This window comes from Papaver somniferum, chromosome 9, assembly GCF_003573695.1.
Source record: "Papaver somniferum cultivar HN1 chromosome 9, ASM357369v1, whole genome shotgun sequence".
Lineage (NCBI taxonomy): Eukaryota > Viridiplantae > Streptophyta > Magnoliopsida > Ranunculales > Papaveraceae > Papaver > Papaver somniferum.
Genome location: NC_039366.1, coordinates 67,056,726 through 67,128,814, shown reverse-complemented (window position 1 = coordinate 67,128,814; position 72,089 = coordinate 67,056,726). Strand labels below are relative to the sequence as shown.

Here is a 72,089-nt window from a genome sequence, read left to right as displayed (position 1 = left end):
GATTAAACCGGTTTTATCACAATATGTAAAAGTCGAGCAAGGACTTTTAGTTTCCTCATCAGAAGAAATCACAACAGCATCATTAGTTAGAATCATAGGACATGTCTCTTTATCTGTAAGAGATTTTCCAAGAGCTTCTAGTTTGACAGTGAGATCCATTTTCTCTTTGGCTAGACAATTCAGTTGAATGTCTTTCTCTCTGATCTCCTATTTAAGAATATTTGACCCTGTCTATAGAATAAGTACTTTAGAAGACAAAGATTGTATAGGCTTTAGGAGTTTTACCAACTCTTTATCAGCATCTTCTCTATCATCAGAGATAGACATAGATGTTTTCGTAACTCCAGGGTCATGAGTCAACGAAGTAGTAACATCTTCAACTTTTGAGTATTTATACTCTTGCATGACGTTAATTGAATCGGACATTAGATTCAATCTCTTATAGGTTGCATCGTACCAAACACGTATTTTTAGATCTTTTCGTGTTTTCCTGCTCTGATACCAATTGAAAAGGCGAGGGTACCCAAATATACCTCAAGCTAAAACTTTTCCTACCTATAAGTCCTTTCTCCGAAAGTGATTGTCTATGGACAGATTCGAGACAATACAACTAATCGGTTCACACTTCGAGTGATCGTCTATGGATACGAGATCGAGACAATACAACAACAAAGTATGTTTACTTGATATAAAGGTTCGGACTTAACCAAACACAATAGGATTGCTTATCAAGTAAATATGAATTAACGTTTGTGCTATTTACTTTAATTATAATAAAACAATTATAATGTGGAAATATAAAGTAAATGACACAGCAAGATTTTGTTAACGAGGAAACCGCAAATGCAGAAAAACCCCGGGACCTTGTCCAGAATTGAATACTCTCAGGACTAAGCCGCTACACAAAATTACACCAACTTCGTATAGTTGAGACCAAGCAACTAAACATATATCTCACCTAGTTCCATCTGTATTCCTACGCCTCCAACTTATAAATAAGTCACGTACTTGGAACAATTCCTTTGGTTCGTATTCCAAACAGTAAAGGAACAACAAATCTGTTTGGTATCAAATCTCTTCAACCAAGTGATATGAGTCAAACAACGGCTCTTTCGTTTATCTTAACATAAACTCCTTTGTCAGGTCCTTAGATCTATCTTATGTTCAATTACCAAAGTAATCATTTAAGATTAAGCCAACAACACTCTTAATCCAAAGAATTATGTTGATGCTGATCTACTCAATTAATCAATCCAATCTACCACAAGGATAAACCGATTATTAATTGGATCCTATTTTACCAAAACAAGTATTGTGCACACCAAAGATTATAAAACCCAAGTCAGATCTTCAATATCTTCTTTGTCTTCAAATCTTCTTAAATCTTCAATAAAAACCTGCACACAATCACTTGAATCTCTTGTGATCAATCACGCACAGAACGGAGTCTGTTAACAATGGATTATCACAAGATCGTCTTTAGAACTCACAACAGTCTAAATATCTCTGTCGAAACTCTGAACTAGTTTGAGTGAATCTTATATCAGAAGAGAAGATTCTCAAGAATAAACAAACTAGGCGCAATCAGATTTCAACCATCGTTAGTCAATCAAATCAATCGAAAACAAAAGATAAACCGCAATTATCTAGTTTCCCACCAACGGTACACGCTAGAGCTTCTCAATCCCAAAGAAGACTTTAAACTCTCCTCTCTGAATAGGCGGCTACACCAGTAACAACAACAAAAGAGGAAGTCTTTTGTTACGAAGGATTAGTTTGCTAGAAAGGCAAACTTCAAGTATTTATAGACAAGGAAGTTTGGACACCAAGGAATTTCCAAAACCGAAAATATTCTCAAGATATTCATTAAAGAACAAATTCGGTTTTCATAATTCCTGGAAATGATCTGTCTAAAAATAATGATCGAAATCTCTCGGAAAATCTAATTAGTAAATGCACATTACTAATTCTGGAATTTCCCTACAAAATGAAATTAATAACCTTAATTAAAAGATTTTTAACTTACTTATGTTTCGATCCTGGGATTCTGTTCCCTTAGCCGTTAAGGAATATCTTTAAACAATTAAATAAATAAACATTCACAACACATATTCAAAGTATGTCGACATCCTTACTTTGTAAGTTCTCCTTCACACTTACAACCTTGAAACCGATTTGTCACACTTCCAAACAAGTATAGAATTGGTTCATCTGCCTTTCAAGAACTATGTGATTGATCAAACCAACATTCAATCACAGTCACGGGTTTAACGGTTCTACCAAAACAAGTTTCGGTTCTACCTCCATGTGAGTATTGTGCATAGTCACACTAGATTTCCAAAATTAGGTTGACTAGGTACTAGGATCGGTTCCCCACATATATATGGTATTTAACTTATATGTGTTGCACATGTCCATAGGATCTGTTCCCCTTTGCCTAAAACGTGTTGCACATGTCCATAGGATCGGTTCCCATTTATGCCATAAACCTTGCTGCACCCCATACAAGGATCGGTTCCCCTTTGTGATGTACTACACCTCTTACTAGGATCGGTTCCCCTTTCCCATATTTGGTCAGACAAAACACAAACCCGATGATACCATCTCAACTGATTACTTAAGATCGGTTTCACTAATAAAAGTCATACCAATACATAAGTTAGGCCTCTGTGAATAGTTCTACCAAGAACACAACACAAGTTGTGAGAGGTTATACTCAATCACACATATTGGTTGTTCATAAGATATGCAATGAATAACAAAACCAACAACACCTGGCAATTTCCTTTTCGGTTCACAAGCAAGTTTATGAACTTACTTCCTTAGAACACATGTAAACATTGTTCCCTGGGATGAAATCCTCACCTCATACCCATACATAATCACAATAGCATTCAAATGATTATGGCGATGTCTTATCTACAAATTTTAATGGTTAAGCAATAAACCTCGTATTGTATTCCTTAATACTATATCTATCTAGAGTTCAAATATGCTTCGCAGTTATATTTTCAATATGCACGACTTGAAAGATAGTTAGGGAATGAAACAGTTCAAGTCAAATATCACTAACCTCAAGTGGAAGGATGATTGTTGTCGTTGTATCTCCTTGCTTCTTCACATCTTCAAGACTTCGCAATACTTGTAATGTCTCATATCATAATACTTTCAAGCTAACATATACGAAGTTGACTCCAGTACATAATCAAGCGACTCTTAACATGAGTTTTGATTCATTAAAATATGACAACCAAACTTGACATACCAACGCTTGGTGGGTTCAACCGAGCCATGCTCTAACACCTTTCTTATTTCCTTTCCTTCAAGTAGTAACAGTTTCTCCTTGTTCATGCTTTTAGTTTCATCTTTAGAACATTGAGGAGAATGTTAGATTTAAGTTTGGGGGTATGGAAGCAACTTTTAGTTGCATTATGAAACTCCAGAGCCTAGAAACTTGTGAAAATTCAAGATAACACTAACCAATCTAAGTGGATAGTAACATCTTGGGTGTAGGAGTTGAGGGACCCAACTAAATGGTCTATTCATAAAAGGACAGAAGTTCGATGTTTGTATTAACATGATAGTTATCACTGTATCTCAGAGTCGTCACTGTATCATGTTCTGTTTTTATTTTTGCAAACTTTATGGTTTCTCAATGTGATTTGGTCGGGCACTAATGTTTCCTTGTTGTCGCCGCTAGGATGAAGTAGAATGTTTGAGATCAAGCCCCATTTTTGTGTATTTTTTTTATTTAGACCAATAATTAATAAAAATAAAATAACAATAACCATAATCTAGTATGGACACTTGGATAACAATATGTGTGTGTTCTCCATATCTTTGTCGTCTAAGAAAACGTGAAATACAAAATCCATGAGAACTATCACGTAATCTGATGAAAATGAGCATGTGCTTGGATCCAAAGATCTAATCATGTTCTCGATTCTCAAAAAAAATGATGAGAAAAAGATAGAAAAAAAATTATTCAATAAGTAAATCGACCGCTAAACCCTTTTTGTATACCAGCTGAGTTGATACTAGAATTAGGATCATACCAGTGGGTGTGTATCTCAATCCATTAGGATTCATCTTGGCATTCACGTTCATACTAATATTCTGGAAAACGCCATTCGCTTTAGTCAACAATCTCAAAACATCTATCTTCATATCCACTTTCTTAGTCTATTCACATGTGATTGTGGTTTTTTAATCCGAATATTGACGTTCATTGTGCAATTATCTGAGTAGAGCTCTGTTTACTTATATATGAATTTTAGTACGCCTGGATGCAGACTCGTGTACAATAATTGGATTCAAAACAGGGTGATTCCTTCCATAGCCAATGATTAAGTACGCCAACTAAGGAGATTGTTTGGTGTCGTACTCCCTAGTTCTTCACGGGTAGCTAGGGTCTGGAGTAAAGATTTTGTGGGTACACCTCTTGTAAACCCTCCTGAGACAAAACTCGGTCACATAGGGATTCAAAGGCTTATTGCACAAGCTAAGTACAATCGCGATGTCTGAGTTAGGATTTTATTTTCTATATTAGATCTGATCGAGGACTAGCAAATAATAACTTTGGTAGTATTTAATAGACACATTTTTGTGTCTGATTTGTCTTGATTCTCTGTAATTGTTAATGCTCAATTTTTTACTTATTATGGTGTTTTATGTGTTTGTAGGTGTTTTTTAGAAATACACTTTTGTGGAAAAATTGGCTCGAAAAAAATGTTAAAGACACCCCAAAATGTGTTAAAGGCACCCATGATTTTTGCCAAGGGGACCCCAATTGATATCAGCACCCGAAATTTGGATAAGGGGGCTTTCTTCTTGATTTTCAAGCAATCTTTCTGGCGGGAAAGTTTCAGTCAACTGCGTGTTTTTATGTCCATGATTTGGACGAGTTTTTGATAGATTCCTTCAAGGATTAGGATTGGATTGACCCTGTTTTATCTAAACATGGATGGTTTTAATTATTCACGTAAAGAAAACAAGTTTCCATATTTATTTATGCAAAACAGAGAAAGAGAGTATTACAAGAGTTAAGGTCGTATTTGGCAATAAGTTGAGGAATATGAGAAGATATTACCCTAAGATTCGATTATAACAATTACCTGAGATATTTTGGGAAGTTTTAACCATCCAGTGATGCGTACAGAAGATTGATAGAGATACTCCCGTGACTTGAGTGCAAAGAAAAAGAAAGATAAACTGAAGATTTTTGGAGATATTCTGGAGGTTGTTGAGCATAAGTAGATCGGTAGGAGTCCTAGAAAGATATACTGAGACTTTGAGGCAATTACAGTGCGAGGAATTCGAGTTGCAGAGAAGAATCAACACCAACAACAACAAGAAGAATAACACAAAGAATAGACAACCAGAAATTGTTGTTCATAAATCGTTACCTGTTCTTTGCTGAAGACTGTCGTTTCTGTGACTATTCGCTTGTATTATTTCTCTGTAACAACGATTCTGAACGCTTATAAACGTTGCAGATTTCCTGAATTATTTTTTTTTCCTATTTTTAAACACTTTTGAGACGTAAATAATTATTTTAATTATTTTGAACAAGTGATTAATATGAAGAGATAAACTCCGTTACCGACGCAACAGAGAAAGCCATTTTTCCAATAAAAAGTGGTATATTCTTATTTATTTAGTTTTTACAATTCTTTTATGATTATTTGCTTGGGTTAAAAAGTTGATTTAATGATATTCGTTAAGGAATTGGGATTTCTTTTGGTCGTGCATGCTTAGACTAGGGTTTTTAATGTTCCACGCTTTCGATATACAATGGTTATTCAAAAAAATCTATTTGTTGCAATATTTTAGAATCAAATTGAATGTATGAATCACATAATTATAATTATGTAATTAAATCACCTTGAAAATTGGTAAATAGTGGAATCTTAGCCTCAGTATTTTTTTATTCTTGTTATCATTTTTATCTGAGTTTTCTATTTTTGGTGTTAGAATTTTAAATCTGAAATCAAGAAGTGATGAATCCTCTTTTCGACTCTGACTCTCCCACTCCAATCGTTGCTTTTCTTCCTGTTACTTCGAAAGTAGCCGCTTCAGCTTCAACCATTTGAATTTCGATATTCCTTTTCTCCACAAGTCTGAGTAACGAATCTTTTTATCACTTTCCACACCATATCATCTTACAAATGCCTTGCCTTTTCCAAGATTTTTGTTTCTCACGGACAAGCTCAATATCCCCATTCTAAATGCCTTTGGCTTGCGTGGTGGAGTGTGTCAACCAAAGCGTGACAGTAACGGTTGTTGTAGTTAGACTTTTGTGTCTGCTAGTTTGGTCTTGGTAAGAACGATTTTTTGGGGACCATGGTTTTTTTGGGGGGACCATGGTTTTATTTTGGGTAAAGACATTAGAAGTAAATCTAGGTCACCCCTTATCTGGATATTTATATTAATACCTAAATTACCCTCCTGATTAATTTTGGGTGATGATTAGTTAGTGTTAATAATAGTTAGTGTAATGATTAGTGAGATGATTAAGTTAAAGATAATTAGTGAGATTAAAAAATCACATGGTTTTTTTTTTAAAGAAGTAGAATTATTGAGAGAGTAAAGTTAGAGAAGATGAAGAAGGAAAACATGAAAAACGATGGATTTTACCAACCACAACCGGAGGAAGGGTATTTGGGTACCCAGGTGTGCTTCAAACTTAGATAATGTTGGTTGAATTGCTCCAAACTTTCAAAAAAAATGAAAATTTTTATGTAGATTTGGGTCAGTTCGGTTACCATATGTCAAGAACATGTAACCGAACACACCTGAAAGTGTAGTTCGTTTACGTTTTCCAAACACGCAGGTTACCGAACTCGCTCGTTAATGGAGGTTTTGGTCGTACAGTGTAATGTTCGGTTACTTAGGATAAAATGGTAGGTAACCGAACTTTGAACTTAACAATTTATTTGGGTACATCTTGTGTGTTCGGTTAGTTCGCAAACTTCAACGCAAACAAGTTCCCAACCGAACTGCAGGTTAAAAGTAACCTAGTGTTAGAAGTTCGGTTGGTTCGCAAACTTCAACATATTTTGCGAATCAACCGAACTGGGCTTATATATGCATATATGCAATTAGGCAAACGTTCGGTTACTACGAAATTTATTTCTTGGCGAATTAGGTAGAGTTCGGTTACGAAGTTTCAAAGGTAGAGTTCGGTTACAAAGAAAACTTAACATTTTTGCGAACGAACCGAACTTGTGAACTTCTCATTATTTTCGTAAATTAAAGTTCGGTGATATCCTTATTTTGCGAAGGAACCGAACTTATGGACTTCTGTTGTTCTAATACAAGGAGTTCGGTTAAAAGTATTTTTTGCGAATCAACCGAACTTTATTGGCTAAGTTCGGTTACTTTGTAGTTTTAAAAATTTTTGCGAAAAAACCGAACTCTATTGGCTAAGTTCGGTTATTTTGGAACTCAAGATAGTGGCCACAACAACACAGTTCGGTTAGACTGGATTTGTTTTTTTTTCGGTTCTAAGGGTGGAGTTCGGTTACTTTGTAGTTTTAAATTTTTTTGCGAAACAACCGAACAGAGAGTTCGGTGACTTAGTTTTAAATCCAATAGAACCGAACTGTTCTTCGTGTTCTTCATTTTCAAGAAGTTCGGTTAGTAAACTAGGGTTTTTTGGAAAATCGGCCTAACCGAACATGGCTCTGTAACTCCTACTAAAACCCTATTTTGATGATTTCTATTCGATTGAAGCAATCAAAATCAAATTAAAGTGAAGGGTTTGTTGGAAAATACCTCCGGAGTGGTCCCATGGAAGAATCAGGCTGTGGCTGGCGTCTTTTATACTCGATAAAATTATCATGTAACAGAACTTAATTGCGATTGCATTGATGTTGTTACATTTCTTAAATAGGCGGCGGTGGTAGTGGGAGGAGGAGGTGGTGGTGGTAATCGGTGGTTGGTGGTGGTGATAATCAGAGGTGGTGGTGGTGGTAATCGGCGGTGGTGGGCGGTGGTGGTGGTAATCGGTGGTTGGTGGTGGTGATAATCAGAGGTGGTGGTGGTGGTAATCGGCGGTGGTGGTGGGAGGAGGTGATGGTTATATATATAGGTGGTTATTAGGTTGGTTTTAAATTAAATTAGGTTAAGGGTAGGTTAGTCATTTCAATGTTTTAGGACACGCCTTATCACTATAGGGAAGGTGGCCTAATAAAATCATGGTCCCAAAAAAACCATGATCCCAAAGAAAATCGTTCTTGGTTAAGGGGCAGTTGACTGAATCTCTATATAAGTACTCATGTCTCTTGTTTTGATCAGAGCCCAAGTAAAAACCCGCGCTAAGTGGAACCCGGCGGCTAGAACCTAGAAGAGTTACTTTCGCGTCTAACTTGAAGTCGGTGAGTAATACCACTTCCCTTGATCACTCTTTCCAATCTCCACCACAAAATCATGATTAAAGATGATTTGGATCCAATAAACTATGATACACATCACCAGGAAGGAATTAATGCAGGATATAAAGATGGTCTGATTTCAAGAACAAAAGTATGGAAACAAGTAGGCTTATCAGTAGGGTTCGATGTTCGAGCAGAATTAGGGTTTTTTCAAGGTTGTTTAGATGTTTGGAACTCAACTCTTCAAATTCGACCTAATTGTTTTTCATCTAGGATTCAAAAGAATATTACACCATGTTTGTTTACTCCTAACTCATCTGAGTCGTCTGGATCTGAATCATCTGGATCTGAGTGAAATCACCTGACTCATCTGAATCTGAGTCGATATGTTTGTTTTGAATCAGATCTGACTCATCTGACTCGGAAATAAGTGAGTCAGTGGTTTGGTCCCATGAGTCGGGAGTATTTTGTTACCTGACTCAAATGAGTCCGAGTCAGGGGTTATGTCTGAGTCAGAGGTCGAGTCAGATCTGACTCAAAATGGAAAACAAACGGTCTGACTGCTGACTCGGTCCGAGTCAGGAGTTGACTCAGATTCAGACGCTGAGTCAGCTGCAAACAAACAAGTTCAGCTGAATGAAGAGCTGAATGAATTAATCAAAACATATTCCGTTTTTGATCCTGAGAATCAGAGTGTTCAATCTATTATGGATGCTTTTCTCCCTAAAGAAGGAAAGGAAAAAAACAGAAAAACATGTAATGGATGATTTGAGATTGAGATTTAGACGTATTGCAGCTTCATTGGGTATGAAATTGGAGCGCACAGAGAGCCTTGATCTTTGAGGAGGAGATTATCGCTTTCTCATATATATGGTATAATTCGGCTTCTTAATTTGCTTTATTTCATAAATTGGTATTGCTTTCTTTGTTCACTTGATTGAATTTGTGTGTTCATGGATTAGTCCTTATATGATCAAGAATTATGAATTTAGGCTACCGGTTTATGTTGTTTGTAGTAATTGACTTCAATACTATCGTGGTAATATTGGAGTTTTTTACTTGCACAATTTATTTCTGTAAAATAGCAACTTATGTTTAACTTTTACTTGGACTGAAAGGATTGGTACTAAAGAATTATTTTCCTCAATTATTCTTGTTAATACCTGTGTGTTATTTTCTATAGTTCGTGGAGTTGGAAACAAGAGAAATGTTGAAGTTGATGCTTGGTTGTTGCAAAGTTTACATATCTGAAACTCGTAATTGGGCAGCACCAGAGTCAATTGAGAAAGCTACCAAGCTATACCAATGGGTGGCTATTGTTAACAAGTTTGAAGATGAAGCTTATAATCAGGTTAGATACAAACTTGCAAAGTTGGTGGCAACTGACATCGGCTCCAGTCTTCAAGGTTTGTCATTTAATCCTTGAGTAGCTATAAACGGATTATACAGTCTCTCACTTGGTTGCAAAATAGTTCTGGATCCATATAGATTATTACATATTACTTTCTTATTAAGGTTGTAGGAGCTATTTAAAATTTACATACTGAACATAAAATCTATGTTACTCTTTGATCATCCAAGAATCTGTTCCATTTGAAGGTCCCATCTTCTAATCCACCTTCATATGCTGTTTCTGGTAGATACTCACAGCATTTATGTATCCTTCCTGTAGATACCTATCTCTAGTTAAGTAATGAGAACACTCCCCCTTATGTTCTTGCCACGTTCTGTAATAAACTCTTGTTCATTCAATCAGTGAATAACCGCTTTATGCATATAGAATCATCTAATTATGGATTAAAAATAAAGGCTATGAGTATCCTAAGTTGAAGTCTTCTTAACATCTCAATATATTTGGATCATGATCGTTGGCCTATACTTAACATCTCAATGTTACAAACTAGAACTCCTACTTTCTTTTGGTCCCCGGTTTGGAGATTTTCTTCATCTCGTAGATGGAAGTTGTTCTCCTTAAATTAATCCCCATGTAATTTCATTCTTTAGTTTCCAGGAGTATTATTTGTTTTGTGTTTAAAAAACTTGTACTTGTTTGTTCTTAATACCTTATCATCGTTGAAGGTGTTAATGACTTTTCACATAAAATCTGCAGTTCCCACCAGGGACTTTTTCATCCAGCACGGAGGGTCAGGGGGTGTATTGGAAGATTTATAACTTGCTGTACACTGGAGCGCAGGCTGCTCTTGTAGCTGCGTACCCGGTGTTGCAGGACGAGGAGAGCAACGTATTTAGCAGGCCGGAGACCTGGAGTCGATGATTTTTGTATGAGAAATTGTACTTCCTGCTTGCCATGTGGCCATAATGCCAAAACTAGAACCGACTCTGCAGAACAGAAATGTTTTTACATTTTAGTATTTTCTTGATACGAGTGGAACTGCTGGTTCAAGCAGATTTGCAGCAATCTATTGTGTACCAGACATCTCTATTTCATTAGTATATACATGCACTGTTTGATGATTATGTTAATTCAATTGTTGGTTAGCTTCAAGTTAATAGTAATTTTTACTTACGATTCTTGATTAATTGCATGGTTGTAGATTGTCTGTTGATCTTGGGTCAAAAGCAGCAAAAGAGAACTGGCAGTATAAGGGCACAACACTGCATGTACTTTGCTTCCTATGGTTGAGTTTCCTTGGAAGCGGGAGAGATTAGGTTGAAACTCTTTTGTTTATGAAAGTGTGTTCAGTTTACCTGGAAAGAGAAGTATTCTGATCATCACTGTATAAATTGTCCAGTTCTTAAGGCGACAACTTTACAATCATAAATATTTGTTTGTGCCAGGGGCCCAGGAGTTGCATCTTATGTTTGGTGGGCATTTAGGAAGTCAATGCTAGTGTATGAAAATCCTTCAAACTCCAAAAACACAATGTCATCTTCCTTCTGAAAGTCACAGCCAACCAAGTATCCTGTGGGGAAGAGGCCATAATCGAAAATGGAACTCTTGCCAATTGAAATTGAATTTGCAGTTGAAGTACAAAATCACGAAAAAGAGTTCCAGGTTACACATAATAGATAATCGATTATATGACAAGAGTTGGTTACAGCTGAAGGGATGAAACCTAGCTAATTCATTATATTAGACAACACCTGCAAATACAAATACGACTAAGACAGGAGAGAAACATGGAATGCAAATAAAAAGCACTGCATTCCCTTCTTATGAACGGAAAAATAGCTTTGAGCGAAACCTAACTGGCATAGGATGCTGAGGTAATCAGTTCAAGAGCATTATATATGTAATAACACGCGAAATTGCTAATCTGTTCACTGCATCAAAAGCCTAAATGCAGCATTGCTCATTTCATCTGTGTACTCGTAACCAAGATTATCAACACACACCCGGAATTCATACATCTCAGAACTTGGAACTTGAATGCCAACCAAAACATTGGCACCAGTCTCACCCTGGTGAAAAAGAGAACAGAAACAACAACGAGGAAGTCAGAGTCAGACAATGTATTATACTTCAACGTAAACAAGGCTACTATCTAGTTCATGGTCCCCAACTATTGAGGGGGTAAGGGCTTCGCTTATGAAAAGAGATGCATTTGGGAAGAGCAGTTAATGAGGTTTTCAGATGCAGACCTGTGCACGGTAATGGAACAAACTAATGTTCCAACGTGGGCTGAAGGTATCAAGAAATTTCACCAGAGCACCGGGTCTCTCTGGGAAGACAAATCGACAAATTAGCTCATCTTGAACATTTGATCTACCACCCATCTGCCAGAAATACGAGAACGAAATTGAATCATATCCTTGAAATAACAGCACTGTAAAAACATCATTTACCAGCAAGAATATTCAAGGAAGCAATAATTAGATAATAGGCATCTCAGAGAACACAGTGGTGCACATTGAAGGCTCAAAAAAGACATGGATCGAGAGTAACACATATCCAAGACAATCTAGCTGGACTTTTTTTTTTTTTTTGCATCTTCTTTAGAAAGATATTATATTGATTTACTGTCATCAGATGTGCTGTGAAACTGAGGAACTTATACTACTATGTTGATGCACCGATTTGGTACACATTAATGAATTGGAAGGGGACTGAACATGTTAAGAGGTTACCAGATGTCGTAGATGATCTTTCACCAAGTCATTAGTTGTGAGGTTAATGGTTCGAAGTTGACATGATTCCATCCGGTTCACCATTGCTGTCAGCTCAGAAACTGTATGAAGACCAACACTGCAAAATGGCCATCATTCAACATATGAAAAACGAAACACGGGGCAATAAGGTTATTCGGCATTGATTGAAGATAACTTATTGCAATCTTTCTTGCTTCATGTAAATCAAGCAGTACTTGCCTGTACAGAACGAGAGCCTCGTTTTTACTGGTATCGTATCTGTATTTGAATTCAGTGATATTCATTGGGCCTATCTGAGAACACAAGCATCATGTTGAGATGGAAGAGTGGTATGAAACAGAAAATCTTTTAAATGAAAAAAGATGAGGCATTATGGTTGACTGTACCAGTTCACAAAATTGTTTAAAGCTTCCAGGCTCCTCTAGCATATAAGTTGCAAGGACAGCCTCACGTTTCCTACCAACATCAGCAAGTTCAGTTACCAATCGCAGTCTATCAAAATTCATGTTTGCCCCACTGGTTACTGCCACAACGTTTTCACCCTTGAGGCCGTAGTACTTGCAGTACGCTTCTGCTCCAGCTAGGGCAAGAGCTCCTGCAGGTTCCAGAATACTCCTTTTCTCCTCAAACATATCCTACAATAATCTGAACGTCATAATAGGTTGAAACCAGATATCTTAGGGGCTAAAAGAGATAAAGAAAGGAAGAAGAATACATAAACAGACCTACCTTTATTGATGCACAAATTGCATCACGACTAACAAGAACCACTCCATCTATTAACTCCCTGCATAAGCGGAATGTTTCTTCTCCGACAACTTTTACAGCTACGCCGTCTGCGAAACCACCAACTTGGTCCAGCATGATTCTCTCCCCATGGTGTAAAGACAAAGCCATTGCATTTGCATCAGAGGGTTCCACCCCAATGATTTTAACCTGCACAGAAAGCATAAAAAGTTATGTATCTTCAGAGTTCCATAATAATGAAAGTCCTAAGTTCAAATAGTGTTGAATCTGAAATCTGAGTGAACGCTGAACTAGTCACAACAATTAGATACATGCTGCATAATTGTTTATCGACAAGCAGCAAAAGCAGGGAATGGCCAATGAGTCAACTTGGAGGGTCCCAAAATAGAGGATCATACCCAAAATGCTAGTGTCTTTAAGAACAGCAGTAGTACTAATATAAGTGTATTCAAAACGAATGTAAATATACGTTCAGGTAAACTTGCAAAACCAAAGTTCACGGTGAACATGTTCTAGAAATAAGTTTAGGATTCTATCGCAGATAAAGCGAACGACAAGAAAACATGGTCATTCTCCAACTCCAATAAAAATTCCTGCATTCACAAAAAGATATCCTTAGGACTACTGTGTCAGCTATACCACACATGAAACCAAGAACTATTGAGGTTAATATCTGCTAAGTGACTGACTAACCTCCGGACAAACCAGCTTTACATAAGCCGCAATTCCAGCAATTAGGCCACCACCACCAACAGGTACAAAAATTGCATGCAGTGGCTCTTCTGCTTGACGCACAATCTCCATCCCAACTGTCCCTTGTCCCATAATAACATCAGGATGATCAAAGGGTGGTATGAATGTCCGCCCTTCTTGTTCACCTTGTTGTTTAGCGTATGCTTGCGCTTCATCATACGAATCACCAACAAGGACAACCTTGGCACCTAACCTCTTGACAGATTTCCACTGAAGAACAAAGCACACAACTTTAGATAATGAAGGGAATTACAAGCATAAGAGCTTTCAACTTGTTACAACAACAAACTTAATTGTACGGAAACTATGACTTCAGCCACAACCACATTTGAACCAATAGCAACAGTCTCCATCCATTAAATCACTAGTCAATCAAATTAACCCATCTTATAGTATAAAGGATTGAACTTGAACCTTAATTTCCGGTGTTGTCACCGGCATGACAATTACAGCATCACAACCTAATCTTTGAGCAGCCAATGCAACACCTTGAGCATGATTCCCCGCAGACGAACAAATCACACCACGAGCTAATTGATCCTCTGAGAGCTTTGCCATCATATTGTAAGCTCCTCTAAGCTTAAATGAAAACACCTACAACACCAAAAAGAAAGAAAAAAGAGATACAATCCCCCATTACCATCAAATCATCAAACAAATCAAAACCCACATTTGCGAAATTGATTTCATACAGAAATTAAGAAGAAAACTTACAGGTTGAAGATCTTCTCTTTTAAGCCAGACATTAACACCAATTCTTTCAGACAGTTTCTTAGCATATTGCAATGGTGATTCAATAGCAACATCATAAACTTTAGATGAAAGTATATTAGTCAAATAACTCATAGAATCTGGAATATCTTCTCCTAATAACTCATCAATCCCTTGTTTTGATGGTATACTCCCAAGAAACCCACTCTCATATTGTAATGATTCTGGTGATACCTTCATCAATGGAGGCACAGAAGAAGAAGATAAAGATGATTTCTTTAATGGGTTGTTTTCATTACTAGTACTAACAGTTGAGGATTTCTCAGATACCTCAACAGTTCTATTAGTAGTACTGGAAGAAATCACAGAAAAATGACAATGACCCTTCTTCTTCTTCACCACCAAATTTGATTTGTTGAAGGAATGAGATGATGATGATGAATGTTGCAGAGGCACGTGTGATGGAACAAATGTAAGTGCCTCCATTGTTGTTGCAGAGGAGAGAGTGAGGAGGAGAAGTGGAGGAGGAGGGTATAAGCTGATTTTATTGGAGGAGTTAGATTTCGTAATTTTAATGACAAGTAGGGGTGGATCTCAATGGGTATGGCCGTGTTGGATATTGGCCTTGATTTAATTTTTGTTTCGATCGATGATGTCTTTTGTTTAAATGAGTGGTAGGTCACTTTGGCTCCGCCTGTCTTATAGGAGCTAACCTATGCCTAACAACTTTGCTAGTGTGCGCGCAGTTCCTGCTTCGCTGCACCAGAACCGAATCGACATCTTTAAAAAACCTAAAACGTTTTTTTTCCTTGCTCAATTAAAACGGTCCCCGAGTTATAATCCCAGAACTATCCATCCACAAAAAACCCATCAAAACAAAAGTAACACAAAAACCCCAACAAAACAAAAATAACTCGCGGTTGATGAAACCAAAATTTGGCGAAACCCCAAAAAATTTGATGAAACCAATTTTGAAATTTGGGGTTTTTGTATCAATTTTTAAAAATTTGGGGTTTTTGTATCAAGTTTGTTTAAGATGGAGTTTTAATAGATCCCAACATTTGAGTGGGGTTTTTGTACCACAAGTTTGGTCACCTTGGGTTTTTATGACTAGTTTTGCAATTAAAATACTAACGTATGATAACAGAATTTTTTAAAGTGAATGTTATGATTTATGTGAAAAGAAATCTGTTAAAAATAGGATGAATGTTGTGTTATAAGTGAAATCCATTCATCACAAGTTCATGGTTGAAGCGTCTTATGGTATCCTGATTCATGGGTTTTCCGGCCCAACAATGATCACAACAAAGGTATTGGGAAGATGTTTCTCAAGACGAAATATGATGTGAGGATTTCTCTCAATGTGTGATAGCATACTCATTTTCAACGGAAATATATTACCTAAAGGCGAAACAAACTAGAGCGACGATTTCTCTCAATATGTGATAACATAACTCATTTTTTAACTAAAGTATATTACCTGAAGTAGTATTACCTAAAGACAGAACAAATTGGGTGATAAATTTTGAACCATGATGCGTTCTCTTTGCGGCTATCTTTATAGAATTGTTGGCGTGGAATTGAATTTAATGTGCAACGAGCAAATACAAATTTGTTCACATTCCTTTAAAGAGGTTGTATTTCATATATTCTTCCGATTGATTGATTATTTAATTGAAGTTCCCCTTACCCTCTATGTTTAGAATCTCGACCTTCGTTTTATAACTCCCTAAATTAAATGAATGGTAGAGATTGAAATGTTACGTGCAAATTAAAATATTACTTACACACTAGTCAAGGAGTGTGCCCAAATTCGGAAAACAAACAAAGTCCAGCAGGAATGGTCCAAGCGAAAGCGTCAAATTTATAAAGCAACTGCTGAACAAATGTACGTATGGTTCAGCATGATATCACATCATGGTGAAAAGTATGGCATAATTTTCGATTTTCACCAAGCAAATAAATGTGGAAGTCTGGGGCCATTTGTAATATGTTGAGGAATGAATGATGATATTGATTCCACTTACTCCCATCAAACATCAGTCGTCACCTCACCTAGGTCACATGAATCGTAACTCTCTATGGATCTTTGTAGCATAGGCCCAATTTGATACTATATCACGAGAAAATATACCATTAATCACAGTGGAGTTGTTGCTTGTCCTTTTTCTTTCTTTTTTTTGTATCAAGGCACCCAAGTGTTGTTTTTTCTTCTTTAAAAGTGCTTGCTTTTTTTTGGTTTACTTTTGGATTGTTTATTACTGTTAGATTATGTACTTAATAAGCATGTTTAAACCCATTACCATTATAGTATACTCATTCATTAGTCTTTCTCTCTTTTTCTTTTTGCATTATTGTTCTTTTTTGTTTTTAGTTCGATTTTTAACTGATGAGATGAGAAGAATGATTAGGTTAGCACCATCTAAGGTTATCAGTGCACGAGTCACTAGTCCAAAATTTATAGTACATATAAAAAGACTTGTTTTAGGTCAAGTTTTTATATCACGACCGTCACTTTTTTTTTTTTTTTGAAAGTTAATATATCGAAGAAAACAGAATTACAAGAGACTAGTAGAACTGTTGGCTGCTCTTATCTCGTTAGTGCAAACTGAGATACGAGAACCTACCAACAGATTGTTATCCTCAGTTTGTGCACACATTGCGTTTGAAATTAAAAACTTAAAGTCATAATCTAAAGCAGGTTGAATGAAAGATGGCATTTGTCCCGATTGTTGTTTGTGAGTGCCTTGAGTTCTTGCTTGTTTCGCTAAGACATCTGCAACCTTGTTAACACTCCTATGATTGAAAGTAAAACCCAAAAAAGACTCACATGACTTTAAAATCCTCATTGCTTCATAGATTATTGCTTGATTTCTCCATTGAATTGTATTTGCTTGACCTTGTGCAAAATCAATAACACCCTTGCAATCTCCTTCAATCCAGAAGAATTTGCAGTCCATGCTTGTCGCCCACCTTGCTGCTTCAAGCAATGTCAGTGCTTCTGCCTCTTCGGAGCTGGAGGCATGGATGGTCCTAGATCCAGCTTGGATAGTTGTACTTGTTGCAACATGTAAAATCAGTCCATATCCTGTGAGACTATTTTCATCCATCCATGAAGCATCAAAATTAATCTTATATTTATTTGGTTCAGGTGGAGTCCATCTTTAGTTGTCGTTAGTACTCAGTGTTGTATGAGTTCTTAGTGTTGCTCCTAAAACATATGTATGTTCTGAAGTCAAGGCAGAAGAAGTATCTAACAAGGATGGTGACCAAAATTTAAGGTGTCTTAGCACTGTTAAAAAATTTTGTAGACTAGTTTTCGATTTCCCTTGAAAGATTCTCAAGCATCTTTCTTTCCATATTATCCAACATTTTGTGGCTGTGATTTCAATCACATTAGCTTCCGAATTTCCTGCAATCCAATTAAGGTATATATTCATGGAAAGGAGATCTGAGTTAAGATTGAAAGTCAGACCTGCTAACGGTGGTAGCATCCAAACTGATTTTGCATAAGCACATTCAAAAAATATATGTTTTAAAGACTCATAGGGATGATTATAGAAAACGCAATGTAAATCGATAATTTCTCGATATTGACCCATTAGTTTCCTAATTGGTAATGCATTTCCACAAGAAAATCTTGATTTTCTGTGATATGTTCAACTTCCAAAAAGCTTTCCAGAAAGCAACATTGTCCTGAGTAGACTGATTAGGAACATTGTTTTGGATTTTATCATACATAGATTTCACGGTGAAGTTACCATTTTTTTTAAAAACCATCTTAAGGTGTCTTTTTTCATTTTTCCCTTGCGTCTGGAAAGAGTTTGATCTTTAAAAAAAATTCCATAAATGTTTGAAGGAAAGTTATTTCTAACTTTGTATGAATTCCACTTCTGTGTATCTGAGTCGATTAACTCGGCTACAAGTGTTAAAGAATTTGGGATTGAACCACAATGTGCTTCAAGAGTCTCATCTAAGTCCGGTAACCAAATGTATGTCCAAATATTAGTTGCTTTGCCATCTCCTACTTCCCAACAACTGAATTTGTGTATGATTGACACTCCCTGTTTAATGCATTTCCAAATCCAGGTTTCATTATAGTGCTTTTAGTGTGAAAAATTGTAGTATTTCTAAAGTATTTGTGTTTTAGAATACTAGTGCACATTGTCTTTGGTTGTGAAGCTTCTCCATGCTAGTTTGGCTATCATATCCAGATTCATTTTATTTGCATCTTTGAAACCTAATCCTCCCATAACTAAAGGCTTCCACAGGAAATTAAAACCTTTTAGGTAGTAACTGATGAGCACGCAACTATGACGCATTTTCACCCATAATTACATTAGTTAGGACTCAATTTTCGCTAATAAACTTGTGTTTGTAGGTATTTTTAAGCAATAAACATTTTTGGAAGAATCGGCTCGAAACGTTGGTATAGGCACCCAGAGGACAAATGTTATTCGAACTCCCAGTTTTAGATAAGGGGTACACTAATTACTATCGGCACTCCAACACTCAGGATAAGGGGAGACCTTCTTCTTCGTTTGAATTTTCAATTTTGGCGGGAAAATGGTGGCAGAATTAGGGTTTGGCTTTTGGAGGTGTTCGAGTGAGACTTAATGCCTCAAATCGAATGGATATCTTCCTTTTGGTAAAACAGGCTTGGTAAGGTCTTTGAATTGGATCGAATTTGGCTAGAGTGATCGATTTGAGGCAAAACATAAAAAATACTTTTGGCGGGAAAGTGGTGCAGTGAACTGGCAGAATTTGAATCAAGAGTTAGGACGTGATTTCATGAGATTCAATGGTTTAATTTGATGGGCTTGGTTTGTGAGAGCTAAAAAGGGTCGGTATGGTCAATGGTTTGGATTAGATTTGGCTACAGATTCAGATTGACGAAAACAGAGCAGTGGGTATTCATGGGATTTCTCGGGATTTTCTGCATTGAATTTCAACGTGATCTGGTCAGATTTGTGGTTTGTTTTGGATTGATACCACCCTGTACGACTAAACAGGGATGGTAAGTCTTTTGATTGCGAAAGAAAAGGGTTGTTACGTGGATTCTTTGAAATCATAATATCTCAGGTCTTTATTATAGCATCCCGAGTTATGTGTGTGTGATTCAGAGTTTGAACGTGTTCTGTGCATGTTTGTTGGCTCGAGCAACAGTTTGGAGCGTGGCAGAGATAAATAAGGAGAGTTTGCAGCTGTAAAACGCGTACATGAGAAGAAAAAGGAAGGAATATTTTCCCGTGTCTGGCAGAGTTATTGGGAATTATTCCGGAGTTATTACAGTGATTCTGAGGCCCTGTCGAGTATTTATAGAGTTTTGGAGTATCAGAGAAGTTTATGGAGAGTTAGGGGACGAAAAATGGTGAGAAATTAGAGTTGCAGAGCTTGTCTCTGCTGCTGCCATTGAAGGAGAGAACAAAGAATATAAGACCCTTATAGACAGTCGTTTTGCTACAGTGTCAACGACAGTTTCCATTTATCGTTCTCTGTAACAGTTGTGTTTGTAACAAATATAATTGTTACAAACCCGGTTTTAATCAATTTTTCTCCCATTTCATCATTTGTAAACCACCTTTGAGCAATAAAAATGAATTTTGAGCGTGTTTCCAATTTGATGAGTTAAACCCAAACACTGGGACAACGGAGGAAGCGACTTTTCATGATTGTGGTAAATTAATTAATTCTTTTATTGACTTTTTTCATAGATTTAATTGATTTATAATTTCAATTAATTACTTGTTATTTTTTCTGATGTCGCATGCTTAGTTTCAATTACTTTTGATGCGTCATGCTTACAACTTACAACTAATGTTTTATGAAATTTAATTTTGGCAAAGAATTAGAGTCACAACTTCTTTTGTTTGAGGTATATTATCTAGAGTTAATGACTGAACCATAAGAACATGAAAAGTAGTGAAATCTTACGCCCAGTGTCTTTTCATCCTGTGACCATTTTTTTATATATATATTCTTATTTTTAGTATTTTTTATATATAAGTCTAAAATAAATCTCAATAAAGTCTGAGTGAACGACAACCTTATTTACCACTATATAAAATTCCATCAATTTTTCGTGCCGCCGACGCGGACTTGTTTTTAGATTTGTTTTTTGGGTTTTATTTTATTTTTATTATTTTTGTTCTTTTTTATGCGTTTTGGTATTTCTGTTTGCTTTCAGACTTGGAGCTAAAGAAAAAGAGAAGTACTGCAAAGAAAAGCAAATCCAAAGAAGGAAAGAAAAGAGAAATCCAAAAGGTGTGAAGAAGAATATTTTTGTATATAGTTATTTCATTTTTATTAGATTTTATTTTTAGAAACTGTAATTAGGATTTTTTTTTTTGTATTTTTTTTTATTTATGGACTTTATTTTTAGACTTTTGGACATTTTTTTTAAAAAAAAAACTAAAAAAGGGTTAAGTTAAATAAAACTGCTGCAGGGGAGGACGACAGTTACGATATTGTCTCGACCCCTCAGGTTCGTACACTGACATATGAGTCGGTGGCCTGAGTTGACTTCAACGGTTCATTGCCCATCGTGGTACGGTAGGTAAGACTTTATCCACCCACGAATCCCCTGTCAGTGGGTTTTATTTTGTGTTGAGACTCTGGATGTCAAACCGGTATAAGAATAGCCAATACAATGATTATCCAACTGAACAATATGGACATCACTCTCTTTATGACTATAATGTAAATAGTGGTTGGGAACGCCAAACTTTTGAAGGTTATGGTCTATACCATGGCGAGCCCAATTACTATCCACATTCCACCGGTCATACGAGAAAATTTCTTGTAATTCCTCTCCCCTGTATGAGGCACGTAAGATACTTGAGTCAACACGTAAGTTACTTGAGTCGACACATAAGTTAGCGGACACAAATGACTTACTTATGGACGAAAGAACTGTAACAATGAGTGAAACTTCTTTAGAAGATAACCTCAGGAAGTTGGCTGAGTCAACATGTGAGACAACACGTGAGTTTTCTGAGTCAATACATAGGTTTGAATTAGAGACGGAAGAAAGAATTGCTCGAATTACTCTTGATTGCCAATACATTCTTTCCAATATCACCCGTGAAAATGAGGACAATTTTTATAATCAAGATGACGAGGTTAGAATTGATAACACAACTTGTTTAGATGAGGTTCGATCATTTTCATCTTATTATAATGATGATTATGATGTGGACAATGTTGATGAAGAACCTGAATTTTTTAGGCATAGTGATCAGGAATTTGTTACTCCAATTGAGTTTTATAATGATAGTACTATTTTTGGTTTAAATCCAAATAATTTTAATAATTATTCACCTATTCAAAAGGATGAGGATTTGACTAGAAATACCCCTGTTTTAGACGATGTAGTATTTCCTTTTCACGAAGCCAATGATGGTTTAGAGGAACGAGTTTATTTTGAGTCTATCGATTTAGAAAAAATAGTCTTAGACAAAGAAAGTGAACTCGTAGAGATGAGTGAGGATGAACCTGACTTAGAAGAATCAATTGACCATTTCCAGGAATCTAATGACCTAGAAATTAGGGAAGTTGTGACTAGTCTTTCTAGAGACACTGAAAACTCTAAGTTCGGGGGTGATTATCATTCTCCATGTGATTTAACTCTTAGAAAGGTCCCTCACTTGGGACTTCATATATGCCGCCTCAACCATTGTGCCATATTACTTTCATACTAGCTCTCTCAAACCTAATAATTTCCAGGAAGAAGTTCAGTTGTTAGAAACCCATCCTCTGGTTGATGTAGTTTACCCAGGCTATGATACCCAGATTGATTTTGTTTTCGCGCCAAATATTTTTCTTTCAAATGTGGGAACGTATGAGTTTGAAATGTGTCAGTTATTAAGTTTTAAGACTAAGCCTAAGTACTTTAGAAGATTAAAATCGACGCATTTGCCTAAGATTGACCACCACTTTCATCGCGGTCAATTGTGTAAGTCAAAACTAATTGTCTTTAGGGATCCGCAGTTATTCAGGTTATTGTTATGTGCTTTAAAGTTTTTACTTGAGTTTTCCAGAATCTAATACCTAAACTAAATCTTAGCTTTAAGGAATTCCAGCACATGAAAATATTTTATCTAGACCCTTTCATAGAGCCTGAACCTTAACCACAGCTAGATGTAGTTGTCTTAAACAGGAAACTAGACAAGGGTGTTCTTTATTTGTCAATTTTATGTTGCTGATTCCTTTTATTTGTGGTAGCTTTATTTAGTTTTGATGATCCACAAATATTCCGGCTGCTACTTTATGATTTTATGAGGTGACTAATCTTTTCTTAAGCTGGCTGAAGACTTTAAACTTAGCACTTGCTGGGAGGTAACCCAAGTTTTCGATACTCTGGTAATATCCTTCCTCACTTCCTTTAAATAGTAACAATTTCTCCTTGTTCATGTTTTTAATTTTATCTTTAGAACATTGAGGACAATGTTAGATTTAAGTGTGGGGGAGTGGTTATTAACTTTTTATTTTTCTTTTTTTTTTCAGAAATTTTCTTGCATATTATGACAAGCTCTTGGGCGGATCTAGAAAATAAAAATAAATATATTCTGACCAGCTGTGTAGCAGGTCTAAAAAAATAAAAAATTATGATTGTTAGGGTTATGACAAGCTGTGTAGCGGGTCTTTTCTTTTTTCTTGCATGTTATGACCAGCTGTGTAGCGGGTCTAAAAAAAAGACCAGCCGTGTAGCGGGTCTCTCTCTCTCTCCCTCTCTCTATATGACCAGCTATGTAGCGGGTCAATTTTCTGTTTTGCTCGAGGACTAGCAAAATGTAAGTGTGGGGGAATTTGATGAGCACGCAAGTGTAGCGCATTTTCACCCATAACTAGATTAGTTAGGACTCACTTTTCGCTAATAAACTTATGTTTGTAGGTATTTTCAAGCAATAAACATTTTTGGAAGAATCGGCTCGAAAAGTTGATATAGGCACCCAGAGGACACATGTTATTCGGACTCTCAGTTTTGGATAAGGGGTACTCATTTGATAAGGGGTACACTAATTACTATCGGCACTCCATCACTCAGGATAAGGGGAGACCTTCTTCTTCGTTGGAATTTTCAATTTTGGCGGGAAAATGGTGGCAGAATTAGGGTTTGCCTTTTGGAGGTGTTCGAATAAGACTTAATGCCTGAAATCGAATGGCTATCTTCCTTTTGGTAAAACAGGCTTGGTAAGGTCTTTGAATTGGATCGAATTTGGCTAGAGTGATCGATTTGAGGCAAAACATAAAAAATACTTTTGGCGGGAAAGTGGTGCAGTGAACTGGCAAAATTAGATACAAGAGTTGGACGTGATTTTATGAGATTCAATGGTTTAATTTGATGGGCTTGGTTTGTGAGAGCTAAAAAGGGTCGGTATAATCAATGGTTTGGATTAGATTTGGCTGCAGATTCAGATTGAAGAAAACAGAGCAATGGGTATTCATGGGATTTCTCGGGATTTTCTGCATTGAATTTTAACGTGATATGGTCGGATTTGTGGTTTGTTTTGGATTGATACCACCCTGTTACGACTAAACAAGGATGGTAAGTCTTTTGATTAAGAAAGAAAAGGGTTGTTACGTGGATTCTTTGATACCACCCTGCTACGACTAACCAAGGATGGTAAGTCTTTAATATAGCATCTCGAGTTTTGTGTGTGTGATTCAGAGTTTGAACGTGTTCTGTGCATGTTTGTTGGCTCGAGCGACAGTTTGGAGCGTGGCAGAGATAAATAAGGAGAGTTTGCAGCTGTAAAACGCGTACATGAAAAGAAAAAGGAAGGAATATTCTCCCGTGTCAGGCAGAGTTATTTGGAATTATTCCGGAGTTATTACAGTGATTCTGAGGCCATGTCGAGTATCTATAGTGTGTTGGAGTATCAGAGAAGGTTTATGGAGAGTTCGGGGACGAAATAGGGTGAGAATTCAGAGTTGCAGAGCTTGTCTCTGCTGCTGCCGTTGAAGGAGAAAACGAAGAATATAAGACCCTTAAAGACAATCGTTTTGCTACAGTGTCAGCGACAGTTTCCATTTATCGTTCACTGTAACAGTTGTGTTTGTAACAAATATAATTGTTACAAACCCGGTTTTAATTAATTTTTCTCCCATTTCATCATTTGTAAACCACCTTTGAGCAATAAAAATGAATTTTGAGCGTGTTTCCAATATGATGAGCTAAACCCAAACACTGGGACAATGGAGGAAGCGAATTTTCATGATTGTGGTTAATTAATTAATTCTTTTATTGACTTTTTTCATAGATTTAATTGATTTACAATTTCTATTAATTACTTGTTATTTTGTCTGATGTCGCATGCTTAGTTTCAATTACTTTTGATGCATCATGCCTACAACTTACAACTAATGTTTTATGAAAAAAAAAGTTGGCAAAGAATTAGAGTCACAACTTCTTTTGTTTGAGCTATATTGTCTAGAGTTAATGACTGAACCACAAGAACATGAAAAGTAGTGAAATCTTACGTCCCAGTGTCTCTTTATCCTGTGACCTTTTTGTTGTATATATATTTTATTATTTTTAGTATTTTTTATATTTAAGTCTAAAATCAATCTCAACAAAGTCCGAGTGAACGACAACCTTATTTACCACTATAAATTTTTTTATCAGTAACCTTTATGTTTTTCTTTTCCCCACCAAAAGTCTCTTTGGATTGCGTTTATCCTTTCAGTAATCTTTTTTGAAAAAGCGGGGGTGTAACAACCACACACAATATTTCGTTTTCGCAATATGTATGGACAAACTCCAATATACTTTCAAGAGAATCAACTAGACAGTCGGACTCAATCTTTAGAAAAGTATATCAAACAGTTATATCTCAATTTCTCAATTCAATCCGCAATCAAACAAATAGGAATTTGCGAGCCCGATTGAATAAGAGAAATAACTTAGACGGTATCACAAACCAATATCCAAGTGTCAATCGATTAAATCAACAACCAAAGGCCGGATTCAATAATTGAATGAACTTATCGCAAAACCAGTGATATTTAAATTATATAAGCAAATGTAATGCGAAAAAGAAATAACACAGACACCAGAAATTTTGCTAAAGAGTCAACCGTAAATGCAGAAAAACCCCGGGACCTAGTCCAGATTTGAACACCACACTGTACTAAGACGCTACAGACACTAGCCTACTGCCAACGAACTTCGGACTGGAATGTATTTGATCCCTAACCAAACTAACACTGATCAAGGTACAGTTGTGCTCCTTACGTCTCTGAACCCCAGCAGGATTCTACGCACTTGATTTCCTTAGCTGATCTCACCCACAACTAAGAGTTGCTACGACCCAAAGTCGAAGACATGATAAACTAATCTGTCTCAAACTAATAAGTCTATTGATATAGATAAATCTGTCTTCCACAAAAATACCTATGAGTTTTGTTACGTCTTTTGATAGATCAAGGTGCACAGGAACCAATTGATAAACCGGACTTATATTACTAAAGAACAACCAAGTATTATCAATCACCTCACAATAATCTTAATCGTATGGAAGCGAAACAAGATATTGTGGAATCACAAACAATGAGACGAGGATGTTTGTGACTTCTTTTAATCTTACCTATCGGAGATAAATCTCAAGCAAATCTTAGAAAAGATAATACTCAATCACGATAGTATAAGTAAGATCAGAACATGCAACTACAGCAAAAATAGTTGGGTCTGGCTTCACAATCCCAATGAAGTCTTTAAGTCGTTAACTTACAGGGTTTTGGAATATACCTAAGGTTAAGGAGAATCGACTCTAGTCGCAACTACTATCACACAGGAGGTGTGAGGATTAGGTTTCCCAGTTGCTAGAGTTCTCCCCTATACAGACTTCAAATCAGGGTTTGATAGCTTTGAAACGAAGCAATCAATATTCACCAGTTAGATGAAACCTGATCTAAGAGCCAAGCTAAGTTTCCTTGAAACCAAAGAAATATCTCTCCACCGTTAGATGCTCTTATCTTGTTATACACAAATGAAATGTACCTTCATTTAGATATGGATAACCTATACCTAAATGTGTACACTAGGTTGGCTCAACAATAGTTAACCCAAGTTAGCCATATGAACACTTTCATACCAACCTTATTCATATTAACCACAACTAGTTCAAATGACTCAAATGAAACTAGTTATAGAGCTGTTCAATTGTTTACATTCTCGTAGAAGCATACAAGATACAATTGAAGCAAAATCGGTTTGATTCACTCGAATCAATTCATGAACATAATAGACACGGTTTTCAAAAGATTGCATTCCTTATTATATAAATGTATTAGTTCATGGCAAAACCGATTCTAGAACTTAACCCACTCAAGTATGCAAACGGGTATGCATACTTAAGTAGCCGGACTTGGATTGTGTCCGACAGTAGGCGAACGGGTACGCATACTATCACACATCCAAAACATCAGTTGAATTCAGTACGAGTACGGGGTACGCATACAATTGTTCCCGGACTTCAACTGAGTTCGCCAGTACGCGTACGGGTACGAATACCAAGGCTCCCGGACTTTACCTGACCTCGTCAGTAAGCATACGGGTATGCATACTATACCGGTGTCGGATCGACATATATGCAAGTACGCATACTATGTCTACAATCCAATTATGATTAAGTGTTATAAACTCTATTTCAACCATTGAAACATTCTTAGAGGATGACAATAGTTGTTTTCACAAACTATTAGCATCAAAACTATTTTCAATTGATTGACATAATCAATACGAAACATTCCGAGTCTACATCAAATGAGATGTTACAAGGAGATTTTCATATGATCATCTTTTGAATTTCATCAAGAACATAAGATGAACTTGGTTAAAGTGAAATCTTACCAACACATATTTCGAAAAAGATGTAAGCGAGTTAAACTCAGCTCGAAATATCAAATGTATATAATCGAATACTATATAGCTATACGGCTTTTGTCTCAATATAGGAGATAGAGTGGAAATAGACTTTCCGAGTGATAGATGAGTTTCAGTCTCCACATACCTTTTGTTGATGAAGTTCCACAAGCTCTTCTTAGTAGTTCTTCGTCTTCAACTGATAAACGCCGTGAATTCTAAATCTTAACCACACAATCTATCCTAGTCCGAGGCATATTTATAAGTAGACTAGAAATCAAGACTTATAGTTTTGATCACTAAACTTGACAAACAAGCTTGAGATAGCAATGCTTGCGAGTTTGACCGAGCAGTGCTCTAACAATCTCCCCCTTTGTCAATTTTAGTGACAAAATTATCAATACATATGGATTACAAAATAAATAAACTTTGTAGCTTCTCATCCAAATGCTTGATCTCCTTGGTTCTTCAACATTACCCGAAATCTTCGTCACTTCCAAGTACTCCAGTGATTTTGAACGTGTTCAACTCAACATCATAGTTGTTGAAGATCCGTAGCCATAACAATGAGAAAACAATTGCTCTCAATTATTCTTATACAATGTCGTAGTATTATTACACAACATCAAAGTCCAATTGTATCACAACTTTGACAACAATACTATGGTGATATGTATCACTCCCCCTTAGTCAATACTTCATCTCACAATGAAAACCACTCGCCCTTACATAATGATATGTAAACCATATGTATTTTTAGTGTGATCTACACATTAATTCTCCCCCTTTTTGTCAATATCGATTGGCAAAGGTATGAAAACTAGTGGGATCCTAATGAAATTTTCATAGAGATACTTCATTACCAAAAGAGAACACATCAACTTTGTTTCGATGATTTCACATAGTCGAACTAGTGTATTCATCAAGGAGTTTATAAGGATACAAGAAAACTCCTACAATATTCCACAACCGCACTCCCCACAAAGATATGGCAATTAAGCACAAGTTCAATTAAGAACTCTCCCCCATAAAATGTCATTCCCTAAAGAACAACAAGAGCGGGCTTACTTTTACAAGAAAAAAAGGATTTCTTTGGACATAATAAAATCACATGAAACATGAATTTGTGTCCAAAAATTTCAATTGAATTAACCACAAAGGAATTGTCAATTCAATTGGCCATGCTCAACATAAGAAAACTTACGGAGAAACACAGTACATTCACAAAGATGTGGATCAGGGAAAGACCAATACTGCGGAATAATCAAAGATTCATTCAATCTTTTATCACTATTTGCATAGAGACATGTAATAGACTTAATCTTTGTAAACAAAAGTTTATCCTATCTTCCATCAATTATTTGCATAATGACATAATAAGCTGAACTTTTGTTGTCAAAAGTTCATTCCATCTTTTATCAATATTTGCATAATGACATATAATAGACTTAACTTTTGAGCATATATGGGAAAATCATAGTTCACAGACTCAAACACACATATCACATAACAAGTTGCAATATACAAAACCATAAAGATTAATACTGTAAAAAAATCTTCCAAATAAACTTTAGAATTTAAATGAATAAATCTAAAGACATTGCAAGATGAAAACCGTCGACAATAACTATGTGTAATCACAATAATTGATATTCCAAACCCCAGTTATCCTTCTTAAAAAAACAAGAATAAGTTTCCATAAGAAGTTTCCTAGACAAAAATCAAGGTTCTTTAATAACCTTATACCTTTCGATGAATCCATCATAGAAGGTGTCGCTGATTTTCTTGATTCTCTTGACCGTGGATACTCCATGTTCAAGAGTTAGAACATTGACTTTACGATCAACAACACAAGCAAGTTGTCTAGCCTTAACACAGTCCACGATGAGCTTCTTATGATTCCGTATCAAGATCTTTTGATTAGCAAGGATTTTTGCATGTCCATCAATGAGATGGTTTATTTGCAGTTGAAGATTTGAAAACTCGACCTTTGAATCATCCTAAAAACGAGTTAAATCCTTAACGGATTCAGAAATCAAGGTGTTGTGCTCTTTCCTTGCAAGCATCTTCTTCAAAACAAGCTTTTGAACCGAAACACATCCTTGAGTATCTTCTTCCATATCAAGATCCACAATCTCTGTAGATCTTGAAGAGTTCTCTATATAATTTTTGTTAGGGATGGAACAAAACAATATAGTATAAATATATGTTTGTGAACAAGAGAAGGAAACCCTTGTTGAGGAGACCCTATGAACTCACAGAAGGAAACACGAACGTCCGTGGACCGGCGACAGAAGGTTAATGGAAAAATCCAAAATAAGAAAACACATGAATTTTCTTGGATCAATATAATTTAGAAGATCACTTTTAAATTAGAGCACAGAATGGGATCAAAAAGATCACGCAAAAAAGAACTTTTAACGAAACCACTAAAATAGATAATACTATACATCACACTTGAGCATCCCTCAAACATCGTCCTTGCAACTCTCAAGTTAGATACAAGAATGAGAGTACCTGAAATCAGGTAGTGGAGTGAAATGTAATCCCACTACGATCATTGAGAGAAGACTTGTAAATATCATCTGAGGGTTTTTTCCATGCCTCCCTTACCTTTCTTTGATTATGACCAATTACAGACGGATTGGCCATAAACCTTTTTGAACTACCATCAGAAGGATTTTTCTGAGGATTATGTCTAGGACTTCTAGAGATAGGTTCCAGAGGATCAGGATTGTGAAATTTCCACCTCCTAGACTTAGATCTACCAGTCTTATTCTCACAAACACTGGGAGTGTGTACATTTATGGTGAAGGAGTTTACACCAAAAGGAGAAACACGATTCCAATTGGGATTTCGAGATGAAAGATCATTGAAATACTTTTTATGAGAAAACTGGTTTTCTGCAGGAATGCAATCCATTGTAGATGTCGTCAGACGATTTACTCTGTCGACAGTAAAAAGAAGTAAATTTTGAAGATCAGAAATCTGTTTCTTTCTAGCAAAACAATGAAGAGCATAATGTTTCATTTTCCCACCGAAGGAGCATCATCGTGGATCGGAAACATAATTCCTTTGACTCATAACCTTTTTCGACACATGCGAATTTTGCAAGTGTTTCAGAGCGGGTAATTCCTTGGAATAAATTTTTGTCATGCTTGGTAATACCTTAAGAGTATCTGAAAAAGGTAATGAGGATGACTTTCTCATTAAAACAATGTTTTCCTTTTTCAAGGTGTTATACTGTTCTTGGGTGCATCGAAGGGATGCAACAACTTTCTCTTTTTCAACACGATGGATGTTTATTTCTGATGAATGAGCCTTGATTAAACGTTCTTCTCTAATTGAGTCTTCTTTAACAGTATCTTCAAGCAAACTAATCTTTTCACGCTGTAAAGTAGTTTCTTGAATCAAATTTTCGATATTGTTAGAGAGAGATTCAATAAAACAATAGAGTTCACGCTCTCTTTCAAGAGACTTCTCAAATTCATCAATGAGCTGATCATTCTTTTCTTCAAGTGTCTTGATTTTAGAAGCTTGAAAATTAATGATTTCAGCAGATTTTTTCAACGATCTGGTGAGTTCCATTTCAGGTTCTGACAAGGTGTCAATTGTCATGTTTTTACCTCGGGATTCGGAAGAATCTTCCAAGGAGTTATCCTTTGAGGTAAACCCAAGAACTTTGGCACAATAAAAAACTTTGGAGGACATCTCAATGTGCATTTTTGTGAGATACTTCTTAAGTCCACATAAATCAGATTGATACAAACACATACTTATGAGGTCTTAACCGTGTTTGCCTGCTCTGAAACCAAATGAAAAAGCGGGGGTCTATCAAGCACACCCAACATTTTGTTTTCGCAATCTGTATGGACCAAGGTATTCAATATCGGTTGTATAAGCCGATATTACAGGTTTTTATCGGATATCGGAAAATACCTATACGATATCGAAAATATCGACGATACGAAGACGGAACGATAAAAGCGTGCGTATCGGCCGGTACCGACCGATATATCGGTTTTACCTATACGATGATATTATCGGTTCAAGTATCATTTTTAATAAAGATGAAATCTGTGAAAGGAAAATTAGGCATTTCAGTATCATCTATAGTAAAGATCTAGTAAACTAAACACGAACGAGTTAAGGTATTTTCTTTCTTTGTGGCAAACTGATTACCTTTTTTGTTTGAAATTTTTTCTCCAACCCTTAACTTGTTAGAGTTTCATCATTAAGTTTTGATTGTGCATAGGCAATTTCGAGGAAAGGGAGTCAATGAGAATGTATGTTAACTACCTCTTATTTTGGAAGTTTGAGAAATGTTTATGATTATTATTATTTTTTGTTATGATTTTTATAGATATTTGAAATTACAATTTTAATAATGTATAGCTGATAATATCTTTTGTATAGGTATATAGGACCCATCTGATACGATACGATACCGATACACAATATTAACTACTTTGGTATGGACAAACTCCAATATACTTTCAAGAGAATCAACTAGACAGTCAGACTCAATCTTTAGAAAAGTATATCAAAGAGTTATATCTCAATTTCTCAATTCAATCCGCAATCAAACAAATAGGAATTTGCGAGCCCGATTGAATAAGAGAAATAACTTGGACGATATCACAAACCAATATCCAAGTGTCAATCAATTCAACCAACAACCCAAAGGTCGGATTCAAAAACTGATTGAACTTAACGCATAACCTGTCATATTTCAATTATATAAACAAATATAATGCGGAAAAGAAATAACACAGACACCAGAAATTTTCTTAACGAGGAAACCGTAAATGCAGAAAAACTCCGGGACCTAGTCCAGATTTGAACACCATACTTTATTAAGACGCTACAGACACTAGCCTACTGCCAATGAACTTAGGAATGAAATGTAGTTGATCCCTAAACAATCTCACACTGATCAAGGTACAGTTGCGCTCCTTATGTCTCTGAATCCCAGCAGGATTCTACGCACTTAATTCCCTTAGGTAATCTCACCCACAACTAAGAGTTGCCACAACCCAAAGTCGAAGACTTGATCAACCAATCTGTTTCACCCAGAAAAGTATATTGATATAGATAAATTTGTCTCCCACAGAAATACCTATGAGTTTTATTCCGTCTTATGATAAATCAAGGTGCACAAGAGCCAATTTATAAACCGGACTTATATTCCCGAAGAACAACCAAGTATTATCAATCACCTCACAAAAATCTTAATCGTATGGAAGCGAAACAAGATTTTGTGGAATCACAAACGATGAGACGAAGATGTTTGTGAATTCTTTTAATCTTACCTATCGGAGATAAATTTCAAGCAAATCTTAGAAAAGATAATACTCAATCACGATAGTATTAGTAAGATTAGAACGCGCAACTAGAGAGAAAATAGTTGGGTCTGGCTTCACAATCCCAATGAAGTCTTTAAGTCGTTAACCTACAGGGTTTTGGAATAAACCTAATGTTAAAGGAGAATCGTATCTAGTCGCAACTAGTATCACACAGGAGGTGTGGGGATTAGATTTCCCAATTACTAAAGTTCTCCCTTATATAGTCTTCAAATCAGGGTTTGATAGCTTTGAAACAAAGCAATCAATATTCACTGTTAGATGAAACCTGATCTAAGAGCCAAGCTAAGTTTGCTTGAAACCAAAGACATATCTCTCCACCGTTAGATGCTCTTAGCTTGTTACACACAAATGAAATGTACCTTCATTTAGATATGGATAACCGTATCTAAACATGTACACTAGGTTGGCTCAATAATAGTTAACGGAAGTTAGCCATATGAACACTTTCATATCAAATTTATCATCTTAACCACAACTAGTTCAAATGACTCAAATGAAACTAGTTATAGAGATGTTCAATTGTTTATGTTCTCATATAAGTATACAAGACACAATTGAAGCAAAATCGGTTTGATTGCAAAAGGTTGCATTCCTTATTATATAAATGTATTAGTTCATGGGACAACCGATTCTAGAACTTAACCCACTCAAATATGCAAACGGGTACGCATAATTAAGTAGCCGGACTTGGACTGTGTCCGACAGTAGGCGAACGGGTACGCATACTATCACACATCCAAAACATCAGTTGAATTCAGTACGCGTACGGGGTACGCATACAATTGTTCCCGGACTTCAACTGAGTCGCCAGTACGCGTACAGGTACGTATACCAAGGCTCCCGGACTTTTCCTGACCTCGCCAGTACGCATATGGGTATGCATACTATACCGGTCTTGGATCAACATATATGCACGTACGCATACTATGTCTATAATCCAATTATGGTTAAGTGTTCTAAACTCTATTTCAATCATTGAAACATTATTAGAGGATGAAAATAGTTGTTTTCACAAACTATTAGCATCAAAGCTATTTTCAAGTGATTGACATAATCAATACGAAAAATTCCGAGTCTACATCAAATGAGATGGTACAAGGAGATTTTCATATGATCATCTTTTTTCTTTCGTCAAGAACATAAGATTAACTTGGTTAAAGTGAAATCTTATCAACACATATTTCGAGAAGTATGTAAGCGAGTTAAACTCATCTCGAAATATCAAATATTATATAGCTATACGAATTTTTTCTTAATATAAGAGATAGAGTGGAAATAGACTTTCCGAGTGACAGATGAGTTTCAGTCTCCACATACCTTTTGTTTATGAAGTTCCACAAGCTCTCTTTAGTAGTTCTTCGTCTTCAATTGATGAACGCCGTGAAGTCTAAAGCTCAACTACATAATTTATCCTAGTCCGAGACATATCTATAAGTAGACTAGAAATCTAGACGTATAGTTTTGATCACTAAACTTGAAAAACAAGCTTGTGATAGCAACGCTTGCGAATTTGACCGAGCAGTGCTCTAACATTTTTGGGCAGTAGAAAATAACCCATTTGATAAACTGGCAGACTAGTTAATACTGATTTATTTATCACAAACCTACTCACCTGATTCAAAGTGATAACATTAAAACTCAGAACCATGGATCGATTCCATTTTTTGAACTATGTCATCGAAAATCTTTATATTAGATCTATCAATAAAGAGTGGTGCACCTAGGTAAGAGTATGTAATGTATATTTTCTTTATTTTTAAGATTTTAATCATCATTCATTGATGTCTCGAGTGTATTTTCTTGCTAAAAAACACCTCGGATTTGTTAAAAAAAATTAACTGCCCTGAAGCCAGACTAAATTGATTTATGATATTAAGAAAATTATCACAATTTATCAGACTCGCTTTTGTGAAAAGCAGACAATCATCTGCGAAGAAGAGATGATTGACAAATTGAGTATGTCTAACTATTTTTATTCCAATTATTTTCTTTTCTTGACTCTTTTGCCTCATGTGTGATCAGATCACAGTCCCATAAGACTAGAAGTAACTCTTAATTCCTTGACTGATCAAGATATCCCGTTTAAATTCTTCGATACTTGGCTCAAATAAACATCATGCATCGAACTAATTCATAAACGACCGCCACACTTTGAGTGAAGGTATAAACCTCTTTTTTTCCGACATTAACGGGTTAGATGAGTGCAGTTCAAGGTTACATAGGATTTAAAATCGAAAATATAGATAAACACAAACATATCATCCAAGTGCAACACCAAGAAATCCGATAAGTGAAATTAACGGAACATGACGAATATGAGCATGAATAAGAACCGATCAAATCGGGTAGAATAATGGTTTTCCGTGGAAATAAATCCCAACCATTTTTTTTGTTTTTCTTATTCGTAAATAAATGCTCCCATAATTGAAGTGATTTAATCAAATATCTTAAACTTATGATGGAGATTTCATCGTCAGAATTATCATTGATGAAGATTCAGATGTATTCTGTCTCACATAAATCAAAGACGAAGAGTGAAGATCCGTCTACACTTTTATTAAAGGAAAATAATATGAAGAGTCAGGATCTGTTTACACTTTTATTCTCACACTTTGGAAGTTATTTTTGTGAATAAAAAACCCGAACATTAAGACGTATAATAAGCGTATCTCGAGATTTATAATACCACCATCTACTATTTTGAAAATGAAACGGTTTTAATCAATTTTTAACTATTGAATGGAAGATTGTGAGGTTTAGTATGCATTCATTTTTAGAATTTATGTAAAGTTTTGTAAGGGAACATATGCCCAAAAATAAAATCCGATACTATTTGGTTTTTATTCACAAAGAGTCCAAAGAATGAGATAATGTAAGAATAAAAGTGTTAAAGGATCCTCCATGAATGGATAAATAGTTGTCATGAATTGATAAATAGTTGGTTTAACCATGCAGATCGGGATGGAATTTACATTAGTTGAGAAGAGTTATGTTAAACGGGAAGAATATGTATAATGTAACACCATACTCTGGTACTATATGAAAAAAATTTCGTAATAATTAAAGTCTTCGAATAAAAAAGAACAAACAGCCGGACCACAACTATCTCCATAACGATGTTTATAATGCTGGCTAAAACATCGACCAAAGTTTACATTATAATCTTATGCAGACTTCTAATCTCAAGAAAAACAAACTAATATCAACTGTTGGCACTATCCTGGATTTTTTAGATACAAAATTAACACCGCAGTATTAATGTTTACCAGACACATGATCCAACAATATGACTAATTTTGGATGATAATGCGGGTAACTGTGAAAAACTAGAGGGGAATCATCTGAATCAAAATTCAAGAGAACAATTAGAGCTAAATGGATCTTAAGCAGGTTTCTAGTTGACAACACATCTAAGTAGACATCTTATTGAATGTCAAAATGTTATCTACGCCATATGGAAAAATGAAGACTTAACTGAGTTAAATTAAGACCTGCCTAGTAACTCTAATTTCAATTGGGCATTGTACTACCCTACCAATATTGTTCGAACAAAGGTTGATTTTCCTTTTTCTGTCTTACAAAAAAGAGGCACCCAACATGTAAACTTTTAACTCAGAAGCAAGGGCTATGGGAGTAGTGTTCTACTTCGAATTGAGTTAGAGGAGCAAATTAAAGCAGATTAACTCTTACTATGGGAATAAAAAACTAACCCAAACTATCAAACTAATTCAGAGTCTTCACTATAGGGCAAAAAAAAGTGCTACTTCGGCATGTGCGATACTTGTTTTGCCGCTTAACTTAAAAAACTCTTAAAAAAATAAAATAAAAAAAGATTTGAACATTGGGTTGGGGGGGGGGGGGGATTTTTTTCCCCAAGTAATTTTTTTAATTATTATTATTTTTTACAGAAACACGACATCACACATTATTCCTCCTTACTACCCATTGTAGGCAAAACGTTTCATCATCTCCATTCTACTCCATTTTGAAAGGAGAAGTATGTTGAGATACACTAATTCATAAACCTTTCTCTTATATCTTGTGAAAAAAAATTGTTTCTCACGAAAAGTTTTAAGATTAGCATATATATATATATATATATATATATATATATATATATAGATTTTTTGAAAATTTTCTCGTAGACATAGAATTTTGCGGTGAAAATCAGGTTGTGTAGGAAGTCACGTTATAAAAGAACTCTCACTGGGAAAATTTTGAAATTTCTCTTGATGGGATAAGAGGGTTTAAGAAGTTATGCATTGAGTACTACGTAATATTCAGGGAGAAGACATGTAAAGAGGCTATATGTGCCACATCAGGGTCCTTTTCTCTGAACTTGTTATCACACACCAAAAAAAAATCAATTGGATGTATGTGACAAACTCAGAACGGGTTCTACCCCATTATGTATATATATAATTTTTCTTCTTAATCAATATTTACTTGTTTCCCATCAGGAACAATATGTTAATAAATACAAGAACAACATAATGAGTAGAATAGCCATACGTTAAAAAATAAATCCTATAAAAAGAAAAAAAATAATTTTGATGCTTGCCAATTGTATACTCTTGCTACTTTTATCGCATCACTCGTTCAAACTCACAAGTTTTGATATGTCAGGCTTTTTGTCACAATTAGTTGATTAAAACTATATTTTGCTATTCATGACACACCTTGTGTAATTTAAAACAAACATGAACTGTCAAGGAGATCACCTAACCAAGATGAATACTTAATATATAGCGCAAGTTCGAAAACGAACCAAGCTATGGGATCAAACCAAGCACTTGATTAACGTACAATGCTATTACATTAATTATAAGGGCTATTTAACGATTGGTACCCAGCAAATGACCAATACCTAAGTATAATACCCAACATTTCAAAAATTAAGGGTTGGTACCTGGACCCATCATTGACAGTTCTAAAGATCCCGTCGATATTTTGATCTAGTCTGAGTGAATCTTATATCATAAGAGAAGATTCTCAAGCATAAACAAACTAGGTGCAATCAAAGTTTCAACAACCGTTAGTCAATCAAATCAAATCGAAAATTAATAATACTGAAATTATCCAGTTTCCCTCCAACGGTACTCGTAGAGCTTCTTGATCCTACAAAATTCTTTAAACGAGCGGTCGTAATAGATTTCACCTAATTAGGATTTCCTCTCCGAATAGACGGCTCCACCGGAAACAACAAGAAATGAAGTTTGCCTGGCTCTTAGGATAGTTTTCTAGAAATACAAACTTAGGTATTTATAGACCAAGGATGCTTGGACACCAAGGAATTTCCAAAATCGAAAATATTCTCAAGATATGCAATGAATGCCCAAATTCGGTTTTCATAATTCCAATAAATGTTGGTCCAATATTTACCGACATCTCTCAATAGAAAATATCCAATTAGTAAATGCACATTACTAATTTTTTTATTCTCTAGAACTATGCATTAATTATTGGTAATAAAAGTATATAAAACCTTAATTAAAAGGTTCTTAATTTATTTCGGAACATGATCACCTTGAGTATGAGTATCAAGGAATATCTTTGAACAATAAATGATTAGAGTTACTGCTCGTGTTCAAAGTATGTTGACATCTTTTCATTGCAAATCCTTATTTCATAATTACATGGATTTGCTTATTGGAATCGGTTATACCACACTTCCAAACAAATTTAAAATTGATTTGCCAGTATTCCAAGACTACTATGTGATTGGTCATACCAAATCACAATGGTTAGTTGTGATCGGTCTTACCAAGTCACATACATGGGTTTGGATCGGTTATACCAATCACTAGGATCGGTTATACCTAAATATGGTACCTGCTCGTGATCGGTCATACCAATTACAAGGATCGGTTACACAAATTACAAGGATCAGTTACACAAATTACAAGGATCGGTTTCAGGTACACATGGTATTTACTTGTGATCGATCACACCAGTCACTAGGATCGGTTACACCAATTACAAGGATAGGTCACACAACACTTATGATCGGTCACACCAATTACTAGGATCGGTCACAATAATTACGAGGATCGATCATACCATCTCATGGTGATTACTTAGGATCGGTTACACCAATTACCAAGACCATAGATACCAAATCATAAGTCTAGGCATTGTGATAGGTTATATTAAGATACATAACCTAAGTTAAGATCGGTTATTGATCATGCAAATATATGCAATGAATAGCCGGACCAATAAACCTATTGATTTCCCTTCGATTCGCGAAACAAGTTCATGAATGTATTTCCTTTAAATAAATGTAAAACATTGTTTCCTAGGATGAAATCTTCACCATAACCCATTCACATAATCATAACACTATATACAAGATTATGTCGATGTCATATCTACGAAGTTCAAAAGATAAGCGTTATACTTCGTAGTCTAATTCCTTAAAACTATGATCATACTATTATGATCATGTCACATCATTACAGTATTATATATAATATGTAAAGTATATATAGCTTCGTATTTATGTTTTCAATATAGCATTACTTAAAAGATACGTTAGGAATGAAACAGTTCAAGTCAATATTACTAACCTCAAGTGGAAGGATGATGTCGTCGTTGTAGTTCGTTACTTCTACACATTCTTCAGTTCTTCAGAGTAATACTTGCATTCCTAGAATTTCTAGTCTAACTTAAACGAAGTTGACTCTAGTATTTAATCAATCGACTCTAGATGAGTATTGAACTAAAATATGACAACCAAACTTGACATACCAACGCTTGGTGAGTTCAACCGAGCTATGCTCTAACATCTTTATTTATAGTCTACTAAGTCAAGTCTCGGATAGGTTAGAATTTGTATTTGAGTATCAGAGATCACCGTTGAAGACTGACGAAGAAGACATTTTGAGAACTTCTGTATATGAAGACTAAACCATTCTATTTTACTCACTATCTTACCATTCTATGAGTTCTGGTAGATTTACAAAGAAGAAGTTTCGAGTCAAGCTTGTCTTTGGAAAAATCTCAAAATATGATTGTAAGCAAAGCTGTTCAGTGGTCATTAACAATATTAGTTCTATGAATTAATTTGTGGATCAATTGAAAATTGCCCATGCAAATGATTTTATCATTTGTGAATGTTTGAAACATCATAACGCAAAAATATTGAACTTACTGATATTCCTACTCAGGGTAGGCTGGAAAACTAGTTTGCAAACCATAAATATCTGAGTTCAAAAATACAGGAAGATTGGCGAACCAATTTGCAAACCGCAAGTTCAATTGGGAACAATTCACGAACCGGTTGGCGAACCATGGTGAAATGAATTTCATAAGTTGGAATAATAGACTAACACCGGTTCACAAACCATTGTCAACTAAGTTTGTAAGTCTAGTTAGTATGGTTGGCGAACTCCATTCAGGAACCGTTGTACCCTGACTCGTGGAGAAGCGCTACAGTTCACAAACCGTTGTACCAACTGTCCCAGTTTATATTTTAGTAAATTATGACAAACTTATTTTCATAATATGTTTAGCATTAGTAGAACTCTCTTAAACAATTCTAAGACTTCATTGATCACTTAAACACTTCTAATATTTCATTGATCACTTAAACACTTATGTGTGTGCATTATGATTAAACAATATGACTAATTTTTTAGATGCAAAATTAACACCGTAGTATTCATGTTTACCAGACACATGTGATTCAAAAATATGACTAATTTTGGTTGATGATGCGGGTAACTATGAAAAAACTAGAGGGTAATCATCTAAATAAAACTCAAGAGAACAATTAGAGCTAAATGGAGCTTAAGCAGGTTTCTAGTTGACAACACATCTAATTAGACATCTTATTGAATGTCAAAATGTTATTTACGCCATATGGAAAAAATGAAGACTTAACTGAGTTAAATTAGGACCCGCCTAGTAATTCTAAGTTCAATTGGGCATTGTACTACCCTACCAATATTGTTTGAACAAATGTTGATTTTCCTTTTCTGTCTTACAAAAAAGAGGCACCCAACATGTGAACTTTTAACTCATAAGCAAGGGCTCTGTGAGTAGTGTTCTACTTCAAATTGAGTTAGAGGAGCAAATTAAATCAGAACAACTCTTACGACGGGAGTAGAAAACTAACCCAAACTAATTCAGAGTCTTCACTATAGGGCAAACGAAGTGCTACTTGGGTGTGTGCAATACTTGTTTTGCCGCTTAACTTAAAAAACTTTAAAAAAAAATTAAAAAGAAGATTTTAGCATTGGGGTAGGGAGGAAACCTTTTATTCCCCAAGTAATTTTTCTTTTTTATTATTACTTTTTACATAAACCCTACATCATACGTTATTCCTCCTTACTACCCATTGTAGGAAAAACGTTTCTTCGCCTCCATTCTACTCCATTTTGAAAGGAGAAGTATATTGAGACACACTAATTCATGACCCTTTCTCTTGTATCTTATGAAAAATAAAATAAATTGTTTCTCACGAAAATTTTAAGATTATCCTTCATATATATATTTTGAAAATTTTCTCGTAGACATAGAATTTGCAGTGAAAATCAGGTTGAGTAAGAAATCACGTTATAAAAGAACTCTCACTCGGAAAAATTTGAAATTTCTCTTGGTGGGATAAGAGGTTTTAAGAAATTATACATTGAGTACTTCGTAATATCCAGGGACAAGGTATGTAAAGAGGCCATATGTGCCACATCAGGGTCCTTTTCTTTGAACTTGTTATCACAAAAAGAATAAAAATAATCAAATGGATGTACGTGACAAACTCAGAACGGGTTTTACCCCATTTTGTATACATACTAGATCTTAACCCGTGTCGTTACGGAACGGGATGATTTGTTTCTAATACGATATTGTTCACATTCCTTTTGCTTCATTTTTTTCGTGAGTAATTATTTTGATATTCAAATAGGTTTTGGGGAAAAAATAATGGGTTACTTGATCTTTTTATTTTTTTACTTAAGCATGTTATTTAAATTTATTATCTGGATGGAGTAATAATGTTGTGCCAACATGAAAAAAATAATACAGTAAATAGATATTTTCCCCATTTATTGTTCCATCACACCATAATTTTAAATTTCAAAAAGAATATTTCATCTAACAGTACATATACCTAAATTGGCAATGCACCTCCATGATGTTTATGACTACATTGGTTCCGAAATTATTGATAACTAAGGCTCTAAGGAGTGAAGCAAAAACCCATAATATTTTCCCCACTATAGATAAAAACTATTTATTTATTTATTTTGCAAACGTGAGAGTTATAAAAATGAAGAACCCTTGGCTATTGGAAGGCTGAGATATACACATGTGAGCTGAAAAATAAACTTATAAAAGTAAATCAAAACATGTGTAAGATTTTTTTCTCAATCATATTGATAACATGAAATTGAAGAAATTCGTGGATAAAAAGATTTCACACCAACTATGCTAAGTAGTGCATGAATGGCGTTCTCACATCTAGTGTTACTCAAGTAATTTGGAGCAATAAAGAGCATAGTCATATTGATATTTGTGTCTACATAAATTCAACTAGCCTTCTAAAGAAAAATTATTAGTTTCAAGGTAGAGCCGACACAAACTTCTGTCGCCTTCAATGTGTAGAACACACACTGGGTTTAATCGGCCTTGAGATTAAACAAATACCCCAACATTAGTCAAATAATGTCTACAAATACGGGATCGAAACTGAAAAAGTGGGGGTACAACAACCACACCCAATATTTATCTTAGTAATCTATATGGACAAACTCCAATATACTTTCTAGAGAATCAACTAGACAGTCAGACTCAATCTAGATAAAAAGTATATCAAAGAGTTTATATCTCAATCTCTCGATTTGATATATACTCAATCAAATAGAAATCTGCGAGTCTTTATCAAATACTAGAGAGATAACTTGGATGGTACCAAAGACCAATATCCAAGTGTCAATCAATTTAAATCAACAACCAAAAGGTCAGATATTCTAATTGATTGAACAACGCACAACCTGTGATATTTCAATTATAGAAACAAATATAATGCGGAATATAAATAACACAGACACCAAAATTTTTTTAACGAGGAAACTACAAATGCAGAAAAATGCTGGGACCTAGTACATATTGAACATACAATGTATTAACCCACTACAAACACTAGCCTACTCCAAACTAACTTCAGTATGGACTTTAGTTGAACCCCAATCAATATCACACTGATCCAAGGTACAGTTATGCTCCTACGCTTCTGATCCCAGCAGGATACTGTGCACTTGATTCCCTTAGATGATCTCACCCACAACTAAGAGTTGCTACGACCCAAAGTTGAAGACTTTAATAAACGAATATGTATCACAAAGAAAAGTCTACGATAATAGATAAATCCGTCTCCCACGAATATACCTACGAGTTTTTTTCGTCTTTGATAAATCAAGGTGAACAAGAACCAATCAATAATAACAAACTTATATTCCCGAAGAAAAACTTAGTATTATCAATCACCTCACAATAATCTTAATCGATGCAGCGAAAAAAGATATTGCGGAATCACAAACGATGAGACGAAGTTTGTTTGTGCTTACTTTTTATCTTGCCTATCGGAGATATAAAATCTCAATCCAATTATTTCAATTGTACTCGTACGGTAGAAGATGCAAGATCAGATCACACAACTATGATAAAAATAGTAGTATCGGTCTGGCTTTACAATCCCAATGAAGTCTTTAAGTCGTTAACCTGGTTTAGAAGAAGAAACCAAAGGTTAAAGAAGAATCGACTCTATCTTAGCACAACTAGTATCACACATAATGTGTGGGGATTAGGTTTCCCAGTTGCTAGAGTTCTCCCTTATATACAATTTCAAATCAGGGTTTGCAATCAATGTTAGCTTAGTAAAAAAGCATTCAATATTCACCGTTAGATGAAAACCTAATTAGATTCAAGATAATATTTCTCAACCGTTATATCGAAAACATAGCTTGTCACACACATATGAAATGTCCAATTTTAGGTCTATGAACCGTACCCAAACATTAACATCTGTAGGTTCAACAAGTCAACCAAATGGTTAGCCATATGATTACTCTTATATCAAACTTATTCTTCTTCACCATAACTAGTTCAAATGACTCAAACGAACTAGTTAGAGAGTTATTCAATTGCAAGGAAATCTTATGTAACTACACAAGACACAATTGAAGCAAAATCGGTTTGATTCACTCGAATCGGTTCATGAACTTTATAGCCACGGTTTGCAAAAGCATTCCTTAATTTATTTAGACATTAGTTCAAGAACAACCGACTTTAGATATAACCTGCTCAAGTTCGCGGACTGGGTTCGCGGACTTAAGCTCATGGAAGGAGTACACAAACTCCATCAGAAAATCTCGGGCCGAGAAGTTCCGCAAGTTCGCGGACTTGGCTCAGGCCACTTCCATTTCTCTTGATCAACAAAGTTCGCAAACTTTGGTTCAAGGAATAAGGACTTATACATATATGTGTTTCCACAACAATGCTTATATCCTACCAATGGTTATGTAATCTAAACTCTCATTTTAATCATTGAAATATTCTCAGAGGACGGATATAACCGTTATTCACATACCATTTTTCGTCAGAGCAATTTTCAGAGTGATTGAAACATAACATGACTTTCATCACTAGGTATAGATGAATTCGGCTAAAGCGAAAGCTTACCAACACATATTTCGAGAAATACATAGGCGAGATAAACTCGGCTCGAAATAGCAAATGCGCATAATGAAAGTATATATATCAAAACGACGTTTGTCTCAAGAATAGGAGATAGAAAAGATATACTTTTGAGTGACAGATAAGTTCAAGTCTCCACATACCTTTTAGTCGATGAAGATCCACCAGTTCCTTGAGTAGTCCTTCGTCTTGTATGATGATTTCCATGGAGTTCTTTAGCTCAACTACACTTTCTATCCTAGTCCGAGACCTTTAGCTATGTAGGCTAGAAATCAAGACTTATAGTTTTGATCACTAACATTGGCAAACATGGTTGAGATTGCAACGCATGCGAGTTCGACCGATCAATGCTCTAACAATCTCCCCCTTTATCTATTTTAGTGGCAAAACTATTAATACATATGGAATACAAAAAATAAATAAATTAACATTTGTAGCTCCTATTCCACATACCTAATCTTCAACATTACTCGAAATCTTCGTCACTTCCAAGTACTCCAATGATCCCAAAGGTTGTAAGTTTAGCATCATCGTTGTTGAAAATCCGTAGCTATAACAACAAGAAAACAATAGTTCTCAATCATTGTTATACAGTGTCATAGTATCATTACACAACGTCAAAGTCCAATTGTATCACAACTTCAACTACAATACTATGGTGATATGTATCACTCCCCCTTAGTTAATACTCCATCTCACATGGAAACCACTCCCCCTTAGATAATGATACGAAAACCATATTTATTTGTAGTGTGAAATACATATTAATTCTCCCCCTTTTTGTCAATAAAATTAGCAAAGGTACAAGAACGGGATCCTAATGAAATTTCCGAAAGAGACATTTCTTGACCAAAAGAAAGCAAAAATATCAACTTGTTCTTTAGATGCAATCATAAAGCCGAAGCTAAATGCATTCGTCAAGGAGTTTATAAAGATACAAGATAACCCCTATAATATTCCATAGCCGCACTCCCCACAAAGATATGGCAATTTCGCAAGTTCAAAAAGAACTCTCCCCCATATATTGTCATTCCCGAAAGAACCACAAGAGCGACCTTAATTTCGAAAGAAAAGAATGATTTCTTTGGTCATAACAAATCACATACAAGTATGTATTTGAATCCAAAATATTCAATTAAACTAACCACAAGAGAACCCATGTTTAATTTAATCGACAAATGCTCAACATAAGTGAACTTATGGAGACTCAATATATACAATTAGATTAATCACAAGAGAACCCGTAATTAATCTAATCGAAATACACAATCAAACTAATCACAAAAGTAATAAATTTAATTGGTCGTGCTCGCATAAGAAAGCTTACGGAGCAACAACTAAATAACCAAACAAGAAGATCAAAAGTTGAATATGCTCGACATAAAGTACCTTACGGAACAACAACATAGCTAATCATGAAAATAATCAACTTGGTCGTTCAATGCTCAACATAAGACACTTCACGGAGCCTCACATTAATACATAAAATATGGATCAGGGAAGATCAATTATTGCGGAATACAACAGGATTCATTCTATTTTCCATCACTATTCGCATAACGACATTTAATAGACATAATCCTTGCAAACAAAAGATTTTAACCTATCTTCCATCAAAAATTGACAATATAGACTTAACTTTTGTATTTGTCAAAAGTCCATTCATTCTTTTATCAACATATGAATATCGACATTCGAAAGACTTTACTTTTGATAAGTTATGGGACGGTCAAGTTCACGGACGTAAACACACACATCCCATAAAAAAATTGCAATATATAAAACCATAAAGATTAATACTGCAAAAATCATCTTCCAAAAATTTTTAGAATTTAAACCAATAAATCTAAAAACATGAAGATGAAAACGTTGGACATAGCAATGTGTAATCACAATAATGGATATTCCAAATTCTAGTAATCCTTCTCAAAAATAAGAATAAATTCTCATAAGAAGTTTCCTAGGCAACAAGACAAACTCGTAATGCACATACAAGATGATTTATCCTTATAGGGTAGAATCAATCTTTTTTCGCATGGATTTACACCAATAATAGCTACCAAAGCCGTATAAAAATATTTTCTTAACAAAGAAGAACATACAAAGTCAATAACGACTATGCACCATAGTTCACAAAGGATGATTGTGAACATTCAAGAATTCCATAGCACTACGTACTACCTTCCATTCTTGAACTTCCTTCTTTGTGATTCACCAACAACATTCTTGTAAAAGCTACAAATTATCTTAGAAGAGTAGTACTCCAAGAATCCAAGTGCCCAAGTTCAAGAGAAGTGGAACAAGTGCAACGAAACGGAGCAAAATACTCAAAAACAAGAGACAGAACAAATACCAATCTTAACTCATCCAAATTCAAGGTTTCTCATCTCCAATTCAAGAGAATTCAAATAGGAAGAGATTGCAAAAAGAATGAGGTCAATCCGAGTTCAGATGAACAAGTTACGACCAAAACAAGTTTACCGAATATCGACGTCAAGTATGCATACGGGTTGCAAACGAATTTTCGTATCCCGGGGCAGTATGCAGACGGGGTTTACGAACTTAAACCCCTGTATTTTGGTTTTAAATGATGTTATGCATACTTGGTATGTGTACCATGAAGTCCAAACATCCCGAACTAATGTTTTCAAACCTAAACATTTAAGAACCTTAAACACAGATCAAGTAAGGTAGAAATGAACAATAAGCAAGGTACATGGATCATTATAAGTACTCATACAAGTAATAAAAACATAAAACTTGCTCAAGTTTATAGACATACCTTTTTAGAAAAGTCCAATTGAATTCTACAGCCTTACCGAATATAATCTGTGCGCCCCAGTTGTTGTGTTTCCCTCATTGTATACATAGCAGGACATTTCTTGGTGAGGATGCACTTTCAACACAAACAAGTTGTGTCGAGGTGAAAAATGTCTTCCTCACCATGGAACCAAGAAATAGTTTCTTTCCAACAACTCTTAAATGTTGTAGTGTTGAGAAACACCTAAGGAACTGTTTTTATAAATATATCAAAGAACTTCAAGAGAACCCAAAAAGATTTGTGTTTTTGATTTCTTGTTTTCCAACTTATAAAAAACAGTTTCTGCAGATAGTTTTTAGTACTGTGAGGGGAAACTCTTTTGATAAAAAAGATACGTGCTAGATTCTTCATAAAAGAAGACAATACCACTATCTTGATAGGAAGTATCAGGAATTGAGTAAAGAATCAATTCATGCTTTGAGGTGATACACTCAGATAACTGAGATTTAAACTCCTCTTGTAATTCGTTTAGTTTATCACAACTAATTGGATTACGCAGAGGAGGAGCATTGCTCTCACTGATTAGTAAATCAATATCAACCTCAACATGAATGTTATTCATCATAACTTGATTTAGCCTGTCAAGAGATTCTTGCTCTTTCTGGAGGTATAACTCAACATCAAGAGATAAGCTCTCAAGCTTCTTTTCAAGCCCTGAAAACATTTCAAGGAATTTTAAACCTGATGGAGGTTTAGATATAATTTCTTCTGCAGATTTTATTAAATCAGTCATGGAAGAGAATTCTGAAATCCCTGGATCTGGTGGTGCATTTATTGAGATAGCACTACTATTCATAGAGTCAGATCGTCACAAACACAGACTTGTAAGGTCTTGAACGTGTTTGTCTTCTCTGATACCAATTGAAAAAGTGGGGGTATAACAACCACACCCAATATTTCGCTTAGCAATCTGTATGGACAAACTCCAATATACTTTCTAGAGAATAAACTAGATAGTCAGACTCAATCTAGATAAAAATTATATCAAAGAGTTTATATCTCAATATCTCGATTTGATATATACTCAAGCAAATAGAAATCTGCGAGTCTTTATCAAATACTAGAGAGATAACTTGGATGATACCAAAGACCAATATCCAAGTGTCAATCAATTTAAATCAACAATCAAAAGGTCGGATATTCTAATTGATTGAAAAACGCACAACATGTGATATTTCAATTATATAAACAAATATAATGCGGAATAGAAATAACACATACACCAGAATTTTGTTGACGAGGAAACCGCAAATGCAGAAAAACCCCGGGACCTAGTCCAGATTGAACACACACTGTATTAAGACGCTACAGACACTAGCCCACTCCAAACTAACTTTGGCCTGGACTGTAGTTGAACCCCAATCAATCTCACACTGATCCAAAGTACAGTTATGCTCCTACGCCTCTGATCCCAGCAGGATACTGCGCACTTGATTCCCTTAGCTAATCTCACCCACAACTAAGAGTTGCTACGACCTAAAGTCGAAGACTTTAATAAACAAATCTGTATCACACAGAAAAGTCTACGATAATAGATAAATCCGTCTCCCACGAATATACCTACGAGTTTTGTTCCGTCTTTTGATAAATCAAGGTGAACAAGAACCAATCAATAATACCAGACTTATATTCCCGAAGAACAGCTTAGTATTATCAATCACCTCACAATAATCTTAATCGACGCAGCAAAAAAAGATATTGTGGAATCACAAACGATGAGACGAAGTTTGTTTGTGATTACTTTTTATCTTGCCTATAGGAGATATAAAATCTTAAGCCAATTATTTCGATTGTACTCGTACGATAGAAGATGCAAGATCAGACCACACAACTACGATAAAAGTAGTATCGGTCTGGCTTCACAATCTCAATGAAGTCTTTAAGTCGTTAACCTGGTTTAGAAGAAGAAATCAAAGGTTAAAAGAGAATCGACTCTAGCTTAGCACAACTAGTATCACACAGAATGTCTGGGGATTAGGTTTCCCAGTTGCTAGAGTTCTCCCTTATATACACTTTCAAATCAAGGTTTGAAATCAATGTTAGCTTAGTAACAAAGCATTCAATATTCATCGTTAGATGAAAACCTGATTAGATTCAAGCTAATATTTCTCAACCGTTAGATCGAAAACTTATCTTGTCACACACAAATGAAATGTCCAATTTTGGGTTTATGAACCGTACCCAAACATTAACATCTGTTTATTCAAAAAGTCAACCAAATGGTTAGCCATATGATTACTCTCATATCAACCTTATTCTTCTTTACCATAACTAGTTCAAATGACTCAAATGAACTAGTTAGAAAGTTATTCAATTGCAAGAAAATCTTATGTAACTACACAAGACACAAATGAAGCAAAATTGGTTTGATTCACTCGAATCGGTTCATAAACTTTATAGCCACGGTTTGCAAAAGCATTCCTTAGTTTATTTAAACATTAGTTGAAGAACAACCGACTTTAGATATAACCGCGGACTGGGTTCGCGGACTTAAGCTCATGGAAGGAGTACACAAACTCCAGCAGAAAATCTCGGGCCGAGAAGTTCCGCATGTTCGCGGACTTGGCTCAGGCCACTTCCATTTCTCTTGATCAACAAAGTTCGCAAACTTTGATTCAAGTAATAAGGACTTATACATATATGTGTTTCCACAATAATGCTTATATCCTACCAATGGTTATGTAATCTAAACTCTCATTTCAATCATTGAAATATTCTCAGAGGACGGATATAGCCGTTATTTATAGACCATTTTTCGTCAGAGTAATTTTCAAAGTGATTGAAACATAACATGACTTTCGTCACTAGGTAAATATGAATTCGGCTAAAGCGAAAGCTTACCAGCACATATTTCGAGAAATAGATAGGCGAGATAAACTCGGCTCGAAATAGCAAATGTGCATAATGAAAGTCTATATATCAAAACAAAATTTGTCTCAAGAGTAGGAGATAGAATAGATAGACTTTTGAGTGACAGATAATTTCAAGTATCCACATACCTTTTAGTCGATGAAGATCCACCAGTTCCTTGAGTAATCCTTCATCTTGTAAGATGATTTCCATGGAGTTCTTGAGCTCAACTACACTTTCTATCCTAATCCGAGACCTTTATCTATGTAGGCTAGAAATCAAGACTTATAGTTTTGATCACTAACATTGACAAACATGCTTGAGATAGCAACGCATGCGAGTTCGACCGAGCAATGCTCTAACAGAAACAAAGTGCTAACGGGCCGGAAAAATGAGAGACTAACATCAGTGTTACAAATAAAATACCCTATATGTATCAAATTTTGTTAACCAAACATGTATTCAAATTAAAAAGTCATCGACTTAACACAAAAATATAAAAGAACCCAAGTTAAATCAATACTTTCATAAAAAAAAAACTTATAAGAGAATTTCGTAATTATTAAATACCTTTAAGATCACTATTAGAGATTTAATTGCATGCCTCGTTAAAAATTACGGTAGGACGAATCACCAGATTAATCTGTAGAATTTCACTGGATATGTAGCAATTCAGAGAAGTTTACACTGGTGGGGATGCGCTCCATCTAAGTGTTGTCCGATTGATTATTTTTTTAGAAGGTTTCGGTTTTCATTGGAGAAACCGAGAGGGAGCGTTTCATTATATTCATTATCATTTAGAAATCCAAGACCAACTCGCGCTCTGCTTACGGGATCTCAATACAACCTTAGATTTATCTACTGTAGGGAGAAACCTTGATACTAAATATGTAGTTTTTAATATTATTTATTATATAACGTGACATCCAAATGTTTTTTTCTTCTTCTTAATCATGTATTTTAACCGAGTTTATATTATCATTAAGATGATCAACCACATTTCTACTTTATAGTGTTACCCTTTTGTAGCGGCACATAATTAACATAGTCAATTACTACTCATCAATACCCGCCAGCACCACAAATCCACCAGATATCACTTCTTTCTCTACCACCACCATCACCCATCCCTCGTAGATTATTGGGTAAACTTATAACTTTTGATCCCAAACGTCATGTATAAAGTTTAGGTCTAACAAACTTAGGTCTTCAATTAATTTATTCAACTATATGTTTTTTATTAATACTGAAAATCATGTGTATGATTGTTACCAAAGATAGCATTGGTACCAAAAACAGCCATTTTGTCTTATATGATTTGGTATCATCCCAAAAATATTTGTTACCCGCCTTTATTGATCGTGTCAAAAACAACCAACTATATTTTTCACAATACAATGTTGCCCATCATATAATTTTTCTTTTTTTTTTTGATTCAAAAAGAAAAAACCAATACCACCACCATTAAAACCCTCCAGCACCACTATTTCTTCCACCAAAATTAATGTTACCGCTTCCACCACCTACTTCTTCTTCTTCTACCACCACCGCCACTACTAATATCTATTGAAATAATTTTTGTCAAAATTATTTATTGATGGAGATATGTATTAATATTAATTAAGGGACAATTATGATGTAAAATTAATAAATCACTTATCATGAGAAATTAATGAGACACCAATTAATAAAACACTTATACTAATTAATATTTAAGTTGAACAAAGCATGACCATAGATTTATCTTCTCTCTAGACAAATCTGGACCACCACTTACATAGGCAAACTTAGCCAAACTTTTTTTTGTATCTTAGACATATATATATATAGTTTCTTTTTAATCAATATTTACTTGTTTCCCATCAGCAATAATATGTTAATAAATATAAGAACAACAGAATGAGTAGAATAGACATATGTTAAAAAAATAAAATAATAAAAAATCCCATAAAAAGAAAAAAATAATTTTTATGCTTGCCAATTACATATTCCTTCTACTGTTATAGCATCGCTCGTTCAAACTCACAAGTTTTGGTATGTCAAGATTTTTGTCTTAGTTGATTAAAACTATATCTTGCTATTTATGACACACCTTGTGTAATTTAATACAGACACGAACTGTCAAGGAGATCACCTAAACAAGATGTATACTTAGTATATAGCGTAAGTTCGAAACCGAACCAAGCTATGAGATCAAACCAAGCGCTTGTTTAACGTACAATGATATTACATTAATTATAAATATAACAATAATTATAGTGCGGAAAATAAAATAAAGGTTGTTAGAGCATTACTCGGTTGAACCCACAAATTTTCCTATCTCAAGCTTGTTATCAATGTCGGATGATGAAAACTCTATCTTGATTTCCAGTCTACTAAGTCAAGTCTCGGATAGGTTAGAGTTTGTAGTTGAGTATCAGAGATCACATTTGAAGACTGACAAAGAAGACATTTTGAGAACTTCTGTATCAAGTTTATGAAGAAGACTAAACCATTCAATTTCACTCATTGTCTCACCATTCTATATATTGAGACTATGTCGTATGAGTTCTAGTAGATTTACAAAGAAGAAGTTTCGAGTCAAGCTTGTCTTTTGAAAAATCTCAAAGTATGATTCTAAGCATAAATATTCAGTGGTCATTAACAATATTAGTTCTATGAATTAATTTGTTGATCAATTGAAAATTGCACATGCAAATGATTTTATCACTTGGGAATGTTTCAAACATCATAAGAGAGAAATATTGAACTTACTGATATTCCTACTTAGGGTAGGTTGGCAGACTAGTTTTAGATATCTGAGTTCAGAAATACAGGAAGGTTGGCGAACAAGTTCGCAAACGCAAGTTCAGTTGGTAACAGTTCAAGAACCCGGTTGGCGAACCGTGGTGAACTGAATTTCATAAGTTGGAATAATAGGATAACAGTTGGCGAACCCGGTTCACGAACCGTTGTCAATTGAGTTTAGAAGTTTCGATAGTAGGGTTGACGAAATCCGTTCACGAACCGTTGTACCCTGACTCGTGAAGAAGCCCTACAGTTGACAAACCGTTGTACCAACTTTCCCAGTTTATAATTTAGTAAATTCTCATAGACTTATTTTCATAATATGTTTAGCATTAGTAGAACTCTCTTAAACACTTATAAGACTTCATTGATCACTTAAACAATTCTAAGATTTTATTGATCACTTAAACACTTATGTGTGTGCATCATGATTAAACTCTTAAGTGTTTGAAATCAAATTGTTTTTGGTTCTTTGGCTAACTTTCCAAACCGAATGATCATTATATACGGTTCAGTAACCAAATCTAAGTGTATATTCTTCTATTGTATTGTTAAGGAACGGAGTTTTCTTGATTTTCAAGTTATCTTAACTTTAATTCTAAGCTAACCCTGACCTTGGAAAAACTATAAATAGAGATGCTCTTTCAACCGGGAAAATAAATCCCTGAAACTTTGTGTCCTAGTTGATTTTAGAGTCGTCCTCCATTGATCTAAGAAATCAAGGGATCACGTTTAGTGTGATAAAATTGTTTCTTGACCACATAAAAGACCAAGTTAACTATATTAAATGTCTTGAACAAACGACAAGGTAGTTTTTGATGTGGGTTGTGGGGAATGTGCTTTTCCAAAACAATAATAATGTTGTTCTGAAGATCTGGTTACTGATATTCAGGGATTTGGATGTACTCGGCACTTATGATAATGGTTCAACCATTTATGGTCGTATACTATGGGGATTGAATGCGGGAGTTCAGAACGAACCGGCTTAGATCCAGTTCTTTTGGTATCTATTAATGGTTTAATATTCATACCCACTCGTAAAATTATTTTACTTTGTTATTATTGTTGAACGTATGATACCGTTAGTCGTAAATAATCTTTTAATCTTCGATGATTTTGCAGCCTTGGTTTTGGGCATATTTCAGATGTTTATTTCCCAGTATACAAGAAAAATATATGCTAGATTTAGATCCATGGCCGAAAAATCAGTTATGAAAAAGCGGGGTCCTAACAACCACACCCAATATTTCGCTTAGCAATCTGTATGGACTAACTCCAATATACTTTCAATAGAATCAACTAGACAGTCAGACTCAATCTTAAGAGAAGTATATCAAGAGTTATATCTCAATTTCTCAATTCAATCCGCAATCAAACAAATTGGAATTTGCGAGCCCAATTGAATAAGAGAAATAACTTGGACGGTGTCACAAACCAATATCCAAGTGTCAATCAATTCAATCAACAACCCAAAGGCCGGATTCAAGAACTGATTGAACTTAACGCACAACCTGTTATATTTCTAATACTAGAAATAACTCGTGCCGTAACAGGCACGACATAAGGTTAACAGAGAGTTCTAATAACTATCTAGAGATAGCTCGTGCCGTAACGACACTGATTTAATATGATATATGACTGGTGTAATTTTTTTTTCTGGACTTTCAATCGTGTTTCTTTGCAAGATAGTTTTTTATTTTTTTAAGCGAAAATAATGTCTATAAATACTTTGTAAAATTATTCATACACATTATCCAAAAATGAACACAAAATCATTTAATTAATAGTGTGTTTGCATATCTCACTTATGAGTTATGAATAAAAATAAATCTCATTTTCCATTAGATTCATCTTGCCACCACTATATCCAATTAATGCATATGTAATATATTATGATTTCATTTAATGTTTCTTTGAATATCTTGAGTTAAGAAGTGATGCAAAAGTAAATACTAATAAATACTATAGACATTTAATGTTTCTTTTAGTTAAGATAGTTTTCTATTTTGCTTTAATAAATTTGGATTCATAATGAGAGGGGTTACAGAAATGACGGCCGTCGGATGTCTTTTTCTGGGATGAGACTGGGATGGTCGGATGCAACGTTTGTCTCTCGAAATGTTATCCGACCGTCCAAGCTCAAAAACCCATTCTGTTTTGTATTATAGATATAACAAAATATAATGCGGAAAAGAAATAACACAGACCCCAGAAATTTTGTTAACGAGAAAACCGCAAATACAGAAAAACCCCGCGACCTAGTCCAGATTTGAACACCACACTGTATTAAGCCGTTATAGACACTAGCCTACTCCAAGTTAACTTCAGACTGGAATGTATTTGAGACCTAATCAATCTCACACTGATCAAGGTACAGTTGAGCTCCTTACGTCTCTGAATCCCAGCAGGCATCTACGCACTTGATTCCCTTAGCTGATCTCACCCACAACTAAGAGTTGCTACGACCCAAAGTCGAAGACTTGATAAACAAATCTGTCTTACACAGAAAATTCTATTGTATAGACAAATCTGTCTCCCACAGATAAACCTATGAGTTTTATTACGTCTTTTGATAAATCAAGGTGAACAGGAACCAATTGATATACCGGACTTATATTCCCGAAGAACAACCTAGAAATATGGTAGAGGAACAAGATATTGTGGAATCAAAAACGATAAGACGAAGATGTTTGTGACTACTCTTTATCTTGCCTATCGGAGATTAAATCTCGAGCCAATCTTAGAGTAGATAGTACTCAATTACGATAGGAAGATCAAGATCAGATCACGCAACTATAAAGAAAATAGTTGGGTATGGCTTCACAATCCCAATGAAGTCTTTAAGTCGTTAACCTACAAGGTTTCATGAAAAACCTAAAGTTAAAGGAGAATCGACTATAGTCGCAACTAGTATCACACATGAGGTGTGGGGATTACGTTTCCCAGTTGCTAGAGTTCTCCTTTTTATAGTCTTCAAATCAGGGTTTGCAATCAATGTTACCTTGGTAACAAAGCATTCAATATTTACCGTTAGATGAAAACCTGATTAGACTCAAGCTAATATCTTTCAACCGTTAGATCGAACTTAGATTGTTACACACAAATGAAAAGTACCTTCATTAAGATATGAGTAACCGTACCTAAACGTGTACACCTTTTTGTCTCAACAATAGTTAACCGAAGTTAGCCATATGAACACTTTCATATCAACCTCATTCATCTTAACCATAACTAGTTCAAATGACTCAAATGAAACTAGTTCTAGAGTTGTTCAATTGTTTATATTCTCATAGAAGTATACAAGACATAATTGAAGAAAAATCGATTTTGATTCACTCGAATCAAGTCATGAACATTATATCCACGGTTTGCAAAAGATTGCAATGCTTATTATATAAATGTCTTAGTTCATGAACAAACCGATTTTAGAACATCATCCACTTAGGTATGCGTACCTAAGTCGCCGGACTAAGTTTGGGTTTCGCCATTATGCGAACTGGTACTCATACCATCCAAACTCATCAGAAATTCCCGGACCTGAACCTTATGCCAGTATGCGTACCGGTTTGTATACCAGGTTCCCGGACTTTCTCAAAACCAACAAGTACGTATACGAGTATGCATACCGTGGTTCCCGGACATGGATTACATATATGCAAGTACGCGTACTATGCTTAAATCCATTTTTTCTAAACTCTCATTTCAACCATTGAAACATTCTTGGAAGATGGGAATAGCTGTCTCACACATATTAGCTTCAAAGCAATTTTCAAGTGATTGAATGATCTATACGAAAAATTATGAGTCTACATCAAATGACTGTCACACACAAATCATGTAAGATGTTACCAGGCGATCTTCACATGACCATCTTTTGACTTTTGTCAAGAATAAAAGATGAACTTGGTTAAAGCGAAAGCTTACCAACACAGATTTCGAGAAATATGTAAGCGAGTTAAACTCAACTCGAAATATCAAATGTGTATAATAGAAGTCTATTTAGCTATATGACTTTTGTCTCAAATAGGAGATAGAGTAGATAGACTTTTGAGTGATAGATGAGTTCAAGTCTCCACATACCTTTTGTTGATGAAGTTCCACAAGCTCCCCTTAGTAGTTCTTCGTCTTCAATAGATGAACGCCGTGAAGTCTAATGCTCAACTACACTTTCTATCCTAATCCGAGAGCTAGCTATAAGTAGACTAGAAATCAAGAGTTATAGTTTTGGAAACTAAACTTGACAACAAGCTTGAGATAGAAACACTTGCGAGTTCGACCGAGCAATGCTCTAACAATCCCCCCCTTTGTCAATTTTAGTGACAAAACTATCAATACACATGGAATAAAAAATAAATAAACTTTGTAGCTCTCAATCCAAATGCTTGATTTCCTTGGTTCTTCAACATTACTCGAAATCTTCGTCACTTCCAAGTACTCCAATGATTCTGAACGTGTTCTACTCATCATCATAGTTGTTGAAGATCCATAGCTATAACAATGAAAAAAAAGTTTCTATCAATCATTGTTATACGGTGTCATAGTATTATTACACAACATCAAAGTTCAATTGTATCACAACTTTGACAACAATACTATGGTGATATGTACCACCCCCGCTTAGTCAATACTTCATCTCACATGAAAACCACTCCCCCTTACATAATGATATGTAAACCATATGTATTTGTAGTGTGAACTACACATTAATTGTCCCCCTTTTTGTCAATAAAAATTGGCAAAGGTACGAAAATTAGTGGGATCCTAATGAAATTTCCATAGAGATACTTCATGACCAAAAGAGAACAACATATCCACTTGTTTAGATGCCATCATATAGCCGAAGCTAGATGCATTCATCAAGGAGTTTATAAAGATACAAGATAACTCCTATAATATTCCACAGCCACACTCCCCACAAAGATTTGGCAATTAAGCACAAGTTCAATTAAGAACTCTCCCCCATAAAATGTCATTCCCGAAAAAACAACAAGAACGACCCTACTTTCACTAGAAAAGAAGGATTTCTTTGGACATTAACAAATCTCATGAAACATGAATTTGTATCCAAAATACTCAATTAAATTAACCACAAGAGAACCCATGATTAATTTAATCGGAAATGCTCACATAAGAGAACTTACGGAGCTGTACATTATTTACACAAAGGTGTGGATCAGGGAAGACCAATACTACGGAATAGACAAAGATTCATTCTATCTTTCATTACTATATGCATAGAGACATATAATACACTTAATCTTTGTAAACAAAAGTTCATCCTATCTTCCATCAATATTTGCATAATGACATAATAGGCTTAACTTTTTTTGTCAAAAGTTCATTCAATCTTTTATCAATATTTTCATAATGACATATGAAAGACTTAACTTTTGACATATATGGGACAATCATAGTTCACGTACGAAAACTCACATATCCCATAACAAGTTGCAATATATGAAACCATAAAGACTAATATTGCAAAATCATCTTCCAAATAAACTTTAGAATTTAAATAAATAAATCTAAAAACATTGCAAGATGAAAATCGTTGGAAATAGCTATGTGTACTCACAATAATGGCTATTCCAATCCCTAGTTATCCTTCTTAAAACACAAAAATAAATTCTCATAAGAAGTTTCCTAGACAAAATAAGATAAGATAAAAGAAAGAAAACTTTAGGCATCATCTTCATTATCGAAAACCATCAAAGTAGCGTGAATCTTATCCATGTCTTCCTTGATTTCGGGAAACTTGGTGGAAATAACACACAATTTTTCTTGCACACACTTTACCTTGGAATTGATCTTACGCACACCCTTGTGAATTTGATAAAGAAGACTCAAGGTGGTAGAATCACAAGAACGGACAATTGTATCACATCTTTGTCTTTTGCAAGCATTCTCCTTCATACGTTTGAAGGTACAAGGACGAACAAGCTTGGGAGTTCCAATAGAGTTTCCAGTAGGAGCAATGGAGTAAGAGGGAAAAATTTTCTCAATAAAACAAGGAAAGCATAACTTCTTGTTGGAAGACATCATCAAAACCATTTGAAGAACGATGAATCCACAAATGTCGAGACTTTGAGTACCCAATTCAAGGAATAGACCAACTCTGCAAACTCTCGACTCCACCGAGAATTCTCAATTGTGGAGGGACAAAGATTATATATACCAAGTTTTCCAAAGCACATCAAGGCAAAACTAAGATAATTAGTAGGAAATTTTCCATTGATCCAATCAACACTTTTCTCAAAAAGACCATTAGAAATGGTTTCATCAGATGGTCTTTCTTACCTTGGTCTAGGAAGGCGAAAATTACCCAAAGAGATTTTGGTAATTCTTGAAATCAACTCTTTATTAACAAGAATCCTTTCTCTATTTATCATGGTATTGAATTCCATGTCTACAAGATCAACATCATGGATGTCAGCATAGAAAATTCTTGTTAGAGTGTCAAAACCTTCACCAAGACCATTAAAGATGTTTCCAAGATTAAATTTTTCAAGGCAAACCAAATCTTCTTTATGACCACTAACCATTTCCAATTTCCTTTATAGGATAAATCCACTAGAAGAAATTCTTTCAAAGATTTCACTACTAGAATCATTGATAAATCTAATTCTAATAAAATCTTGTATTTGTGGTATAGTCATGCTAGAAAATGATGAATCCAAGTTTTTTGAAACCTTCTTTGAAACCTTGAAATTTCCCATGAGACCTAGAAAATGAGAGTACAGGAAGAAGGAAAAACTTACTTGGTGTGCTCCTTGAAGATGAGGAAAATCCTTAGTCTCTTTTGAATCTCCAAAGAATTTTTAATGGCGATTATACATAAACCCTAGAATAGTTCGCGTACGCGGACTATAAAGGGAAAAAGAAGGGTACGCATACCATACTTCTTATATACCCAATAATGGGCTTGGACCCGTTAATGAACCGCGACCTGCAAGAGGAAGACATGATTTCTTAAAGCATTCAACAGCCAAGATTCGCACACTAAAAGGATCAGTACTGTGCAGTAAAGGGAAAGTAGGAAGAACTTCATCACCTTGATTAACCTTGAAGAGAGAGAGAGAAAAAAAAGACAAAAAATAATTTAACCCAAGCAAAAAAAACCTAAGGTTTAAGTCGTTAACCTATAAGGTTTCGTGAAAAACCTAAGGTTAAAGGAGAATCGACTATAGTCGCAACTAGTATCACACAGGAGGTGTGGGGATTAGGTTTCCCAGTTTCTAGATGAAAACCTGATTAGACTCAAGATAATATAGTATTCAAATAAGGGTTTGCAATCAATGTTACCTTGGTAACAAAGCATTCAATATTCACCGTTAGATGAAAACCTGATTAGACTCAAGATAATATATTTCAACCGTTAAATCGAACTTAGCTTGTTACATACAAATGAAAAGTACCTTCATTTAGATATGAGTAACCTTACATAAACGTATACACTTTTTTGGCTCAACAGTAGTTAATAGAAGTTAGCCATATGAACACTTTCATATCAACCTCATTCATCTTAACCATAACTAGTTCAAATGACTCAAATGAAACTAGTTCTAGAGTTGTTCAATTGTTTATATTCTCATAGAAGTATACAAGACACAATTGAAGCAAAATCGATTTTGATTCACTCGAATCAAGTCATGAACATTATAGCCACGGTTTGCAAAAGATTGCATTCCTTATTATATAAATGTATTAGTTCATGAACAAACCGATTTTAGAATATCATCCACTTAGGTATGCGTACCTAAGTAGCCGGACTAAGTTTGGGTTTCGCCAGTTTGCGAACTGGTACTCATACCATCCACACTCAACAAAAATTACCGGACCTGAACCTTATGCCAGTATGCGTACCGGTTTGCATACCAGGTTCTCGGACTTTCTCAAAACCAACAAGTACGTATACGGGTATGCATACCATGGTTCCCGGACATGGATTACATATACGCAAGTACGCATATTATGCTTAAATCCATCTGTTCTAAGCTCTCATTTCAACCATTGAAACATTCTTGGAAGACGGGAATAGCTGTCTCACACTAACTATTAGCTTCAAAGCAATTTTCAAGTGATCGAAGGATCAATACGAAACATTCTGAATCTACATCAAATGACTGTCTCACACAACTCATGTAAGATGTTACCAGGAGATTTTCACATGATCATCTTTTGACTTTCGTCAAGAATATAAGATGAACTTGGTTAAAGTGAAAGCTTACCAACACATATTTCGAGAAATATGTAAGCGAGTTAAACTTAGCTCGAAATATCAAATGTCTATAATCGAAGTCTATATAGCTGTACGAATTTTGTCTCAAATAGGAGATAGAGTAGATAGACTTTTGAGTGATAGATGAGTTCAAGTCTTCACATACCTTTTGTTGATGAAGTTACACAAGCTCCCCTTAGTAGTTATTCGTCTTCAATTTATGAACGGTGTGAAGTCTAATGCTCAACTACACTTTCTATCATAATCCGAGACTTAGTTATAAGTAGACTAGAAATCAAGAATTATAGTTTTGGCAACTAAACTTGACAACAAGCTTGAGATAGCAACACTTGCAAATTCGACCAAGCAGTGCTCTAACAAGTTATATATATGATGATAAGCAAAGAGAGAAATTAAGAGGTAAACAACATGATACGGTTCCCATTCCACGACATGGGTTCGTAACCAAATAGATAACTACTCGTTCTATTAAGTAATATTGATGTCGTGGTTAAATGGGAAAATAAAGACGAGGTTATACTTGCAAAACAACTCTTTAAAACACGTAAATTATTTTTTGACCCGTTTGGAAACAACGCCTTGTGTTTGGTGAAACAGTATCTCAAACAAGTTGTTGGAATTACAGTAGTACTGGTTAATCCACCTGATGCAATGGTAAACATCATCACAAACTACTTGTACAACGACAACTATCATAATACCTTGCATTTCAAACAAGTATATGATTTTGAGTATATGGAGCGGCGGAGTCAAATGTCAGTCGGAAAGTACTTCGATACGATTGAATACGAAGAAAATAGAGGTATGTATGGTTCACAAGATCTAATGCTTATATTCGTCGCCCACCACCGCGTAAGAGATATACATATACAAATGAGTTGGTGCAGGTCGATCGTCATCTCTTCCTAAGTTTACCGACTCCTTTTGTTCGAATGACCGACGAGGATGGTAATGCGGTCACAAGACTTATTGGAAATGAACATTTGAGTGCAGTTTATAAACCCAATTATGGTGTCATTTTGGGTGCAGATGTGAGTATCACTTGTCATATTAATTCTTTTATGTTATGTTTGTGATGTATTTTGTTGTTGCCAAAATGAAAATTAATTTTTCTTTGGTGTTTATACGTGGAGCTGATTGCCTGAGAAAGGGCGATGGTATAGGAATGTTGCAGAATAGTCATGTTTGAATACTCAAAGGAGTCGCAATATCAACTCTATCTGAAAGATGGATTTCCATGACATACACCTTTTGTCAAAAGTTATGAGCAAGTATATACATGTGACTCGTCGGTAACTCTGAGCATGTCTCGTGATTCGAGCGCATCATCAACTTGTTTTATACCAAACAATCAAGATGACAATGTACCATCCCCAAAGCAAGACAACATATGAAGAATATGGTTATGCATATATGACGTACAAGATCCAAGTCATAAAACAAATTACAAGTAGATTACATGATTCAAAACCTAACTCTGAAAGATGGATTTCCATGACATATACCTTTTGTCAAAAGTTATGAGAAAGTATATACATGTGACTCGTCGGTAACTCTGAGCATGTCTCGTGATTCGAGTGCATCATCAACTTGCTTTGTACCAAACAATCAAGATGACAATTTACCATCTCCAAAGCAAGACAACATATGAAGAATATGGTTATGCATATATGATGTACAAGATCCAAGTCATAAAACAAATTACAAGTAGATTACATGATTCAAAACCTAACTCACTTTCATAGGAATCACAGTTTACATTCAACATGTGCAACAAGCCTTTTCATCCCAAAACGTCCCTAGTGGACGAGTTTAGTCTCGTGAGGGTTTATAGATGATTTACCCAAAAAATATGGAACGCCGGTTGTATATGTTAATTGTCGAGTCCATATGCCGGAGGATCACTCGGCCTAATTTCTGGGTTAATCTACGAAAAGTTAGCTATCAAGATTAAGTAGCATTCATAAAATTTAAATTTTATACGGGTATTTAGCCGTCAGATAAAAATTTGGAAATGTTCTCCTACATAAAATAAACATAACGAGAAAGGTTAATGTTTAATTGAACGAAGTTGTTCAAAAATATTAAGTAATTATCATGACTTACAGTAGCCGCAATTTTAATCTTAGGAGAGGTGTAACCATGAATCCTTTTTTTTAGGTTTGAAGGTACTTTTGTACTGCGCTAAGAATTCGAGAAACCCGACCTTGTATACATTGCTCAGTTCCTCGATGACCACTTCCAAATTTTTGTAAACCAACATTCAAACGTCAATTGAAGGAAATTGTTGTCGTGTTATATTAGGCATAAGCACAACACTCACATAAGCTCTGGTGATTGCAATATCTTTTTCTACAAAATACCTAACCATAAATATGTTATCCTCATACAAGATATTTTTGGAAGAGATAGAAAGGATAAATGATTTGAATTTGATGTATGTTGTTTAGAGAAGAGTAACACAATTTATAAGATATTTATCAAAAATAGCCGTTGGAGAAATAATTGAGATTGAGTGTACGAAATTGAACTCAACTTATCGGAATATCAAATATAAACGTTGGTATTACTTAATAAATGGAAACTATCTTTCGACCTCACTTAAATAAAAACAAAAACTAAAGTACAACATTATTTAAATAAAAAGGAAACTAAAGCACAACATTACTTAAATAAAAACAATGAAACTAACCTATTTCATAATTTAATAACTTAAAGCTAACAAACTTTTAATTAGAACTCGTACGGGTGTTGTTGTGATGAAGATGATAATATGAGAGGTTCACTATAACCCATCTTCTTAGCCAAAATGGGTTTCTGTTTTAGATCAAAGTATAGTCTTGCATTTGGAGCCAAGGTACCGAGATCCATTTTCATTATAAGCCTTTCATCCCTATCTTTATTCGTAGCAATTTGTTGTTGTGTTGCTGCTAGCAAACTTCACATAATTTTGATTTGTTGTTGTTGTTGATGAGGTGCGACTGTCATTCAGGATTCTTTCAGGTAATCAACAACTTTAATGCCCGTATTGCTCATTTGGGATTCTCGCAATGAAGGTGTAGCGGATGTGCTTGTTTGAGAGACCCTTTTAGTGACTTTGGTCTTTCTAAGAGCAACTTTTGGCTTGCGTTTATCGGGTACAATATTATCGTTGCTAAATCCACCAAACAACGATCCAAGCATTGTATATTGGTTGGTACTCGGGGCATATGCTTGTTAAAAATGGACACCAAAAAGGATGTTAAATGGGTTTGGAGATTGATATGCAAATGGGACTTAAGCAAATTCGCTTTTGAAGATGGATTTTGAGGATTTGGGGATTCACTAGAGTACATATTTGGGGTATTACTAGGATATTGACTTGACAAACGAAACACATCTTGATCCATATCTTCATCTTCAATTATATTTCTTATGTCTTTAATCATCTCAAGTTCATCCAAGAACCAAGAACCAAAACCCTTTTTCCAGTTGCAAGTACAGGGTTGGGTAGGAGACAAAGTTAACTCCCGAAAGTAAGACATAGTTTTTACGCCGGCCTGTCCACGACTTGCATAACCCGTAGGCAAAACATCTCAAATTCATCATCGCGACTAAATGTTTTATTGTATATCTCAAATTAAACAATTATTATGAACATGTTTAGATAACTTACCGGTTAATAGAATTCAATTTTGGATTATTTGCGTCGATTATTGCAAAACATTAAGAAATTTTATTCACTTTTGTCTTGATAATGCTAAACCTACTCTGAATTCCACTTACATTACAATTATATGGATTTCCACCACAAGCTTGTACAAATCTTTCAATTTTTTTTCATAATACTTGCACTTATCCACACAACTTCCTTCATTCTCTAAAGAGTAATACATAGTAACAACATACAAACAAAAGAGATGAACAAGAAAAGACGAAAAAACTTTTAAGTTAAAAAAATAATTTGAGAGATTTGAGTGGAAAAATCAAGTTGTAGAAAGATGATTTGGAGTGATTTGAGATGAAAAATTAGTTTACATACATATATAGAAATTTTTACCAAATTCTTGAAAAAATATCCATTGGGGTACGACGTTAGAGTAAATAGAGCCGTTAAGAATAATGGATGGTTACGATCGAGTGTAAGAGGAGTGTAACAAAAAAAGGTCAAACAAATATTTACTATCTTAGTTTCCGTGTGGACCAAAAGACGGAAACTGAGTTTCCGTAAAGCAATTTTCCACACAAAAACTCAGTTTCAGTATCTTATCGATTAGCATAAAGGTGGATCAGATCTGTGTAACTCTTTAGCGAACCGAAGCGGAATTGCAACATTAAAGGCAAACGCAGGGTCATAATAGATGGATTTCGTTACAACTAAATATATAACGAAGCGAAAAGATGCATCGCAATGCTTGGCCTAGGTAAGGACGTTTTGTCGGAAATGGATTTTTATACACCTTCAAACAAATTGGTAGACCATCGACAATGTCATCTTAATAAATCCTCAATGAGGAGATATCGGGAATAGTTTGTTGCTGAATGAACTCAAGAAAACCAATGCTTAATAGGCTCGAATTCAAAGAAAGCCAAGTTAAATTCAACCTCTGATGTTATGCAAGTTGCAAGATTGGGTGTGAGGCCTTCACAAAAAGGATCCAATTTTCATTACTTATTTTGTATAGTTACAATATCGACATGAGCGCGGGGATAACTCAGTTGCGAGAGCGTGAGACTGAAGATCTTAAGGTCAGGTGTTCGATCCACCTTCACCGCGCCTTTTTTATTTTCTTTTGACCGTTTTTTTTTCTTTAATCTCCTAGGAGTCTATTAGTCCTCCCTCGTTTTCAACACCATTTTCTTTTCTTTTTTCAAAACAAAGAGATAAAATGAAATTGGGGATATAACTTCTCAAACCTAAATCAAAAGAAAACCCTAGGCAGTTGCAGAAGTAGCAGGAATGCCAAGCATCCAGGAAAAGGTTTACCTTGAAATCCTCTTAAGAGTACCAGTGAAATCCACATTTATATGTAAGTGTGTTTGCAAGACTTGCACCATGTTTGTTTACTCCTGACTCATCTGAGTCGTCTGGATCTGAATCATCTGGATCTGAGTGAAATCACCTGACTCATCTGAATCTGAGTCGATATGTTTGTTTTGAGTCAGATCTGACTCATCTGACTCGGAAATACGTGAGTCAGTGGTTTGGTTCCATGAGTCAGGAGTATTTTGTTACCTGACTCAAATGAGTCAGAGTCAGGGGTTATGTCTGAGTCAGAGGTCGAGTCAGATCTGACTCAAAATGGAAAACAAACGGTCCGAGTCAGGAGTTGACTCAGATTCAGACGCCGAGTCAGCTGCAAACAAACAAGTTCTTGGCTTTCAATTATTTCAAACCCCAATTTTGCTAAACTACATCTTAATCATACTATTCAAACAAACAAGTTCAACCTCATGTTTAAATGTAATGATGAGTTTACTCTGGATCCTTCAATAAGATCCATTAGTTATGATTCATTACATTCCTCACTAACAACAACGAGTGAGTTTGATCTTGATATTGTTGAAGTGGATTCGCCATACTTATTTTCAGCTTCTCCAGATCGTTTTTTAGGTGCTTGTAATGGTTTAGTTTGCATGATGTTTCAATCTGTTAATAGAGTTGTGCCGTTCCTTTGTGTTTGGAACCCGCCAACTAGAGAATGCCGGAAGATACCCAAATCAAGAAATGAAGTTAAGAAAGGATATGTCTGTCACTATGCATTTGATTATGATTATAAGATTGATGATTATAAGTTGGTTAAAGTTGTGCAGAAGGTGGGAAGTAAGGATGGTTCTTTAGTTGAAGTGTATACGTTGGGAAAAAATTCGTGGGGAAGCATACAAATGATTCCTTATATGTTTCATTTATTACCTTATAGTAGTATTAATCAACCTGGGGTGCTTGTTAATGGAATTCGTCACTGGTTGGGCAAAAGCAATGTCCAAGGGCAGGATTTTTCTAAAGTTATAGTGTCTTTGGATATTAGCAATGAGAGGTTCGAAGAAATGCAACTGCCAAAAGAACTTTTGGAGAAGGATTTTCTTATGACTGTGGGAGTGCTGGAAGGGTGCCTTTGTGCAGTTGTTGCTGTTGTTTTTATGCGTGTTGAAGTATGGGTGATGAGAAATTATGGATATCGAGAATCTTGGAATCAACGTTTTGTCATTAGCCAAGAGTTGGTTACAAAAAATCCATTTCTGAGGCTGATTTGGTGTTTCAAGGATGGTAAGATTCTGTTCAAGACTTCAACAAGCTTAGTTTTATATGATCCAAAACAGGAAAGTTGTACAGAACCAAGAATTCGTTATCTAAGGGAGTTGTTTGAAGTAGAAAACTACGTTGAAAGCTTAGTTTCACTGAAATTTGGCATTCGTGCACGGAGAAAGAAAAATGGCCCAACGGGGAAGACGATAATAGAGAAAAGGTCTAAGAAGAACAAGAAGAGCGTATGTTATTAGTCCTTGTTAAGTATGTTATGACATGGCTGAAGTGATGTGGGTTTGCAAAAAGATCGAGACAGCTAAAAAGTATAATTGAGGTAAAGATTTACTATCTTGCATTTGTGGGTTCTACCATGTGTCTTTTATGGTATCTATCAAGTACTGGGAGTGAAAACTGCATTCTGTGTGACTATCCATTCTGGAGCTTGTACACTTTAGTGAACCATGAAAAAGAATATGATGTTAAGGTATATTCGTGTAGTTCTCCAGTGAATAATGGGAAGTGGATGAAATTTAGAAAGTATGAATGAAGTGAAAGTCACTATCTTGTGTTGGTGGGTGCTGCTGCTTTATATGGTCAACACGAAGGTTGTACGATTAAGCTTCAAAGGAGGTAATACTACAAATTTTCTTTGAAATTTTCAGTTATGTTTTATATTTACCGCATATTGTTTGAAGTGCATTTTGAAACTGAAATAATTAGCATAATAAATCTTACATGGTATGGACCTCAACTGAGTTCTTGATGTTTGTACGAAAACAGAACATGCTTACGTTAGATAGACATTTGAAATGAGAAAGACAAAAAGCTGCTCCGTAATTGCAGCAGTTGGGTCTATAGCAAAAACAGGACGTCTCTCTAGCTGACATAAATTGTGTGTTGAAATTGGAGAGCAACCATTGTTGATTTTCTTATCAGCGATATCCACTGGATACAGATTGGTATGAGATTCTTAGCCCAATAGAAATTGGTTAGAATATAGCAGGTAAAAAATCAGTTTTTTTTTTTGTTGAGATTTGGGACACCAATAAGACATGACAGGTCCATATTTTTTCCCAAACCCGTTAGTGTACATTCAAATAAGATACTGAGACTTTTAGCCTTATCTCTATCAGAGGTCCAAGGTTGATCGCAGAACATGTTGCCTTGTTTTGTATGGATAATTATCTGGGATATGTTTCAAAGTTTTATCTATCTGATGTTTTGTGATGATGATCTTATAATGACGAGCTTAAAGACCATCCTCTTAAAGCTAGGTACTACAGATGTTTCTCGTGTTCTTCTCTCCAAGTAAAACTGGTAAAACATGGCCCGAACTGATTTGTTGACCCAAACCACAGAACAAGTAAGGCAGGACTATTCAGGGTTAGATTTGAGTTTTCTTGACTTATGAGGCTTATGACCTGTGACTCTGTGAAGTCTGTGACCTATCTAACCCAGCTGTTGGAGTTGTTTTCGACCAAAAAATAATAAAAAAAGAAGATAAAACTAGACGAGTTGAATGTTTCTGAGAATTCCATATTTCTTTGTCGGATCTATGTGATGATTCTTTCTGTGAAGTCCCTCTAGTGTTTCTAAATTTCTGTATGTGGTATGCAGTTAACATAGAAATTTTCGTTCGCAGGACCATGGCAGATCTTCATCTAAAGATGTGATGCACTTCTTTCTATTGAGAGGCTTCAATGAAATCAGGTTTAATACTGGGAGATATTTCGCCCAAAGTAGACACCCTCAATGCAAGATAGTCTTATTTTTCTGGTCATAGTATCCATAGAGAGGAAATCTTGGCATGTGTTGGATAAACGTGGAAATGTAAAGGTTATTTTCATGAAAATGCAGCAGTGGTAACTAATAGGTCTGCGTTAATTCTTTGGCACTGTCTGGCACAAATGCATACAAATTATGTATTAGTTTTGTCCAACTGCTAATTTAGATTGTAAAATGAAAAATTTGGCATAAGGCAATTAAGTTAGCAAATGTTTTAGGCAAATGTTTGATTGAAACCCTGTCTACAGGTAAAAATTAAAACAAATAAAAGCTCAAAATATATGCTATTGTTTGAGGAAAATCTGGGGTGAAGGAAGGAGATATGGAGAGACAAGAAGAAGAACCATTCTATTAGAGAGATTTTTTGTATAATTACATAGATTACAATATAAACATATAAAGGGGTAATTGGATGGACCGCACATCCATGGGCCGTAGGCCCTGTAACATTCCCTCTCGTGCGGTTCAATAACAAAACTTTATACATAGTGCTTTGAATGTAATTCTTCAAATGACGCCCTCTCCTTGATGGCTTGTGACGAAATCAATCGCCTCATTAAAACTTTGACAAGTACAAACCCAGTGGGTTAAAACCTTGGTACAACTCTTCACATGTTGTCTCGTACTTTACATGTAGAGCATCACATGCAATACGATCTTCAAAGAAGGATGAGTCTAAGTTAATTGCCTCGTTAAAACTTCGTCAGGAAAACCCAGAGGGACAAAACCTGACTAAAGAAAAAGAGTACAATATTAAGCAGTAAAGGTGATCCAATATGTTGCCTCATTAAAACCTTGACAAAGAAAACCCAATGGGATAAAACCTTGACGGAAGGAAAAGAGTACAACTAGGCAGATCCAAGTAAAGGTGATCAATTGCAGATGATCACTTTGCTCCTTTTAAGTTGACTAGTTTATTCACAACTCTTAAGGAAGAAAATCGTAGGAAAGACAATAGCCTTGGTTGGGAAATTACATTCCTGGTGTTTGTTGTTGTCTCATTAAAAACCTTGCCGAGCAACAAAACCCTGTGGGAAAAAGTAACCTCGGTGAAGGAAAATATTTCAATACACCATTAGATGCTCCCCCTGATGTCAGACAATTTTCATTAGTCTAATGCAGTCAAAAGGAGTTTATCACACTTTACTTTGGTGACATGAATGTTTATAAGACCATGTTGTTGATTCAGGAAGTTACGTTGCTTAACGGACTATCGCGTTTCATTTCTTTGATTCAGATATTTTCAGTAATATCAACACGATCTTTATGTCTTCAACGTTCAACATACTTGATGTTTTTAGTATTGTCTCACTAAATACCTTGTCGAGTGACAAAACCCTTTGAGAAAAGATATTCTCGATCGAAGGGAAAAAGAGTACAACATAACTTCAATTTCGAAGTAAATTATGTCGGCATCTCCCCCTGATTACTTTCAGAGTTGTTCCAGACTGTTCCTTTAGTCATGTATTTTTCAAAACTGAATATCGGTAATAACCTAGAAAATAATCTACCATATCTCCCTCTGATTACTTTCGCTGGAGAAGAGATTATTGTTCCTTCATAATCAACAACTTTTGTATTGCACTTTCATTAACATTCCTTTAATGTCTTTGTAAGGACAAAACAAATTTATGTCAATGGTTACTTTTAAGTACATGATTACATTCAATATATCATTCCAATGACGTTGCGTTGGCGCGGAGCTATATCTAGCTAACAAGTTCCCTGAGGATGTAAAATTTAATCGATTACATTATTATACTAAATACAAAAATGCGTCTATTGTACTTAGATATGGGAATTTCATCTCCCAACACATCTTCGTTATATTTCTTTTTGACCAAATGGTTACTTACTTACATTTGAACCTCGACTAATCATGGGAGTGCTATCAGGATGCATGTCTTTGTTAAATTGCCTGACAACTTTAGACATATGCAAACTGGTGGAATAATATACCACAAGCTCAGTATTCGATCGAGCTTTCCCTAGATTTTTCATCTCAAATTCGGATTTTAAATAGCTTTTAAGGTCTCTTATCACATCAAGAGTACACATCATGTTTGTACCATCAACATAAATAGCTACAATTCCAAATCAGGAACTTTATTATGAATACGCAAGGTAAAATAACTTACTTGTCTATCCCCTCCAAATCAAATAGCCACTTAGACGGGTATACCACATCCGTCTGATTGCTTGAATCTATAAGTGAGCGTTCTATCTAACTGTAAACGCACTCCGTGGTTTAGAGTCATTTGATTTGGCAACAAAAGTCTATCAAGTACATTTGTAAATATCTTCTATCTCTTGATTCTTTCAGAGATACATAACAACCACATACATATGCTGCATTTCAAGTCCTTTTGAAATTACCAAGCTAACTAGGTAGCAGAACTCTATAACGTTCATTACAAGAGAAAAATTCCAGGGCTTTGTGAGAAACCTCGCGCCACAAGGCGAGTCTTTGTACTTTAAGACTACTTCTTCTCATTATGCTTTATGACAAATTAATTATATATGTCCAATAGGCTTTAAACTTGGTTGGTTAGCACTACCACACTAAATACCTTATATTTGCCAAAGAACTAAGTTCTACCTGGATTGTGTAGCCAAATATGATATTTATTTGAAATTAATCAAAATAAAGCATGGTTCGATCTCATTGTGCTCTACTTCTGGAGCAACTATTTATGGATTACATCATCATTGTGCACGCATGATCCTTCCATTAACTCATGTGCATTCTCATAATCCGTC

At 35.2% G+C, this 72,089-nt stretch overlaps 3 protein-coding genes across 3 annotated transcripts; 1 reads left to right on the top strand and 2 right to left on the bottom strand.

Moving 5' to 3' along the window:
* Window positions 1-11,319: 11,319 nt before the first annotated feature.
* LOC113310303 (threonine dehydratase biosynthetic, chloroplastic-like) lies at window positions 11,320-15,221 on the bottom strand. The gene is made up of 9 exons (XM_026558923.1): window positions 14,700-15,221; window positions 14,400-14,579; window positions 13,926-14,195; window positions 13,215-13,421; window positions 12,872-13,120; window positions 12,705-12,778; window positions 12,465-12,582; window positions 11,979-12,113; window positions 11,320-11,798 (listed from the first exon to the last, which is right to left on the bottom strand). The coding sequence occupies exons 1-9, from the start codon at window positions 15,180-15,182 to the stop codon at window positions 11,658-11,660; spliced, it is 1,857 nt and encodes a 618-aa protein (XP_026414708.1). The 5' UTR covers window positions 15,183-15,221; the 3' UTR covers window positions 11,320-11,657.
* A 2,033-nt stretch (window positions 15,222-17,254) lies between these two features.
* On the bottom strand, window positions 17,255-17,806 carry LOC113312069. Its single transcript, XM_026560836.1, has one exon. It carries the CDS (start codon window positions 17,804-17,806, stop codon window positions 17,255-17,257), a length of 552 nt encoding a protein of 183 aa, XP_026416621.1.
* Window positions 17,807-66,751: 48,945 nt separating this feature from the next.
* LOC113312068 (F-box protein CPR1-like) lies at window positions 66,752-67,798 on the top strand. The gene has a single exon (XM_026560835.1). It carries the CDS (start codon window positions 66,752-66,754, stop codon window positions 67,796-67,798), a length of 1,047 nt encoding a protein of 348 aa, XP_026416620.1.
* Window positions 67,799-72,089: the final 4,291 nt, after the last annotated feature.

Excerpts from the sequence above, each read along its gene's own strand:
- LOC113310303 (XM_026558923.1), bottom strand. The coding sequence starts at position 15,182 with ATGGAGGCACTTACATTTGTTCCATCACACGTGCCTCTGCAACATTCA. Across the intron at positions 14,196-14,399 it reads TGACAACACCGGAAATTAAG|TGGAAATCTGTCAAGAGGTT; the intron begins GTTCAAGTTCAA and ends TTTGTTCTTCAG. Across the intron at positions 11,799-11,978 it reads TGTTCCATTACCGTGCACAG|GGTGAGACTGGTGCCAATGT; the intron begins GTCTGCATCTGA and ends CTTTTTCACCAG.
- LOC113312069 (XM_026560836.1), bottom strand. The coding sequence starts at position 17,806 with ATGGATGAAAATAGTCTCACAGGATATGGACTGATTTTACATGTTGCA.
- LOC113312068 (XM_026560835.1), top strand. The coding sequence starts at position 66,752 with ATGTTTAAATGTAATGATGAGTTTACTCTGGATCCTTCAATAAGATCC.